The sequence below is a fragment of the Vigna unguiculata genome, chromosome 2, assembly GCF_037176805.1.
Source record: "Vigna unguiculata cultivar grain cowpea cultivar isolate G323 ecotype 2 chromosome 2, ASM3717680v1, whole genome shotgun sequence".
Classification (NCBI taxonomy): Eukaryota; Viridiplantae; Streptophyta; class Magnoliopsida; order Fabales; family Fabaceae; genus Vigna; species Vigna unguiculata.
Window position 1 is genome coordinate 11,334,638 of NC_140793.1, and position 72,089 is coordinate 11,406,726.

At 39.2% G+C, this 72,089-nt stretch overlaps 4 protein-coding genes across 4 annotated transcripts; 3 read left to right on the top strand and 1 right to left on the bottom strand.

The window, feature by feature from the left end:
• The first annotated feature begins 1,821 nt into the window (after positions 1-1,821).
• LOC146888330 (uncharacterized) lies at positions 1,822-4,380 on the top strand. The gene has a single exon (XM_085670054.1). The coding sequence runs from the start codon at positions 1,822-1,824 to the stop codon at positions 4,378-4,380; it is 2,559 nt and encodes an 852-aa protein (XP_085526180.1).
• A 730-nt stretch (positions 4,381-5,110) lies between these two features.
• LOC146888331 (uncharacterized) lies at positions 5,111-7,965 on the top strand. Its single transcript, XM_085669383.1, has 10 exons — positions 5,111-5,392; positions 5,477-5,683; positions 5,763-6,011; positions 6,087-6,719; positions 6,815-7,050; positions 7,125-7,286; positions 7,361-7,465; positions 7,535-7,610; positions 7,692-7,787; positions 7,870-7,965. Exons 1-10 carry the CDS (start codon positions 5,111-5,113, stop codon positions 7,963-7,965), a joined length of 2,142 nt encoding a protein of 713 aa, XP_085525509.1.
• Positions 7,966-24,520: 16,555 nt separating this feature from the next.
• On the bottom strand, positions 24,521-29,144 carry LOC146888332 (uncharacterized). The gene is made up of 3 exons (XM_085670055.1): positions 25,802-29,144; positions 25,540-25,705; positions 24,521-24,642 (listed from the first exon to the last, which is right to left on the bottom strand). Exons 1-3 carry the CDS (start codon positions 28,484-28,486, stop codon positions 24,521-24,523), a joined length of 2,973 nt encoding a protein of 990 aa, XP_085526181.1. The 5' UTR covers positions 28,487-29,144.
• Positions 29,145-63,054: 33,910 nt separating this feature from the next.
• On the top strand, positions 63,055-65,991 carry LOC114171275 (uncharacterized). Its single transcript, XM_028056410.2, has one exon. It carries the CDS (start codon positions 63,055-63,057, stop codon positions 65,989-65,991), a length of 2,937 nt encoding a protein of 978 aa, XP_027912211.1.
• The last annotated feature ends 6,098 nt before the right edge of the window (positions 65,992-72,089 follow it).

Consider the following 72,089-nt stretch of genomic DNA (forward strand, 5'->3'; position numbering starts at 1 on the left):
TAAATTGAACTTTTATGCCTCGGTTGTCATAATAACCGAGGCATATAGAGCTAAAAAAAATTTGACTCAGCGCGTTGACCACTAATTTAATTTATTTATTTTTTTCACTGATGCAATATGCCTCGGTTCTCTCTTAACCGAGGCAGTAGAGACACTTAATTATTTTGACCACTACGTTGACCCCTAATTTGAATTTTTTATTTTTTTTACTGAAGGAATATGCCTCGGTTCTGTAATAACCGAGGCAGTAAGTGTAATATATGCCTCGGTTCAGCGCCTACCCGAGGCAGTAAGTGTAGAATATGCCTCGGTTTCGAATAACCGAGGCAGTATCCCTTCGTAGGGTTAAAAAACCCCAATTCCTTCGTTGTTCTGCGATTTCATCTTCTCCGTTGTTCTGCGAGTTCGTCTTCTCCGGCCAACCTTCAGTTCTCCGACGACCAGCACCACCGTCACGCACAGGTCCCATCGTCCGGCGCACCTCCGGCGCACCTCCGACGCTCCAGCGCAGCTCTGTGCCACCGTCCCGACGCTCCAGCGCCGCGGCTTCTTCTTCTTCGACCAACCACCACCGCACTGCTCCGCCCTTCTCCGACGACCAGCGCAGCTCTGCGCCACCGTCCCGCACACCTCCGACGTAGAGCTCCCACCATCCCGCACACCTCCAACGTTCTAGGGCATCGTTTCGTCGCAGCACCGCACCACCGCGGCTTCTTCTTCTTCTTCGACCAATCACCACCGTCGTTGCACCTTTGAGGAGTCGTGCACTGCCACTGGAGCCGCAACGTGTTTGTTCTTCGAGAAACCATCAGCAACAGCTACTGCAATTCTGTTCAGTCTGCCTCCACAGCCACTGCACGCAGCTCGAGGAGGTTCTTCCGGTGCCGTTGCCATTGCCTCCATTCAATCCACCGCTCCTTGGTATGTTTATTTTTACGATTTGGATTATTTTTGGATCCGCTGGATTTAATTTTTTTGGATTGCTTGTATGTTTTTATATTTTCAATCTTGAATTTGAGATTATTAAAAATATGGAAGAAATTTTGGATTGTTTGTACTAGAAGATAATTTGGATCCTAGGAGTTAGTATGTATCAATTTCATGAGAATTTATTTTAAACTTTTGACAGTGTTGACGTAGTATCCCTGTTGTCCGACTGTGGGTACAATTGATTCTCCTCCGTTGCTACTCACGTCTCACACTCTAGGTTCTTAATTTTATTATGAGCTTATAATTGTTTAGTATATTGTTTATTTAGTATGTTTTTTATTTATATTTTAAAGTAAATCAATTTATTTTGTTTGATCTCAAATTGTCGTTGCATGGAGTTAGCCATAGTTTCCCGTTTGAGATTGAATACGAAAATTATTTACTTGTCTCCAAGTATTTTTTTTAAAGAATGTGTATTTTTTTTTAAAAGGAGACAATACTAATAATTTAAATGTATTCAATCTTGAATTGTCCGGTTGGACAGTTTAAGAAGATTAATCACTTCTTAATAGTTTATTAGTGCATGTCTATTTTAATATACATATCTCAATATTCATGAATATTTGTCAATTGTGTTTTGTATTGATCTTTGGGTGCATATTTGACTGTGGTTAATAATCACTTTCATTTCGTGTAACCTGAAGACCAATGCGAAATGCTGGCGAAATTTCGTGAAATTTAAGATATGTGTTTTAAAATTAATATGTACCAATAAACTAGAAGAAGTGAATCTTCTTGAATGGGATAGGGTCACACCTTAAATACAAAAGCGAGGTGATCATTCATTTAAAGATGACTGAAATTGTTCACACAATTTCAGTATATAAACGTATGGATCGAGACTGGATTTACTTGCCACGCATCAGTGTTGAGTATGAGAAAGGAGTAGAAGAATTTATACAATTTGCGCAACGTTATGAAGGTAGAAGTGATGATGAAGTGAAGTTTAGATGTCCTTGTGTGAATTGTTTGAATGCGAGAAAGTTGAATGCAACTGCAATTAGGGAACATCTTATTTGCGATGGTTTCCTTCCAAGTTATACAATATGGACATGGCATGGCGAATTAATAGACTTTCCAACTGTCTCCCGAACTGAAAATTTTGTGGATTCCATCGTGGAAGATCAACATGAAGAAGACAAATTAGAGGACATGATTCGTGATGTTGGCGCTGAAGCTTTTGCCCAAGCGCACGTGTATGAGACAATCTCTACTGATTCAGAGACTCCGTTGTATGTTGGTTCAACTAAGTTTACAAGGTTGTCAGCGGTGTTAAGATTGATGAATTTGAAGGCGACTAATGGGTGGACCGATAAGAGTTTCACAGAATTATTAGTGTTGTTGAATGAAATGCTTCCAGATGGAAATACACTACCCACTCGCAACTATGATGCCAAAAAAATTCTTTGTCCGATGGGTATGGAGTATAAACGGATACATGCATGTCCTAATGATTGCATACTCTATAGGAAAGAATTTGAAGGATTGAAAAAGTGTCCGAAGTGTGGCTTATCACGGTACAAGGAGAAAATCAACAATGAAGATAAAGGTGAGTTAGAAAAGGATGGACCCGCTTTGAAAGTAGTCTGGTACCTTCCAATCGTACCTAGACTTAAGCGTTTGTTTGCGAATCCAAAAGACGCTAAAAACCTTCGATGGCATGCAGATGAGAGAAGATGTGACGGCCTGCTTCGTCATCCAGCTGATTCAATGCAATGGAAAAATATTGATCACGAGTTCCCCCAATTCGGTGAAGAATGTAGAAATATTCGCTTTGGTTTAGCTACTGATGGAATGAATCCATTTGGTAATTTAAGTACCAACCACAGCTGCTGGCCCGTTATATTATTTATTTACAACTTGTCTCCTGGACTTTGCATGAAGAGAAAGTACATGATGTTGTCTATGATGATATCCGGTCCAAGACAGCCTGGAAATGACATAGATGTTTATCTCAGTCCACTAGTTGAAGACTTGAAGATGTTGTGGGAGGATGGGGTTGAAACATTTGATGCTTTTACTTCTAAGACTTTCATGATGCGTGCAATGTTATTTTGCACAATTAATGATTTTCCAGCTTACGGTAATTTGTCAGGATATAGTGTCAAGGGTCATAAAGCATGTCCTATATGTGAAGAAAATATTGCAGCTCATCAATTGAAATACGGAAGGAAAACAGTATATATGCGCCATCGAAGATTTTTGCAATCGAATCATCCTTATCGAAGGTTAAAAAAATCATTTAATGGACATCAAGAGAATGATGATGCACCAATTCCATTGAATGGATTTCAAATTCATGAAAAAGTTAATAAAATACATCATGTATTTGGGAAAACCTCTAAGAAATCATCTACAACGAGCCCTTGGAAGAAAAAATCAATATTTTTTGATCTTCCATATTGGTCGAAGTTAAAGGTTAGACACTGCATAGATGTAATGCATGTGGAGAAGAATGTGTGTGATAGCTTGATTGGTACACTACTTAACATTCAAGGAAAGACAAAAGATGGAGTAAATGCTCGGTTGGATATGCTTGAAATGAATATTCGCAAAGACTTGGCACCAAGGGAGGCTGGTAAGCGTACTTATTTGCCTCCCGCATGTTACACCATGTCTAGACAAGAAAAGATAAGTTTTTGCCTTTGTCTTAAAAGTGTCAAGGTACCACAAGGATACTCTTCAAATATTAAGAGTTTAGTGTCAATGCAGGATTTGAAGCTTGTTGGCCTGAAGTCTCATGATTGTCACGTCTTAATGCAACAATTGTTACCGGTGGCTATTCGTGGAATTTTGCCAAAAAATGTTCGACAAGCTATAACTCGTTTGTGTTCATTTTTCTCTTCAATTTGTAGTAAAGTCATCGATCCTTTAAAGTTAGATGACCTTCAAAGTGAGATTGTTATCATCTTGTGTCAGTTGGAGATGTTTTTCCCTCCATCCTTTTTTGATGTTATGGTACATTTGCTTGTTCATTTGGTAAGAGAAATCAAGTTCTGTGGGCCAGTATACTTAAGATGGATGTATCCTATTGAACACTATATGAAGATTTTGAAAGGGTACGTGAAAAATCAATATCGTCTAGAAGCTTCAATGATTGAAAGGTATATAACAGAAGAAAGTATTGAGTTTTGTTCAGATTACATGACAAAAGCAAATCCGATAGGAGTTCCTCCTAGATCATGGTTGAACAGGTGTTCTATAAGTAACAACATCCGGGGTGTGAATGTGGTAACCAAATCTCGCGCAGAACCATTGCAAGCACATCTATACATATTGAACAACACTGATGAGGTGATCCCTTACTTATCTGCACACAAAGCCATTGTAAAGAAACAACATCCAAGACAATCAGAGAAATGGCAGTTGATGGAGCATAACAAAACGTAACAAAACGTTCATGCCTTGGTTTAAATATGAGGTTTTGAAAGATTCACAATCTTCTGAGACTTTGATGTGGCTAGCAAATGGATTGAAATTTGATGTCGTAACTTCTACAGGTTATGAAATTAATAATTGCACATTCTACACAAAGTCTTTGGATGATAAAAGCACAGTACAAAATAGTGGAGTGAGTCTTGAAGCTGAGTCGCTGCAATTTTCCACATCCAAAGATCAAAATCCGGTAATTGGGTCAATGACGTACTATGGTGTAATAGAAGAGATATGGGAGGTTGACTATACTATGTTCACTATTCCACTCTTCAAATGTAAGTGGATTGATAATAAGAGTGGTGTCAAAATTGATGAATCGGGTATGACTCTAGTTGATTTTCGAAAGGTGGGTTATCGAGACGAGCCTTTTATGTAAAAGATCCTGCAACTGAACATTGGTTTGTTGCTCTTCATAGCAAGAAACAAATTGATGTTAATGAAGAGAATTTGAGTAACCTTCATATTGCTGACACTCATCCATTTAAAACAGCGATAAATTTTGATGAGGCCCCAGTACTTGACGATGTACAAGCAATTCGGGAAGATCACGATGAGGGAATATACATATGACCAATCCATAACTTTATGTATGAATCTGAATTGTTTATATAAATTTACGTCTTTTGTGAAATAATATGTTATTTGTTATTAATCTTTTGTATTTTTTTGTTTTAACAACAAATATATGGCTGACCATCAGACTTCATCATCATCATCGGAGGATGAATTGCCTAAAAAGAGAACCACCAGAGGAGCCACTAGATTGAGGAAGCTCATGTTGAGAAAAGCTAAAGGTAAGAAGACTCATGTCATTATTGACGTCATCACTGGTCAAGCTTCAGGTCGTAATGGAGACCTCTTTAGAAGCTATTTAGGAGTACTGGCACGTGAAAGAATATCCATCCTTACTCCTAGTTTCGATCATGTATCTGAAGTTCAACGGAACATGATATGGCAGGATCTAACGGTAAATTATGTCACGTAATTTTTTTAATTTATATTTTTATTATATTGGTAAAACACTTATTGATGTTCATTTTCTTTATTGCAGACGACATTTGATATTCCAAATGTGTTGACACTTAAACATAGATGTCTGGCAGCAGTCGCCGAAGATTTTCGTGGTTTTAAGACAAAACTAACGTCTAGGTATGTCTATGGATCTAAAAAGAATGAAGATCCACGTGAGCTATACACTTCAATTGATGAAGACACTTGGCGTCAGTTTGTTGAGTCTCGTACATCTGAGCGATGGAAGGTTAGTTTACTTGAATTCAAAAATTTGTTGAAATTGTCTACAAGTTGAACTAATTCATAAAATCAATTATATGTTATAGGAAATAAGTACAAAAGCCCAAGCAATAAGTAAAAAAAATAAAAACCCACACATATTGTCTCGTGGTGGGTATAGAAAGCTTGAAGAAAAGATATTGAAGGAAAAAGAAAAATCTAGGCCCCCACCTTCTGAAGATGATTGTCTTGCGCCTCCTTCACCACCATCTCGTCATCAAAAGTGGAAGTTAGCCCGCCTACGATCATCGGGCACCTACACTTCCGAAACTGCACAAGAAATCTCTGAAAAAATTGTAAGAGTTAATATCACTAAAATATTAATATCATTTTATACCGAGTTTCTTTTAATTTTCTTGTGTTATTTGTAGGACTCCTTGGTTGAGCAGAGCTCCCAAGGTACTTTCATTCCAGAAGGTCGTCATGATATTCTTGCTACTGCAATTGGACAACCTGAGCACCCCGGACGTGTGCGTGCTGCTGGATCAGGAGTCGGCATTCGTCAATTTTTTGGTGGCTCCTCTAGTCAATCTTCATGGACACATAGTGCTGAGTATGAAGAAAAACTAACTCAACGGTTGACAGAACAAATCACTGAAAGGGTTATGCGTCAATTCGAGCAACATTTTGGTGGTCATGGCAACCCTCCGCAACTAATTCCCCAAGCAGAACCTTTTGTGCCCCCAACAGGTAGAAGCAAAAAGGGGAGTTGCTCGGGTCCAACTGTACCAGGGGATGATGCAGACAACACTCATCGATGTGAACTATATGTTCTGCATGGTACAGGGAAGACACTAGTTGCTCGTGGAACAAAATTTGAGGCAGCCACTATTCTTCATGGTATGGAGCTGGCGGATGATGAGGTTAAGGTCACTGTAGAGGAAGTTATTATACCAGATGCTTTAGTTCCTGTGCCAACAGATGAGGTATATACTGTGGCACAGGCATTTCAGTCTTTCCTCGCCTGGCCTAAAGATTTAGTTGGTTCTATTTCTGACCCTTCGGTATGGATCCCCAAACTCACCTTATAGTACTTTGCATTTTAAGTTTACATGTTATTTATGTTCACAATCAAATTATTTTTTCCATGTACTAATAGTCGCATGAAGTGGAAAGTCCTGAACCTATGAAAATTCCAATATCTTTGGACGATCCTCTTGGTGCATTACAACAGCTTGCTGACATCATTAGTGATAAGCCGATGGTAGTTCCATGGGATTCTGATGTATTTGGGAGAGATAGTGACATCCCAATGTACTTGCATAAGCAAGATGTCTTAGAGCTTGCGTCGGGTACAGAAGAACTGAATATTACCCTTATTCAGTTATGGATGATGTAAGCATCTAAACTATTCATTATGTTTAATTAATTTATATAGTAACTTATATTAAATAAATGTTTTTGTCCAGGTATATTTTTAGTGTCAGTAACAATATGGGATTGAGTGATGTATATGGGTTCATAGACCCCCAACTCACTCATGTAGGCAATAAATTTAATGACATTCAAGCATACGTCACTGAATGCTTTGGACAAGGGAAGATAATATATTTTGTCCCTTATATTTCTGGGTAAGTGTAGTTTGTTGACTTCTAATTATAATATATTATTTTAAGGTACAACAACGAATTTTTTTTTATTGCAGGCGTCATTGGCAACTAGTTGTAATTTCCATGAAGGACAACATTGCTGTGTGGCTTTGTTCCTTGCACAGGCCTCCTCCTAACCATCTGAGACAAGTTATAGATTGGTAAGAACCTTAATTTTATGAACTTTCTTTCTTATATAATTGTATCTTAACACATTACCTTTTTCATAGTTCAATCGCTGGACATAGCATGTTGTTAGGGAAATCAACTGCTATGACAAAAAGGCTAGCATGGTTGAGCCTCAAGGTTTGCTATTTTGGTCTATAGTATTATAATTATTCAATTTCTTTTCTTCATCAATTACTTATATATGTGCATTCATTGTAGTGTAATTTACAAACCGGCTCATATGAGTGCGGTTACTATGTAATGCAATGGATATCAACCATTGTACGTGCTCGTATCACAAGTGGTTGGGAAACGGTAATTGTTTCACTATATAAAATACTTATATGCAATTTTGGCTTAGTTTATATACTAATTTAAATTATTCTCTTGTGTGCAGAGATTTGGTACCAGTACATCAATCCCCGTCAAGTCCATCAAATATTTAAGGATAGCTTTGGCAAAGTATATTATTCAAATGTACAATAGTACTTAGTATATTTGTTTATGGAAGCACATGATATTGTAATGAGTGCTACAATATGAATAGTATTTAAGTATTGTAATGAGTCCATCAATTATAATATGATATTGTTTCTGGCTGGGTTTGTATTTCTGGTTCAAAATTTGCAGGTTAAATGTGCTAGATTTGAATGAAATAGGACTAGAATTTAAAAAAAAAAATAGCTTTATGCCTCGGTTGTAACCAAAACCGAGGCAGAAGATCATCGAATTTTTAATTTTTTTTTTAAATGGCCATATGCCTCGGTTAGACCAGAACCGAGGCAGTAAAGTGCACTTTCTCTCGCGGTCAAAACAGACCCGAGGCAGAAAGTATATTAAATTTTTTTTATTTTTTGAATTTCTGGTACGCATTAGGCCTCGGTTGGGCGGAAACCGAGGCAGTAAATATTTTATATGCCTCGGGTTGTAACCGAGGCATAAACTACTGGCTTTTTACCTCGGTCGTATATGCAGCGGTTGCGGACCCGAAGCCAAAAGCTGAAAATAACCGCTGTCATTTCCCTTCCCTGCACTAGTGAGAAGCCATCATGTGGTATCATGAGCCTTGGTTTTAGTGAGTTAAGTGCTTCTTCTCCATTTTTTTTTCAATTCCGTGTTGTTCATCACTTCTCCTACTTGTCTTGCTGTTTTTGTTCATTTTATTTTGAGTATTAATGTCTTTTTACTTTGGTTCATCTTCATTTGCTTCATCTTGAACCATCCTTGTGTGCTTTAGGTGTTCTATTTGGTTTCTACCATTTACTTTTCATTTTAATTGAGTATTTGTTTTTTTTTGTTCAGTTCATTCTCTTGATTCTTGAGTTTATTTTGATTTTAAGATCCATATGTTTTGTCTAGAGTCATGTTTAGTCCATATATGTCATTAATTCCTTGTTTAGCTTTTAATTTTCTTTGAATTTGTTGGTGATGTGTTGCTGAATTTTTTTTCAGATTTGAGTGCAGTTTTTAATCCTTAAAAATTAACACTCTCTTCTCTCTTTGAGCCTTGGAAATGAACCTTCACATCTAGATAACCTTAGTTATCTTAATGTCCAGTGGGAATTTTCCTTGTGCTTGCTTAAAATCACCATAAACCACACTAAATTTCCTTTCAATTAATTGTGCTTTGGTGCTTTTTCATTTCTGTTTTTGAGTTCAGATTGCTATTTAGATCTTAGCAATGTCTTAGAGTCAATTTCCATTGTGTTTCATTGTGTTTCATGATCTTCTTTTGATTCCTTTAAGTTTCCTTCTCCTTTGTGCTTTTTGTTTCCATTAAAATGCAAATGATCAAGCATAGTGTGGTGGTGATTCTGTTTTGAGGTGGAAACTAGCTGCTGTAAGAGCTATAAAAAGAAAGAAAAAGAGCACAAAAAGAATACAAGCAAGTGCCAAAAAGAATCAAAAGAAAGTGGCAAAAGAAGTACACTAGAATCACTACCATCACTTGAGTTTGAGAGCATTATTTTGTTGCATTTTAGTGCTGTTCCAGTTTCTGTCTGACTGCACACTGTTTGTATTTGATTTATCATAAAAAATTGGCCGGTGCAAATCCAAATCTAATTTTTGCCTCTTTTAGCTAAGACATAGACGAAAAAGTGAAAAAAATAATCATTGAAAAATGTTGAGAAATGAAAAAATGAAAAATATCTGAAGCAGAGGCCTGAATTCACGTTTTTGGACTGGCAGTGAGTGAAAAATCAAATTCAGTGCAGTTTTCTAGCTTATTTTGGTTGTTTTTCATCCATTCTAGTGTCATTCATTAGGTAATTCATTTGAGTGCTTATCTTGTTTCTTTACCTTATTTCTAGTTTGTCATTTCTTTGGTAATCCTTTGAGTTTGTCATGGCATTATTCACTTTTGGTTTAGCAATTATAATTTTGTGCTTTTCTTGCTTTATTTCTTGACCTCTTTTGGTTTGATTTCTATATTTGGTGCATACTTCTTTTTGGAGGTGATCTAATTTTCCTAAGGTAGCATCCTAGGAGGTGGAGTACCTAGTCCCGAAAGAGAATCCTCTTTGGTGAGATCAAGAGGAAGTGCAAGAGTGAAACACTTGTGAGGACCAAGCCAAGAAGACAAAGCCAAGAAGACCTTTTACATTTTGTGCACTTTGATTGTATTCAAATTGAGTTGTAAAATTGTAATGCTTTCCTTCTTGTGTTCATGGCCTAGTTAGGTGTCTTGGGGGAGTCTTAGGTACTCAATCCCATCTCCTAACTAGAACCTCTTCTATACATTAGTGAAGCGCTTTTAGTGGTGAAGTTTGAAGGTTCCAAGTGCCTTCTACTTCTACCAAAACTTAGGCCGCATATAGCTTATAATCTTTCTTGTTTTTAATTTTCTTGTTTGATAGTTTAGTGTGTGTCAACTTAGTCTTTGAATTAATTTCATTTAAGAAGTTTTGTACAAAAGTTTCAAGTTCCCTTGGCTAGGAAAGACTTGGTATGTAAGCAATCCAAGTGATTCACCTCTCTTTCCTGAGGAGAACTAAAAGCTTTTGCTATCTACTTCTTCTTTGAAATTTTCTTTTAAAGACCAAAATCTTAAAAAAAAAAATGTCTCAACCTCCTTCTCAATGTATGAGTGCTTCAAATGAAGAAGAAATAAGTTTGAAACAAATTGCCTTTGATTTGAGAGCACTACTACGTTGGAAGGAAGATGAAATAATTGCAAGGGAAAGGGAAAAACAAGAAAGAGATAGGTTTCATCAACTTTTAGATGAAGAGAGGAGGGGAACAAGAAATATGGAAAGGTTGCATGAGAGGATGAGTAATAGGAGTCAACATTTGTACTCCCACACTCCAACACTAGTCACACACTATAAAGAAGATAGTAGACTAGTTGACAACTTCTATCAACCTCCTCCTCCTCTAAGAAGAGAAAGAAGAGAGCCTAGGGAACCAAGAGCCATTAGAATAGACCTCCCTCACTTTTATGGGAAAGATGATGTTGAAGCTTATCTTGATTGGGAAATGAAGGTTGAGCAACTCTTTGCTTGCCATCAAATAAGTGAGGAGAGGAAAGTACCCTTAGCTACCCTTAGCTTCCAGGGCAATGCTATGTATTGGTGGACTGCCCTCGAAAGAGATAGGAGAATCAATCAAAGTCCCGAGGTCAAATATTGGAATGACCTCAAAGGAGCCCTTAGGAGAAGACATATTCCCTCCTATTATCATAGAGAGCTAATGGATAAGCTCCAAAGACTCCATTAAAATAAAATGAAAGTGGAAGAATATAGACAAAAGATGGAGTTATATATGATGAGGGCTGGGATTTGGGAGTCCGAGGATACCACCATTGCAAGGTTTCTTAGTGGTTTAAGTCTTGAGATAAGAGATAGAGTAGAATTGTTGCGCTACCAAGACTTAAATGACTTGGTTCAACTTTGCATAAAGGTAGAGCAAAAAATTCTAAGGAAAAATTTTTGAAATGACTACTCTAACTCTTATACCAAGAAAGAATTCAATAGGGAGGGTAAGCAAGTCAAAGAGGAACCCTCTAAAAGTTTCAAGGAAAAGGAGAAACCAAGGGAAGGCACATCTTCACACACTCGCACTAGTGAAATCAAATGTTTCAAGTGTCTTGGTAGAGGTCATGTTGCATCTCAATGCCCCACCAAAAAGACCATAATCTTAAGGGGTGTTGACCACTATAGTAGCCAAGATGAGCAAGAAAGTGAGAATGGGACTTCTAGTGAGGAGTCTAATGATGAGGCTAAGGAAATTGCCTATCCTTGTGAAGGAGACCTTCTAATGATTAGAAGACTTCTTAGCAACCAACCCATTCCAAAAGAGCCAACACAAAGAGAGAACATCTTTCATACAAGATGTAAAATTTTAGAAAACACTTGTTCTCTCATTGTTGATAGTGGTTCATGTTGCAATTGTTGTAGTACAAGGTTGGTTGATAAGTTGGCTTTGACTATCATTCCCCATCCAAAACCTTACAAATTGCATTGGCTTAATGAAAGTGGGGATTTGACAGTCCAACATCAAGTGAAGGTCAAGTTATCCATAGGGAAATATAAAGATAGTGTGCTATGTGATGTAGTACCTATGGAAGCTTGCCATGTTTTATTGGGAAGACCTTGGCAATTTGACAAGAAAACCATGCATAATGGTCTTACCAATGAAATCACCTTCACTTACAAGGATAGAAAATTTGTCTTGCATCCTTTATCACCATCCCAAGTGGTAGAGGATCAAATCCAAATGAGAAAGAAGTTGGAAAAGGAGAGAAAAGAGGATAAAAAAAAAGTCCTCCCGCTCTCCCAAAAAAAGTAACTAAAGATGAATCTGAGGTGGGAGAGATTGGTGTTCCTTCTCCCAAGGTCATTCAACATGAGAACATTTTGACTATAAAATCTTTGAACCAAGTTCTCAATGATGAACAACCTTCATGCCTCTTGTTGTGTAAAGGAACACTCACATGTACTGCCACAACTCTTGAACGTAAGAATCTACCTCCTAAAATTGAAAATCTTTTGAAAGAGTTTGAGGATATATTCCCTAAGGAAGGGCCTATTGGGCTTCCTCCCTGATGAGTTCAAATTTTTGCCCTCATTTAATATTTAAATTTGGGGATTTAATTGAATTTTCTGTGCTTAAAGATTGAATTAATTAGGATTTGTGATTATTGGATTTATTGAGTAAGTTTGGTAAAAGTGGCGTAAAAATTGATTTTAGTTGCATAAAATATTATTGGATATTCTAACGTTTGTTAATGCAGCTGGAATTTATTTTTAGTCAATTAATAATGTGATTTTGAAATATTCAAAGCTACAAAATAAGTCCAAAATCAAGAAATTCTGAAAAAGAATAAATCAGGAGCTAAATGCACCCCTAGATTTTATTTGCACACTCCTCCCTCAAATGGACCACAAAAACCTGTTCTGCACCCCCAGTTTTCACTAAGTTGCACCCCTCCTACCACTTAAACTCCACTCAACCAGATTATGCCATGTGGCAATCTCCACCTCTTTTAAGATTAGCCAACCATAAGCCGCCACGTGTCATAATCCCCACCTCACCAAATTAACCAATCAGATTCTGCCACGTCATCATCTTCATCTCCCAAAACCCTAACCCTAATTTTCTCCTCTCCTTCCACCCTCCACGGCAGCCGCCAACCTCGCCGGCTACCACCATCTTCTTCTCGTGTCCAACAGCAGCCTTCACGCACCATCTTCTCCTTGGCAGCAGCGAACGCGAGCATCCACCACGCCACCACCATCTCCATCGAGCTTCGCACGCCACCACTAGCAGCGAGGAACAGATCGGAACAGCACCACCGCAACAGCATCGCGACGCCATTTCCTTCTTCCCGCGAGCGTTCAGCCACGACCACCACGAGTTTAGCAAACCCAGCGGAAACGTCCACACAGCCGCCGCCGCATCACCGTTTCCAGCAGCGCAACTTCTCGCCCCTGCACCTGTTCGCAACGCCATCTCCGTCCACACGCAGCAGCATCGCTTCGCAAATGCGAGCAAGATTCGCACCAGATCTGTAACTCCATCACAGCAGCCTCAAGCCATTGAATCACGACCGCAAAAAAACACCATCACCGGAGACGAACCTTGCACTTCTCTGCAGCCAAAGGAGCAAGCGAAAACCCTAATTTGGGAGAGAGAAGGAGCTGCCACGTGTCATCCTCTCAATGGACACTGAATGGTCAACTCTGGTCAAATTGGTCAAACTCTGGTCAAATTCTGGTCAATTTTGCAAATATGGTTAAATGAGAGGGCAGAATTGGAAATTGGACAGGAATTAAGTTGCTAATTAATTAAATAAAAATAAAAGATTTTAGCAACTGACAGATAAAGCCCAAAGTCCAGTGGAAGCCTATATAAAGAGACTTAAGGGAGTAGAAGCGGGACGACTGACAATTTACAGCTGACAGCTTAGACACTTAGAACTCTCTGGTTTTGGCAGATACCGTCTCCACCACATCTCTCATTCTTTCTTTTATTTTCTTTTCATCATATTATCATGTATTCCATCAAAGCCATGGAGGGCTAAGCTTTAAGGGTTGATTCCACTGTAATTTCTTAAATGGATTCTGAGGTTAGATGAATTTATATGTTTTGTTATTTTGATTATTGTTGTGGTTTTTGTTTATCTATGTCCTTTGCTTCTTAATCGAATAGAAAATAATGATTTTAAATCTACATGCATGCTAATCATATGAGTTAAAAGGTTTTTAAATAAAATTGAGACTTTACTTTGATTTTGTTTAGAAACTTTCATTTGATTAAATAAGTTTTTGCCAATAATTGAGACTTTAATTTGATTAGAGGTAATTACTTTAACTAAAATTAGTCAAGACTTTACTTTGATTAATTAAGTTTTCTATTTGGTAAAGAAACAAAGGAATAGACATGATTAGGCATAGTAAAATTAATTGAGACTGTACTTTGATTAAATTTACTATGGACAATCTAAACAATTCTCACTTTTAATTGAGACTATACTTTGATTAAAAGTGAGGATGCCAACAAATGAATTGAGTCTTTACATTGATTTATTTGTAAATCAACAATAATAATTAATTTAACAATAATCTCTAGATAACCAATGAAGAATCTTATTTAGAAAAAGCAGTGGAATTGACCTATTTACTATTACTGTGTTTACAATCTTCCGTGTCATTTTCTTTGCATATCAAAACCTCCCTATTTTTATAGTTGCTAGTTTTAAATTGCATTTTTGAGAATCAAATATTTGAGATCAATTCCGTATTCGTTGTGAGACGACTCAGGGTTATCTTAACCCTAACTATTTTGTTCACTACTAACTGGCAATACTGAAGTTGCTAAAGTAGTGATAATTTGATCGCCTAACGACAGCGATATCAAATTTGGCGCCGTTGCCGGGGAGTACGGTTAGTGTTTCTTTTATTTTGATTCTGTTTTTATTTATTTTATTTTATTTTATTTTATTTTTTATTTTTATTTTTTTATTTATTTTACGCATATACGTTTAATATAGTTTGTTATTTTGTAGTCTCTAGTTTTCTTTCAATATATTCCAAGTAAAGTTCTATTTTTGTTTTGATTAAGAATTTCTTTTAAGAAATTTTTGAGACTAGTTTGGAAAACTCTGTCTAGGAAAGACTTGGTATTTAAGTTGTCCACTGTGACGCACCTCTCTTTCCTGGGAGTAGACCCAACGACATCTTAATTCATTTCTTTCTTGAAATCTTTCTCCAAAACAAGAATAGGAAAAAAACACACAGGGAAACACTTTCAGGTGGACTGCATAGTGCATGACTCGGGCCAATCCGGGTCAATTTTATCAACTTGATTCAGAACTTGAAAGGAACTTGCGTAAATCACGTAGGAGACTTGATCTCAGGTGTTCTACTGAAGGAGCACCATCATCATCTGAACCTACCACTGAAAGTGTACCACTAGAATCACCTCCGGTGATTAACATATCTTCTGATCCATCACCTGAACCAGAATTTCAAGAAGATAAAATGGAAGAAAGAACAATAAGAGAGTTGGCTTCACCGGATGCAGCAATTACACAAAACATGTGCATCCAATATCCATATGGAGAATGTGAGCTTAAGTCTGGGTTAATCCATCTTTTACCCAAATTCCATGGATTAGCAGGAGAAGACCCGTACCATCATTTGAAGGAATTTCATGTTGTTTGTTCATCCATGAGACCTACAACAGTGACAGAGGAACATATCAAGCTTAAGGCATTTCCATTCTCATTGCAAGATGCCGCTAAGAATTGGTTATACTACCTTCCGCCAGGATCCATCAATACCTGGGAGACTCTGAAAAGATTATTTCTGGAAAAGTTTTTTCCAGCATCTAGAGTTGCTGCTATTCGCAAAGATATTTATGGGATAAGGCAACAAGAAAGAGAAAGTCTTCACGAGTATTGGGAAAGATTCAAAAAGTTGTGTGCTTCCTGTCCTCATCACCAAATAAAGGAGCATCTCCTCATTCAGTACTTTTATGAGGGATTGAGTATCATGGATAGACAAATGATAGATGCTGCAAGTGGAGGGTCATTGGTGGACAAAACGCCAACAAATGCAAGACAATTGATTGAAACTATGGCGTCGAACCATCAACAATTTTCCACAAGGAGTAATTCTATAACTCTATTGAAGGGAACCCATGGAGTAGAAGCTTCATATCTTGCAGATCACAAGAAATTAGAAGGGAAGTTGGATGACTTAGCAGCCATGGTAAGGACCTTGACAGACTTACAGAAAAAGCCTATCCCTTCTACTTTATGTGGAATTTGTGCTTCTACTAATCATCCTACAGAGGCTTGTTCTATGTTAAAAGAGACAGGGACGTTAGATAATGAACAACCTCAGGCATATGCTGCAAACATCTATGGCAATAATAGACCACCTTGGCAGCAATACAACCATGATTTGTCCTCCAACAAGTACAACCCAGATTGGAAGGAATATCCCAGCCAGAAATGGGGAAATCAACAGCCTCAACACCAACAAGTCTATGTTCCACCTCAACAGAGGCAACAACCACAACCAGCGGCAACCTCTGGTGATTCAAACATGGAGGCAATGATGAAAATGATGGCTGACATGATGAAGGGACAAATCAATGAGTTGAAACAGACGATGGAAGCAACCAATCAAAACTTGCAGAACCAGATTGGACAAATGGCAAATGAGTTAAATCAGATGAAGTCTCAGCAAGGCTCAAGCAATTTGCCTGCACAAATTGTAATCAACCCGAGAAATGTAAGTGCTATTACTTTAAGATCGGGTAAGCATATACAAGGCCTTGGGGATGCCCAAGAAGATGAAGATAAGGACAATGAAGTTGTACCTAATGATGAAAGAGGAAGATCAGATGAAGCAACATAAGCAACATCTGAAATACCTGCACCTAGTGATAACTCCAGGTTGGTATCCCCTAATACTTCCTCTGAAAATCCTTCTCCTTATTCTCCTCCTCCTCCCTATCCAAACCGTTTGAAACCAAAAACTAAAAAGATGGAGGAGTTAGACAAAGAAATCCTGAATACTTTCAAGAAAGTGGAGATAAACATTCCTTTGTTGGATGCTGTGAGACAAATTCCTAAATACGCCAAGTTTCTCAAAGAATTATGTACACATAAAAGGCGTATTATGGACAAAGAGGTAGTGAACATGGGAAGAAACGTCTCTAGCTTAATTAAGAAGCCTGCAGTCAGAATGCCGCAAAAGTGTAAGGATCCAGGTATGTTTTCTGTTCCCTGCATTATAGGTAGTACTAAGTTTGACAATGCTATGTTAGATTTAGGAGCTTCTATTAATGTAATGCCTTTATCTGTTTTTACTTCACTTCATCTTGGACCTCTTAAGTCTACTGGTGTGGTCATTCAGTTGGCCAACCGTAGCACAGTTAACCCTGCAGGTGTGCTAGAAGATGTGCTTGTCCGTGTGGACAAGTTAATTTTTCCTGCAGATTTCTATATCTTAGACATGAAGGATGATGAAGGAATGAGTTCGACCACAATCATCTTGGGAAGACCATTCATGATGACAGCACGTACCAAGATAGACGTGCATGCAGGATCCTTGACTATGGAGATAGGAGATGAGAAGGTGCAGTTCAACGTGCTAGAAGCCATGAAGCACCCAATTGAAGACCATTCCTTGTTTTGTATTGATTTACTGAGTAATGTAAAGAATAATTATGCTTTTGGACTTTTGGACGTTTTATCTGGTTTTTCTTCTTCTTTGGATTTTTCTTTTTCGAATATTTCGGGCTCAATTTTAGACGAAAGAGAAAATTGCATAACAGGTGATGTTGAGGACGCGGTGTCACTATTTGATACCTCTGTGGCGTCCAAGTGTGATGCTGAGGTGGCTGAAATTACCTTAGGCAGTAAAATGTTGCCATCTGTGGAACAGCCACCCACTTAGGAGTTGAAACCTTTACCATCTCATTTGAAATATGTTTATCTTGAGAGGGATGGGAAACTCCCAGTTATTATATCTGCCTTGCTTACTGACGAGCAGGAACAAAAGCTATTGCAGGTTATCAAAGATCACAAGCGAGCAATAGGCTGGACTTTGGCAGATATTCCTGGTATTAGTCCTTCTTTCTGCATGCACAGAATACTCTTAGAGGAGGATGCTAAGCCAGTGAGGCAACCTCAGAGGAGACTGAATCCTCAGCTGATGGAGGTTGTGAAGAAAGAAGTCACCAAGTTGCTACAAGCAGGTATTATATATCCTATTTCTGACATCACTTGGGTGAGTCCTGTACATGTGGTCCCCAAGAAATTTGGGATCACCATGGTCAAGAATGAGAAGAACGAGTTGATTCCTACTTGTATTCAGAATAGTTGGAGGGTCTGTATTGATTATAGAAGACTAAACCAGGCCACCAGGAAGGACCACTTTCCTTTACCATTCATGGACCAGATGTTAGATCGATTGGCAGGTAAGTCTCATTACTGTTTACTTGATGGATTCTCTGGGTATTTTCAGATTTGTATTGCCCCAGAGGATCAACATAAAACTACCTTTACTTGTCCATTCGGTACATATGCTTATAGGAAAATGCCATTTGGCCTTTGCAATGCTCCTGGAACATTTCAGCGATGTATGATGAGTATTTTTACAGATTTGTTGGAGCATTGTATTGAGGTTTTTATGGATGATTTTAGTGTATATGGTTCATCTTTTGATCATTGCTTGTCTAATCTTGCTAGAGTCTTGGAGAGATGTGAAGAAACTAACCTTGTTCTAAATTTTGAAAAATGTCATTTTATGGTGGAACAAGGTATAGTTTTAGGTCACGTTGTTTCCAAGAATGGTATATCTGTAGATCCTGCTAAAATAGATATTATTTCACAATTGCCTTACCCCTCTTCTGTGAAAGAGGTTCGATCTTTTCTTGGACATGCAGGATTTTACCGGAGGTTTATCAAGGACTTCAGCAAGATAGCCAACCCTCTCTCCAACTTGTTGCAAAAGGATGTAGTATTTGACTTTGGAGAGAGGTGCAAAGATGCGTTTGATACATTGAAAAAGGCGTTTACCACCACTCCTATCATCCAGCCACCTAACTGGACATTACCATTTGAGTTGATGTGTGATGCATCAAACTTTGCAGTAGGAGCGGTGCTTGCACAAAAAGATGGGAAGCTATCACATGTGATATATTATGCTTCCAGAACATTGGATACAGCGCAGGCCAACTACATCACGACTGAGAAGGAATTATTGGCTGTTGTGTTTGCCTTGGACAAATTCAGACCGTATATACTTGGTTCCAAGGTAATTGTTTATACTGATCATGCAGCATTAAAATTCCTTCTGAAGAAAGCAGATTCGAAACCAAGGTTGATCAGATGGATGCTACTGCTCCAAGAGTTTGACATTGAGATTCTAGACAGAAGTGGAGCACATAACTTGGTAGCCGATCATCTTAGCAGGATTGAAAATTGAGAAGATAACATTCCTATTAAGGATGACTTTCCTGATGAAGTCCTCCTAGCATTGACTGCTGTGAAAGGTATGTTTCCTGAACCTTGGTTTGCTAACATTGTTAATTATTTGGTTGTTTCTGCTATTCCTCCTTCCTTCTCCAAATATGAAAGAATCAAGCTAAAAAGTGAGACAAAGTACTATTTATGGGAAGACCCAATCTTATGGCGCATTGGTAGTGACCAAGTCATAAGGAGGTGTGTTCCAGATATCGAGATACCTCATGTGCTTGAGTTCTGTCATTCGTCTCCTTTTGGTGGACATTATGGCACACAACGAACAGGTAGGAAGGTGTTGGATTGTGGATTATATTGGCCTACCATTTTTAAAGATGCACAAAGGATATATGAAAATTGTGAGCAGTGCCAAAGGGCAGCCAGATCCATTACAAGAAGGGATGAAATGCCTCAACAACCCATGCTATATTGTGAGGTATTTGATATTTGGGGTATTGATTTTATGGATCCTTTTCCTCCTTCTTTTGGGTTTTCTTATATTTTGCTTGCTGTAGACTATGTCTCCAAATAGGTGGAAGCCATAGCTACAAGGACTAATGATTCTCGAGTTGTTATGAGTTTTGTCAGGTCTAGCATTTTCTGCAGATTTGGGATACCACGAGCCATCATCAATGACCAGGGGACTCATTTCTGTAATAGGCTACTTGAGAACATGTTGAAGAAGTATGGGGTGACACATCGCATTGCTACACCATATCACCCCCAAACCAATGGACAAGCAGAGATCTCTAACAGAGAGATTAAAAAGATACTAGAGAAAGTAGTGGTAATTTGATCGCCTAACAACAGCGATATCACTCCCTTTAGAGGAATTGAACATCAAATAGATTTAGTGCCTGGGGCTAGTCTACCAAATAGACCAGCCTATAGGACAAATCCTCAAGAAACAAAGGAGATAGAGTCTCAAGTCCAAGAGTTGTTGGAGAAGGGTTGGGTTCAAAAGAGCCTTAGCCCTTGTGTTGTGCCTGTTTTGTTAGTACCTAAAAAGGATGGAAAATGGAGAATGTGCTGTGATTGTAGAGCCATAAATAACATCACCATTAAATATAGGCATCCAATCCCTAGGCTTGATGACATGCTTGATGAGTTGCATGGGTCCCTCATGTTTTCTAAAATTGATCTAAAGAGTGGTTATCACCAAATAAGAATCAAAGAAGGTGATGAGTGGAAAACCGATTTTAAGACCAAATTTGGACTATATGAGTGGTTGGTGATGCCGTTTGGGCTTACTAATTCAGCTAGCACATTCATGAGGCTAATGAACCATGTCCTTAGAGAGTGCATAGGAAAGTTTGTGGTTGTCTATTTTGATGATATCTTGATTTATAGCAAGAGCTTGCATGAGCACATAGACCATCTGAGGTCTGTCCTTACCATCCTTAGGGTAAATAGTTTGTTTGCTAATAAAGAGAAATGTACTTTCTGTGTAGATAGTGTAGTTTTCTTAGGTTTTGTTGTGAACAAAAATGGGGTCCATGTTGACCCTACAAAAATAAAGGCCATCCAAGAATGGCCTACTCCTAAAAATGTTGGAGAGGTTAGGAGCTTCCATGGTTTGGCAAGCTTTTATAGGAGGTTTGTTCCTAACTTCTCTACTTTGGCTTCACCCCTCAATGAACTTGTCAAGAAAGATGTATCTTTTAATTGGGGTGAAAAACAAGAGTCTGCTTTTCAACAACTCAAGGAAAATCTCACCAATGCACCCATTCTAGCTTTACCAAACTTTTCAAAAACCTTTGAGCTAGAGTGTGATGCATCCGGTGTAGGAATAGGTGTTGTGTTGTTGCAAGGAGGGCACCCAATTGCTTATTTCAGTGAAAAACTTCATGGTGCCTCCCTCAACTATCCCACCTATGATAAGGAATTGTATGCCTTAGTTAGGGCCCTTCAAACTTGGGAACACTACCTTGTGTCCAAAGAGTTTGTCATTCATAGTGACCATGAGTCGCTAAAATATTTGAAGGGCCAACATAAGCTGAATAAAAGACATGCTAAGTGGATGGAATTCTTGGAACAATTTCCTTGTGTGATAAAGTACAAGAAGGGCAAAAGTAATGTGGTGGCTGATGCCTTGTCTAGAAGGCACACCTTGTTTTTAAAATTGGGAGCCCAAATTCTTGGATTTGATCACATTCCAGAAATGTATAATCAAGATTCTGAGTTTTCCTCTACTTATGCTGAATGTATGGAAAGACCTCAAGGAGGTTTTTATGTGAATGAGGGGTATTTGTTTAAAGAAGGAAAAATTTGTATTCCCCAATGTTCACAAAGAAAACTCCTTGTTCAAGAAACACATGAAGGGGGATTAATGGGTCATTTTGGGGTAGAAAAAACCCTAGGTCTTTTAAAAGAGAAATTCTTTTGGCCCCATATGAGGAAGGATGTCCAAAGGCATTGTAATAGATGTATTTCATGCTTACAATCTAAGTCTAAAATAATGCCTCATGGATTATACACCCCCTTGCCTGTTGCTTCAGCCCCTTGGGAAGATATAAGTATGGATTTTGTCTTAGGACTCCCAAGAACACAAAGGGGTTTTGATTCCATTTTTGTGGTGGTAGATCGTTTTAGCAAAATGACACACTTTATACCCTGCCACAAAGTGGATGATGCTAGCAACATTGCTAGGCTTTTCTTTAGAGATGTGGTTAAGCTTCATGGTATACCCCGCACCATAGTTTCTGATAGAGACACCAAGTTCCTTAGCCACTTTTGGAAAACACTTTGGTCAAGGTTAGGAACTAAGCTTAATTTCTCTACTTCATGTCACCCACAAACTGATGGGCAAACTGAAGTTGTTAATAGGTCTCTGTCTACTATGTTAAGGGCAATTTTGAAAGGGAACCACAAATCTTGGGATGAATGCCTTCCCCATATTGAGTTTGCCTACAATAGAGTAGTTCATAGGACTACTAAAATCTCTCCATTTGAAGCTGTTTATGGCTTTAATCCTCTCACTCCCATGGACTTGCTACCACTTCCTACATCTTTTGATTTTATTCATAAAGAAGGGGTGGCAAAATCTGATTTTGTTAAAAAAATGCATGAAAAGATTAAAAGCCAAATCCAACAACAAACAGAGAGGTATGCTAAGTACAACAATAAAGGGAAGAGGGAAATGATTTTTGAAGAAGGGGATTGGGTGTGGCTACACCTTAGAAAAGATAGATTTCCTAAGCAAAGGAAGTCTAAACTTAGTCATCGAGGTGATGGTCCCTTTAAAGTGCTGAAAAGAGTAAATGATAATGCATATAGGCTAGAGTTGCCTGAAGGCTATGATGTGCATGCCACCTTTAATGTTGCTGACTTAATACCTTTTGTAGGTGGTACAGATGATGAGGCAGAGACTACAGATTTGAGGACAAATCCTTCTCAAGAGGGAGGGGATGATGAGAAACCTCGAGCCAAGGGACCTACAACAAGAGCCATGGCTAGGAGAATACAAGAGGAATGGGCCTTAAATGCGCATGCAAGGCCCAAGATGAACTTCACATGGGCCAAGGAAGATGTGAAGACCTAGCCTAGGACATTTTTCTTGTAAATACTAGATTAGGATTTTATTTTTGGGCTTTGTATTTTGGGCCCAGTAGAATAGGATTTTCTTTGGGCCATGTATTGGGCCTTAGAGGAAATTGGGCTTTAGAAGTAATTTTGGACCAAAAAGGGGAATTGGGCCAAATGGGCCAAGAGTAGTGTGTCTACTCTAGAAAACCCTAGAAGCTTCTCAAACTTGCTCTCCAAGGATGAGAGTTAGCTTCCCATGGCAAGACAAGTGTGACTTGCTTAGGTGGCAAGTCACACCTCCCACATGCTCCTTTTTGGCTCCAAAATTCAACTTTCTAGACTCCTTTTTCCCTGCACTTTTTGGAGACCCCTTGGTCTCATTTTAGCCTATAAATAGAAGGCTTAGGAGATGTATTTTTCAGCTTGAAATTGAGTAATGAATTGCTGCCCAAATTTGTGCACAAATCTCTTTTGAGCTCACCTTAGAGTAAACTCTTCTCTAGTTTACTCTAGTCTTCTTCCTTAGGAGTTGGCTTCACCTCTCTTAAGAATCCTTTCACCTACACCAAACCAAACACCTTAAGCTTCTTTCCTTCATGCTTCCGCATCCAACACCATCCATGGAGCCTCCATTCTTCATGCAAGCTTCAATGGAGACAAGAAGAAGCCATCACATTCCCAAAACAATTCCAAAGCTCCAAAATTTCCTAAGGTAGGAATAATCATGGTTTTTCAGGCTAAGGGCTTGTAATGAGCTGTAGAACAATGAAAGGGTATGCAGGCTCAAAAAGGGGTATCAACAGAAATAGTTCAAGGTAGGCTCATCTGGCTATAGGCTCACAAAAAAAATTGCCTAAATCATGTCCAAACATGCATGTGTATCAGGAAAGTATCAGAAAGAGTCAAGCCAAGACCACTGTGCAAGCATTCAAGAGGCGGTATCATACAACAAAGAACAGAGAGTGGCTCAAATTCTCACACAGGATAAAACAATTCCAAAAGCAACTTGACATGCAAAGACAAAGTAAGGATATCAGTTCACAGAATAACCAACAACTCATCCTCCAAAAGTGAAGTGAGTGTTCCAAACAGAAAGCAAAAACATAACACTAACTAACACAAATTAACAAAAAGGAATCAAACAAACGGAAACAACAACAGACAGACAAACCTGGACAAGTGCAATAAAAGTAAAGAAGAAGGGGAAAGAAAACTCCCTGAATCATGGTGAAACAGTAGTGGGGTCAAGTAGGGAAGTTTCCTCCACAACAGTATCCACCAAGGCAGGATTGCTGAGGAATGGCTTAAGACGATGCCCATTCACTTTGAAGCTCTTATCTGTGGACTGGCTTTTGATTTCAACTGCACCGTAAGGATAAACATTAGTGACAACAAAAGGACCAATCCACTTTGATCTCAACTTACCCCCCATGAGTCCAAGTCTGGAGTTATACAGTAAAACTTGCTGACCAACAACAAACTCCTTTCTAGCAATGGAGCTATCATGGAATCTCTTGGTCTTCTCCTTGTAGAACATAGAGTTCTAATATGCCTCCAAACGGATCTCATCCAACTCGTTCAACTGCAGCTTCCTTTCCTCCCCAGCTTGATCAAGAGAGAAATTGCATGACTTGACAGCCCAGTAGGCTCGATGCTCTATCTCCACTGGAAGGTGGCATGGCTTACCAAAGACAACCCGATAAGGAGACATCCCTATAGGTGCCTTGTAAGCAGTCCTGTGAGCCCATAGAGCGTCCTCAAGTCTATTGCTCCAATCCTTCCTGTTGGGCTGCACAATCTTCTCCAAGATCCTCTTGATTTCTCTGTTTGAGATCTCAGCTTGCCCATTAGTTTGGGGGTGATATGGTGTAGAAAGTTTGTGCACAACCCCATACTTTTGAAGCAAAACCCCCAAGGATCTGTTGCAAAAATGGGTGCCTTGGTCACTAACAATAGCTCGAGGAACTCCAAACCTACAAAATATGTGAGACCTAACAAAATCCACAACAACTCGAGCATCATTAGTTCTAGTGGCTTTGGCTTCCACCCATTTTGAAACATAATCAACAGCAAGCAAGATGTAAGTGAAACCAAAAGAGACAGGGAAAGGGCCCATGAAATCTATACCCCAGACGTCAAACACCTCACAAAATAGCATGGGTTGTTGAAGCATCTGTTGTCTCCAAGAAATGGCTCCTCCTGCTCGTTGGCATTCCTCACATGTGCTACAAATCCTCCACGCATCTTTAAAGATGGTGGGCCAATAAAATCCGCAATCTAGCACCTTACGAGCTGTCCTTTGTGTGCCAAGGTGACCACCAGGTGCAGATGAATGACAAAATTTGTGGACCGAGTCAATCTCATGGTCCAGAATGCATCTCCTGGTAACCTGATCATTGCACATTTTCCACAGATAGAGGTCATCCCAAATGTAATACCTAGCATCGCTCTTGAGTTTATCACATTGAGCTCTCGATGCTAGGGGAGGAAAAACAGAAGCAGCAAGATAATTAACAATGTTAACAAACCAAGGTGAGGAAGAAGTAGAGAGTGTCAACAAACTTTCATCGGGAAAGTCATCCCGGATCGGTGTAGCATCATCAGTAGACCTCTCAATCTTGCTTAGGTGGTCTGCAACCAGGTTTTGTGCTCCGCTCCTATCACGGATCTCCAAATCAAATTCTTGGAGCCAGAGCATCCATCTTATCAGTCGAGGTTTTGATTCTGCCTTCTTCAACAGGTACTTAAGAGCTGCATGGTCAGTAAACACAACAACAGGAGAACCAAGCAGATAAGATCGAAACTTTTCAAGTGCGAAAACTACCGCAAGGAGCTCTTTTTCTGTTATGGTGTAATTTGATTGGGCAACATCTAATGTCCTGGAGGCGTAGTAGATTACCCTCGGCTGCTTATCAATCCTTTGAGCTAGAACAGCCCCTAATGCATAGTTGGATGCATCACACATAAGCTCAAATGGGGCTGTCAAGTCGGGCGCCTGAATGATTGGAGTTGTGGTCAGGGCCTTCTTGAGGCAATCAAAAGCCTCTTTGCATCCTTCATCAAAGATGAAGTCAACATCCTTTTGCAATAGGTTGGATAGTGGTAGGGCCTTCTTAATGAAGTCTTGAATGAAGCGCCTGTAAAACCCTGCATGGCCAAGAAAAGAACGAACCTCTCGCACAGAAGAGGGGTAAGGCAATTGTGAAATAATTGAGATCTTGGCAGGGTCAACTTCAATGCCCTTTTTTGAAATTATGTGCCCCAATACTATGCCTTGTTCTACCATGAAATGACATTTCTCAAAATTGAGAACAAGGTTAGATTGGATGCACCTGTTTAAAACTCTGTCCAAACTATCCAAACATGCATCAAATGAGGACCCATATACAGTAAAGTCGTCCATAAACACCTCTATGCATTTTTCAAGAAAATCACTAAAAATGCTTAGCATGCACCGCTGCAATGTGCCAGGGGCATTGCATAGGCCAAACGGCATCCTCCTATAGGCAAAAGTGCCAAAGGGGCAGGTGAATGTGGTTTTTTCTTGGTCCTCAGGTGCAATGTGAATTTGAAAATAACCAGAAAACCCATCAAGAAAGCAATAGTGGGACTTACCTGCCAAGTGCTTAAGCATCTGATCAATAAAAGGCAGGGGGAAGTGGTCTTTTCTGGTTTCTTGATTTAGCCTTCTGTAGTCAATGCAAACCCTCCAACTGTTTTGCACTCTTGTTGGAATCAACTCCTCTTTTTCATTCTTGACTACAGTGAGGCCAGTCTTCTTTGGAACAACATGGATGGGGCTAACCCACTGACTGTCAGAAATGGGGTAGATGATCCCAGCTTGTAGAAGCTTGGTCACCTCCTTCTTTACAACATCCGAGATGACAGGGTTGAGTCGCCTCTGTGGCTGTCTCACTGGCTTTGCTCCATCTTCCAACAATATCCTGTGCATGCATGTTGATGGGCTAATACCAGGGATGTCAGCCAATGTCCATCCAATTGCCTTCTTATGCTTCTTAAGAACTTGCAACAACCTCTGCTCTTGTTCAGCAGTGAGGGAGATGGAAATGATGACAGGCAGTTTGTCCTCCTCCTCTAAGTAGACATACTTGAGGTTGTCTGGCAGTGGTTTCAACTCTAGAGTATTGGATGCTGGCTGAATATCAGGAACCAGAGGGGAGGGAGAAATGGGTTCCACAGCCTGTACCTGAGCATAACAATCAGATGCATATGTACTTCCTGCAACATGGTTAGTGCAACCTGATTGTATAACATCAAAGTGAATAGGTACAACATCCAGAGAGTCGAACTCTGTACATTCAACATTATCCACATCATATTCAGCATCATCAGAATCAAAATAAGAATCAAGAACATCAATGCATGCAAATTCAGATAACTCAGACACGGATGAATGTTTTAATGTATGCAAAGAGTGGAAATCAGAAATCAATCCATCAACAGCATCATCAATAATATCCACGTGAAAAATAGAATGATCCTCAGAAGGATGTTTCATGGCATCCAGAATGTTGAATCGCACAACAATATCATCAAACTCCATGGACAAAGTACCTGCATGGACATCAATTTTGGTTCGTGCAGTTTTCAAAAATGGTCTGCCTAAAATGATTGGTGCAGAACCATGTGAAAATCCCTCTTCCATGTCAAGAATGTAAAAATCAGATGGGAAAATCAATTCATCGACACGAACCAAAACATCATCAACCAAACCTGCGGGGTGGGCAACACTTCTATTTGCCAACTGAATCACCACACCCGTAGGTTGCAGGGGTCCAAGAGAAAGAGATTTAAAAATAGACAGAGGCATTACATTTATTGAAGCACCAAGATCAAGCATTGCATTTTCAAATTTATTGTTACCTATGATGCAAGGTACACAAAATGTACCTGGGTCCTTGCACTTCTCAGGAATCTGAGGAACAGATTTACCTATCAATGCTGACACGTTTCTGCCCATGCTGATCTTTTCGTTTCCCTTTAGCCTCCTCTTGTGCGTGCATAGCTCCTTCAAGAACTTTGCATATCTGGGAATCTGTTTAATGGCATCCAACAGAGGTATGTTCACCTCCACCTTCCTAAAAGTTTCCAAGATCTCCCTGTCAACCTCTTCCATCTTTTTGCTTGGAATGGCTCTTGGAGGGAAAGGAAGAGGTATGGAAGGTGCAGCAGTAGAGGTGGAAGGTGTAGAAGTCGCACCAGATGTGGAAGGACCAGCTGCATGAGCATCACGCTTTCTCTGAAGTGTGGCAGGGTCGGCTTCCTTTGGAGGTGTAGGCTCGGAAGTAGGAACTTCAATGTTCTTCCCAGATCTCAAAGTAATGGCACTCACATTCCTAGGATTTTCCACCGTCTGTGATGGAAGCTTGTCAAAATTCTGAGCCTGTGCCTGGTTTAGCTGAGTGGCCATCTGCCCCATTTGATTTGTCAAACTTTGGATTGAGGCCCTAGTCTCTTGCTGGAATTGCATATTTTGAAGGGTCATCATCCTGACTAACTCCTCCAATGAAGTAGAAGAAGAAGGTGCAGGTGTTGCAGCAGGAGCTGGTGTGGGTACAGGTGGAACAGGAGCAGCTTGTGGTGCAGGTGCAACTCTTTGTTGCGGAGGTGGTTGCACATTTTGAAATTGTTGGGGCTGCTGGTTACCCTGGTTGCCCCATCTCAAATTAGGGTGATTCCTCCATCCTGGATTATATCTGTTGGTTGACAAATCATGGTGGTTTTGTTGTTGTTGTTGGGGCCTATTGTTGTTGAAAATATTTGCTGCATAGGCCTGAGGTGTGTCGACTGGTGTAGAAGAAGAAGGAGAAGCAGCCTGTTGTTGCAACGCTGGGCAAGAGTCTATAAAGTGATCAACAGATGTACAAAGGCCACAAACTCTTGCAGCTGGAGCTCTCTAATTAGAAGCAAGTTGATTGACCAGTGTGGTAAGAGCATCAATCTTACTTTCCAACTTCTTTGTGTACTCGGCTGCTCCTACATCATGAACACCTCTAACAACTATGGCATCACTCCTTGTGCCAAATTGTTGAGAATTTGAAGCCATGTTTTCTATCAGTTGTCTGGCTGCAGCTGGGGTTATGTTACCAAGGGCACCACCACTTGCGGCATCAATCATATTTCGATCCATGTGGTGCAAGCCTTCATAAAAATACTACAGGAGGAGATGTTCAGAAATCTGATGGTGTGGACAGCTTGAACAGAGATTCTTGAACCTCTCCCAGTACTCATAAAGGGTCTGCCCAGATTGCTGCTTGATGCCAGAAATATCCTTCTGTATGGCTATTGTCCTTGAAGCAGGAAAGAACTTGGCAAGGAACAATCTCTTCAGGTCATCGCAGCTTGTCTTTCGCATTACCCTCCAAAGAATGAGGGAAAGCCTTCAAGTATACATGGTCCTCTTGTACATCTGCAGGCTTCATGGTGGAACAGACGACATGAAACTGCTTCAAGTGTTTGCACGGGTCCTCACCTGCAAGACCATGAAACTTTGGCAACAAGTGTATCAAACCAGTTTTCAGCACATATGGAACCTCCTCCTTAGGGTATTGTATGCATAAACTATCATAAGTGAACTCTAGTGCAGTGAGCTCACTCATGGTTCTCTCATGAGGTGGAGGAGGTTGAGCCATGTTATCAGTATGAAAATGCTCAGAATATACAGTATGCTCAGAATGCAAAGAATGAGGAGTGTCAGGAATGTGATGAGAATCAGAAGAATCAGGAAATGTCAATGAATATTCAGCATGCAAAGATGGATTCCTAGGATGCCGACTTCCTCTATGGAATGTCCTATCAATCTCAGGGTCAAATGGTTGTAATTCAATTGGGTTTCCCCTAGTCATGCACCAAAAAGCATTAATTGTGGTGATATTGGCATAACAAAGGGTATAACTACAAGTATACTCAAACGACCTCCAAATGACTTGAAAATTGGTAGGATATTCCTTTGAGTGGTCAAACAGAAGCACAAAAAAAATCAGATCAAAACTCAAAGCACAAGTATTTTTAACAATTTTTCAAAAGTAGAAAAAATGAAGAAAAATTACAAAAAACATTGCTGAAATGTAGAAAATGGCATTTTCTGGAGAATCTGAGTTTGCAAACCAGCGAAACGGGCTACGATAAGGTAGGAAATCAATAGTGATTCTGATAACCAGAGCAAAAGTTATGGTCCTCTGAAGTTTCACTAAAAATCTGTCCAAAATTTTTTTGAATCTCTTAACTCAGACCATACCAACTGCTCTAGCTATTTTTTCTATCAAGTTCAACGTCTTAGAAGTGGGGGAAAAAAATTTCAAGTCAAAACAAGCTCCGTAGCTACCAAAACAAAAATCCAGAAGTTAAATGCCAGATTCGGACACTATTCAAACACTATTCACTACTACAAATGACACTATTCATGCGCGCCGCGACACTATTCACTACACTACACAGAAACACACAGGAATGGAAACAGGCATTGAACTTAACACAACATTAACATCACAATGAACATATACCAACTCAACCACACTTGAACTACACACACACCAAAACACAAAACACAAACACATTGGAAATTTTACTTTGAACGAAACGATTGGTCCCCGGCAACGGCGCCAAATTTGACTAATTTATGTTTCCATTTTCTCATTTTAACTAATTTCTCAAATTTCTTGCTTGTTAGCATTCCAACAATGATAGATCAGTCAAACGAATCGAACTCTGTGGATTCACATCATTTGGTATTCAAAGCCTGGCTATCTAGATTTGGAATTGGAAAGGAAGTTTATTATACAAAGTGTTTAACCGAAGGCCATCCATGTTAGTTGCATTCGATTACTGATAGAGGTCGTACCCCACCAAATTAAAACATATTAAATGCAGTACATGAAAGTGAACCAAGTCGTCTCCCAACGACCAATATTTTCATTCAAAGCGAATTTTCCAGATGAACACAACAATAAAACACAGGGGGGGTTGGCAGACAGATTCGGAATGTTAATCAATAGATTAATTTAAATGCTACAGTGACTAAAACCGTATTGACATCCCTGATTCAAACGCAATTTCACTTATCATAGGCCACCGAATTAACACCAACCCTTCCTTGTCTCAATCCACTAGATAATAGTTCAGTAAGCGAAAATTACAATCTAGCTTCATTATGCAATTAAGCAATGCACACATCCTTAAATTCGTGACAGCCAAGCTACATACATTAAGCATGAGCATACTTAAACAAAACACATGCAATTACTTTGTAAATTAAGCATTGACAGATTCACCACATGCATTCCACGAATTCAGAACAAAAACATCGCAGATTTCACAAAACAAGCTCAACCTCAAAGCTTCATTGCATTTTTTCATCAAGGAGTCAATACATGAATTTAGCTAGACATGGAAATGAGTAATTAAACACTTCAAAACTGAAATCACAAAAATCAGAACCAAGAACCCTAACTTATCAAATCTGAAAACGCAATTTAAGAGCAAAAATAGAGATTTCAAAGCTTAAATGGAATGTAAAACGGTGTTATCATATATAAATGCGAAAACCCCATGAATGGGTATTGTTCCAAGTCAATAAAACCCACAAAACGAACTGCCCAAGCAAGAAAACGAATTCCAAACGTAAAACCCTCAATGGGTGCTGTCAAATATGCATAAAAACGGTAAAAATGAGCGAAAAACGTGAAAAACCGCAAGGGGGACGTCCATGGAAGCTTGGAGAACGAAAATGGAGGTTTTGAAGGGAGGTTGAAGATGATGGGCGGCTGGCCCCCCCTCATGCAGACCTAATTCGTGGTCATATCAGCCTTGCCACTCATAATTACAAAACTGCCACTCTGCCACTCAGATTTACAAAAATGCCACTCTGGGCCTCAAATGTTGACCCATTGACTTTGCTGACGTGAAAATGACATGGAAATGATGTGGCAATGATGTGGAAATTCTCTTCAACTAAATATTAACGTCTAAGCTCCAAAATTTGCTTCACCCAAATACCTAAAAATAATTAAAAACAAAAATTAGGCCAAATAATGTGAAATTAGTCCAAATTCGGAACAGTGGCCCAATAAAGCCTAACAGATGAAAAACACTCTAATGATGAAATTTTAAGCACTAATCAATTGTCTAATGGGTGCACAAAGGCTAGTGGAATAGAAGAAAATAATGACTCATCAATTACGGAAGCGAAAACAATGTTGTGAGCCAAATATTTGTGGAGAAACTCCAGTTACCAACAACCTTTCATCTGGATCAAGCATGGATGAAATTCAGTACATTGCAATGTGTGAAAGAAGTATTATGTGATATTGCTCCCATGGACTCTTGTCATCTTCTTTTGGGATGGGCATGGCTTCGTTTTAACACACTCCATCTTGATGAATGTTCCCTTTATATGAGGCATGAAGGACATCAAAAGAAGTAGAAATTTATGACACCAAGACAAGTCAGTAAGGATCAACGTAGGCTGAAGGAGAAAAGAAAAGAAAAAATAGAAAAAGAAGTAATATAACTTCAGAAGGAAAGGAAAATAAAGAAAAAGAAATGGAACTAGAGAAAGTTTATTCGTCAATGTTTTTTCTTCTACAGTTTGTGATGTCATTTTGCGGGAACAAAAGGATCAGCATGTGAATGAAACACATCAACTTCCATGTTTAAAAAGAAAGCTTGTTCATAGTGCTTTATTATGCGTTTGGTCCGTCGATAAGAAGCAAATACGTCAAACATAATGCATGGAATTATTTAATGTTACATATCAAGGTGGGGTACTGTTGCCAAGAAATGTTATCGACGGATTGCAACAATTGGAAAGTAACAAATATCAAGTTGAATTTGATCCTAGAAGAAGAGAATTAGTTTCAACTTGTGAAAAAATAAAAGTCCTTCACAAGATCATAATAAACTTACGTTAAAACTAGTGTCTTAAGATTCGGGACAAATCTTCTCAAAGTAGGAGGATGTGATGTGAATTGAATATGAGTCAAATGGAGGATGACTAATGCGCCGTGTTGATGCAGTTTCTTTTATTTAAATAAGGGCCCAATGCTTTGTAAAATTGGTTGACCAAATTGTGTTTGTGCTTACCCAATTAACGGGCTTTAGTTTTGCTTTATCTTCAAGTTGAAATAGGGGTCCATATGCCCACTTAAGAACCAACCTTTGGAAGATCAAGCGGACTTTTGCTCAAAGTTTGTGGATGACTTTTGGTAGCCTTAAATTCAGTTACAATCAACCACTAAGTAGCAGATCGTCATTAGCTTGAGTGGATCATTAATTAATAGCTTTAAGCGGGATGATATTCAAATTTATATGTCTTTTGTAATTTTGATGGTTAAAGCCCCTATACAAGTTGAACCATTTTCATCAATGAAGGCAAGCTGAGTTTTATTCAGAAAATAAACTAGTTTTATCTCTTCTATCTTAGTGAGAGTGATTCTCCTAAGTTCTTAAGTGATTCAAGAATCCTTGAGTTTAATCAAAGGTCCTTTATCCCTTTGTGTGTTTCAACTCTTAGGCTTATCTTCCATTCTTGGAAGTGTGATGTCTATCAATTTCCGTTCCATCTTCTTTTATGTTTCCATTTTCTCGTTTTAAATAACTTCTCAATTTTTGCTTGGTAGCATTCCAAAAATGGTAGATCAGTCAAACGAATTGAACCCTGTGGATTCACATCATTTGGTATTCAGAGCCTGGCTATCTAGATTTGAAATAGGAAAGTGAGTTTATTATACAAAGTGTTTAACCAAAGGCCATCCATGTTTAGTTGCATTCGATTACAGAAGCGAATACAATGTTGTGAGCCAAAGATTGGTGGAGAAACTCCAGTTACCAGCAACCTTTCATCTGAATCAAGCATGGATGAAATTCAGTACATGGCAATGTGTGAAAGAAGTATTATGTGATATTGCTCCCATGGACTCTTGTCATCTTCTTTTGGAATAGGCATGGCTTCGTTTTAACACACTCCATCTTGATGAATGTTCCCTTTATTTGAGGCATGAAGGACATCAAAAGAAGTAGAAATTTATGACACCAAGACAAGTCAGTAAGGATCAACGTAGGCTGAAGGAGAAAAGAAAAGAAAAAATAGAAAAAGAAGTAACATAACTTAAGAAGGAAGGGAAAATAAAGAAAAAGAAATGGAACTAGAGAAAGTTTATTCGTCAATGATTTTTCTTCTACAGTTTGTGATGTCATTTTACAGGAACAAAAGGATAAGCATGTGAATGAAACACACCAACTTCCATGTTTAAACAGGAAGCTTGTTCATAGTGCTTTATTATGCATTTGGTCAATCGATAAGAAGCAAGTTCGTCAAACACAATGCATGGAATGATTTATTGTTACATATCAAGGTGGGGAACTGTTGCCAAGAAATGTTATCGACGGATTACAACCATTGGAAAGTAACAAATATCAAGTTGAATTTGATCCTGAAAGAAGAGAATTAGTTTCAACTTGTGAAAAAATAAAAGTCCTTCACAAGATCATAATAAACTTACGTTAAAACTAGTGTCTTATGATTCGGGACAAATCTTCTCGAAGAAGGAGGGAATGATGTGAATTGCATATGGGTCAAATGGAGGATGACTAATGCGCCGTGTTGATGCAGTTTCTTTTATTTAAATAAGGGCCCAATGCTTTGTAAAATTGGCTGACCAAATTGTGTTTGTCCTTAACCAATTAACGGGCTTTAGTTTTGCTTTATCTTCAAGTTGAAATAGGGGTCCATATGCCCACTTAAGAACCAACCTTTGGAAGATCAAGCGGACCTTTGCTCAAAGTTTGTGGATGACTTTTGGTAGCCTTAAATTCAGTTACAATCAACCATTACGTAGCGGATCGTCATTAGCTTGAGTGGATCATTAATTAATAGGTTTAAGCGGGATGATATTGAAATTTATGTGTCTTTTGTAATTTTGATGGTCAAAGCTCCTATACATGTTGAACCATTTTCATCAATGAAGGCAAGCTGAGTTTTATTCAAAAAATAAACGAGTTTTATCTCATTTATCTTAGTGAGAGTGATTCTCCTAAGTTCTTGAGTGATTCAAGAATCCTTGAGTTTGATCAAAGGTCCTTTAGCACTTTGAGTGTTTCAACTCTTAGGCTTATCTTCCATTCTTGGAAGTGTGATGTCTATCAATTTCTGTTCCATCTTCTTTTATGTTTCCATTTTCTCGTTTTAACTAATTTCTCAAATTTCTTGCTTGTTAGCATTCCGACAATGATAGATCAGTCAAACGAATCGAACCTTGTGGATTCACATCATTTGTTATTCAGAGCCTGGCTATCGAGATTTGGAATAGGAAAGGAAGTTTATTGTACAAAGTGTTTAACCGAAGGCCATCCATGTTTAGTTGCATTCGATTACAGAAGCGAAAACAATGTTGTGAGCCAAATATTGGTGGAGAAACTCCAGTTATCAGCAACCTTTCATCTGGATCAAGCATGGATCAAATTCAGTACATGGCAATGTGTGAAAGTAGTATTATGTGATATTGCTCCCATGGACTCTTGTCATTTTTATTTTGGGATGGGCATGGCTTCGTTTTAAAACACTCCATCTTGATGAACTTTCCCTTTATTTGAGGCAAGAGGGACATCAAAAGAAGTAGAAATTTGTGACACCAAGACAAGTTAGTAAGGATCAACGTAGGCTGAAGGAGAAAAAGAAAATAAAGAATAGAAAAAGAAGTAATATAAACTACAGAAGGAAGGGAAAATAAAGAAAAAGAGATGGAACTAGAGAAAGTTTATTCGTCAATGTTATTTCTTCTACAGTTTGTGAAGTCATTATGCAGGAACAAAAGGATCAACATGTGAATGAAACACACCAACTTCCATGTTTAAAAAGGAAGCTGGTTCATAGTGCTTTATTATGCGTTTGGTCCATCGATAAGAAGCAAATTCGTCAAACACAATGCATGCAATTATTTATTGTATCATATCAAGGTGGGGTACTGTTGCCAAGAAATGTTATCGACGGATTGCAACCATTGGAAAGTAACAAATATCAAATTGAATTTGATCTTGGAAGAAGACAATTAGTTTCAACTTGTGAAAAAATAAAAGTCCTTCACAAGATCATAATAAACTTACGTTAAAACTAGTGTCTTAGGATTGGGGACAAATCTTCTCGAAGCAGGAGGGTATGATGTGAATTGCATATGGGTCAAATGGAGGATGACTAACGTGTCGTGTTGATGCAGTTACTGTTATTTAAATAAGGGCCCAATGCTTTGTAAAATTCGTTGACGAAATTGTGTTTGTGCTTAACCAATTAACAGGCTTTAGTTTTGCTTTATCTTCAAGTTGAAATAGGGGTCCATATGCCCACTAAAGAACCAACCTTTGGAAGATCAAGCGGACCTTTGCTCAAAGTTTGTGGAGGACTTTTGGTAGCCTTAATCAACCATTAAGTAGCAGATCGTCATTAGCTTGAGTGGATCATTAATTAATAGCTTTAAGCGGGATGATATTGAAATTTATGTGTCTTTTGTAATTCTGATGGTTAAAGCTCCTATACAAGTTGAACCATTTTCATCAATGAGAGCAAGCTGAGTTTTATTCAGAAAATAAACGAGTTTTATCTCATTTATCTTAGTGAGAATGATTCTCCTAAGTTCTTGAGTGATTCAAGAATCCTTGAGTTTGACCAAAGGTCCTTTATCCCTATGTGTGTTTCAACTCTTAGGCTTATCTTCCATTCTTGGAAGTGTGATGTCTATCAATTTCCGTTCCATCTTCTTTTATGTTTCCATTTTCTCGTTTTAAATAATTGCTCAAAATTCTTGCTTGTTAGAATTCCAAAAATGGCAGATCAGTCAAACTAATCGAACCATGTGGATTCACATCATTTGGTATTCAGAGCCAGGCTATCTAGATTTGGAATAAGAAAGTAAGTTTATTATACAAAGTGTTTAACCGAAGGCCATCCATGTTTAGTTGCATTCGATTACGGAAGCGAAAACAATGTTGTGAGCCAAAGATTGGTGGAGAAACTCCAGTTACCAACAACCTTTCATCTGGATCAAGCATGGATTAAATTCAGTACATGGCAATGTGTGAAAGAAGTATTATGTGACATTGCTCCCATGGACATTTGTCATCTTCTTTTGGGATGGGCATGGCTTCATTTTAAAACACTCCATCTTGATGAACGTTCCCTTTATTTGAGGCATGAGGGACATCAAATGAAGTATAAATTTATGGCACAAAGACAAGTCAGTAGGGATCAACGTAGGTTGAAGGAGAAAACAGAAAAAGGAAGAATAGAACAAGAAGTAATATAAACTGCAGAAGGAAGGGAAAATAAAGAAAAAGAAATGGAACTAGAGAAAGTTTATTCGTCAATGTTTTTTCTTCTACAGTTTGTGATGTCATTTTACAGGAACAAAAGGATAAGCATGTGAATGAAACACACCAACTTCCATGTTTAAAAAGGAAGCTTGTTAATAGTGCTTTATTATGCATTTGGTCTGTCGATAAGAGGCAAGTTCGTCAAACACAATGCATGGAATTATTTATTGTTAGATATCAAGGTGGGGTAATGTTGCCAAGAAATTTTATCGACAGATTACAACCATTGGAAAGTAACAAATATCAAGTTGAATTTGATCCTGGAAGAAGAGAATTCGTTTCAACTTGTGAAAAAAATAAAAGTCCTTCACAAGATCATAATAAACTTAGATTAAAACTAGTGTCTTAAGATTCGGGACAAATCTTCTTGAAGAAGGAGGGTATGATGTGAATTGCATATGGGTCAAATGGAGGATGACGAATGCGCCGTGTTGATGCAGTTTCTTTTATTTAAATATGGGCCCAATGCTTTGTAAAATGGGCTGACCAAATTTTGTTTGTGCTTAACAAATTAACGGGCTTTAGTTATGCTTTATCTTCAAGTTAAAATAGGGGTCCATATGCCCACTTAAGAACCAACCTTTGGAAGATCAAGCGGACCTTTGCTCAAAGTTTGTGGATGACTTTTGGTAGCCTTAAATTCAGTTACAATCAACCATTATGTAGCGGATCATCATTAGCTTGAGTGGATCATTAATTAATAGCTTTAAGCGGGATGATAGTGAAATTTATGTGTCTTTTGTAGTTCTGATGGTTAAAGCTCCTATACAAGTTGAACCATTTTCATCAATGAAGGCAAGCTGAGTTTTATTCAAAAAATAAACGAGTTTTATGTCATCTATCTTAGTGAGAGTGATTCTACTAAGTTCTTGAGTGATTCAAGAATCCTTGAGTTTAATCAAAGGTCCTTTATCCCTCTGTGTGTTTCAACTCTTAGGCTTATCTTCCATTCTTGGAAGTGTGATGTCTATCAATTTTCTTTCTATCTTCTTTTATGTTTCCCTTTTCTCGTTTTAAATAATTTCTCAAATTTCTTGCTTGTTAGCATTCCAACAATGATAGATCAGTCAAACGAATCGAACCCTGTGGATTCACATCATTTCGTATTCAGAGCTTGGCTATCTAGATTTGGAATAGGAAAGGAAGTTTATTATACAAAGTGTTTAACCGAAGGCCATCCATGTTTAGTTGCATTCGATTACGGAAGCGAAAACAATGTTCTGAGCCAAATGTTTGTGGAGAAACTCCAGTTACCAGCAACCTTTCTTCTGGATCAGGCATGGATCAAATTGAGTACATGGCAATGTGTGAAAGAAGTATTATGTGATATTGCTCCCATGGACTTTTGTCATTTTCTTTTGGGATGGGCTTGGCTTCATTTTAAAACACTCCATCTTGATGAACGTTCCCTTTATTTGAGGCATGAGGGACATCAAAAGAAGTACAAATTTATGACACCAAGACAAGTTAGTAAGGATGAACGTAGGCTGAAGGAGAAAAAAGAAAAAGAAAGAATAGAAAAAGAAGTAATATAAACTGCAGAAGGAAGGGAAAATAAAGAAAAAGAAATGGAACTAGAGAAAGTTTATTCGTCAATGTGTTTTCTTCTACAGTTTGTGATGTCATTTGGCAAGAATAAAAGGATCAGGATGTCAATGAAACACACCAACTTCCATGTTTAAAAATGAAGCTTGTTCATAGTCCTTTATTATGCGTTTGGTCCGTCGATAAGAAGCAAATTTGTCAAACACAATGCATGGGATGATTTATTGTTACATATCAAGTTGGGGTACTGTTGCCAAGAAATGTTATCGACGGATTACAACCATTGGAAAGTAACAAATATCAAGTTGAATTTGATCCTGGAAGAAGAGAATTAGTTTCAACTTGTGAAAAAATAAAAGTCCTTCACAAGATCATAATAAACTTACGTTAAAACTAGTGTCTTAAGATTCGGGACAAATCTTCTCGAAGAAGGAGGGTGTGATGTGAATTGCATATGGGTCAAATGGAGGATGACTAATACGCCGTGTTGATGCAGTTTCTTTTGTTTAAATAAGGGCCCAATGCTTTGTAAAATATGCTGACCAAATTGTGTTTGTGCTTAACCATTTAACGGGCTTTAGTTTTGCTTTATCTTCAAGCTGAAATAAGGGTCCATATGCCCACTTAAGAACCAACCTTTGGAAGATCAACCGGACCTTTGCTCAAAGTTTGTGGATGACTTTTGGTAGCCTTAAATTCAGTTACAATCAACCATTATGTAGCGGATCATCATTAGCTTGAGTGGATCATTAATTAATAGCTTTAAGCTGGATGATATTGAAATTTATGTGTCTTTTGTAATTCTGATGGTTAAAGCTCCTATACAAGTTGAACCATTTTCATCAATGAAGGCAAGCTGAGTTTTATTCAGAAAATAAACGAGTTTTATCTCATCTATCTTAGTGAGAGTGATTCTCCTAAGTTCTTCAGTGATTCAAGAATCCTTGAGTTTAGTAAAAGGTCCTTTATCCCTTTGTGTGTTTCAACTCTTAGGCTTATCTTCCATTCTTGGAAGTGTGATGTCTATCAATTTCCGTTCCATCTTCTTTTATGTTTCCATTTTCTCGTTTTAAATAATTTCTCAAAATTCTTGCTTGTTAGCATTCCAAAAATGGTAGATCAGTCAAACGAATCGAACCCTGTGGATTCACATCATTTGGTATTCAGAGCCTGGCTATCTAGATTTGGAATAGGAAAGGAAGTTTATTATACAAAGTGTTTAACCAAAGGCCATCCATGTTTAGTTGCATTCGATTACGGAAGCGAAAACAGTGTTGTGAGCCAAAGATTACTGGAGAAACTCCAGTTACCAGCAACCTTTCATCTGGATCAAGCATGGATCAAATTCAGTACATAGCAATGTGTGAAAGAAGTATTATGTGATATTTTTGCCCTCATTTAATATTTAAATTTGGGGATTTAATTGACTTTTCTGTGCTTAAAGATTGATTTAATTAGGATTTGTGATTATTGTATTTATTGAGTAAGTTTGGTAAAAGTGGCGTAAAAATTGATTTTAGTTGCATAAAATATTATTGGATATTCTAACGTTTGTTAATGCAGCTGGAATTTATTTTTGGTGAATTAATAATGTGATTTTGAAATATTCAAAGTTACAAAATAAGTCCAAAATCAAGAAATTCTGAAAAAGAATAAATCAGGAGCTAAATGCACCCCCAGATTTTATTTGCACACTCCTTCCTCAAGTGGACCACAAAAAACCTGTTCTGCACCCCCAGTTTTCACTAAGTTGCACCCCTCCTACCCCTTAAACTCCATTCAACCAGATCATGCCATGTGGCAATCCCCACCTCTTAAAATTAGCCAACCAAAGCAAGCCACGTGGCAACAATCCTTGCACTAACAAGCTGTCCAATGGAAGGCTGCCACGTCATCATCTTCATCTCCCAAAACCCTAACCCTAATTTTCTCCTCTCCTTCCACCACCATGCCTCTCCATCTTCTCCGCAGCGCCACCATCATCGCGATCACCGTTCGCGCATCTGCAGCCACAACAACGCACACGAACCACCACCGCGCCTCCGTCTTCTCGCCTCCGCACCTGCAGCGACGCGCAACCTTCGTCAATCACAGCACCTCCATTTTCTCTCCATCATCTTCTTCGTTCACGCCGGAAACAGCCTCTGCAACGCGCGAGCAACCAGCGCATCTCCATCGAGCTTCGCACGCCACAGTTGCAGCAACCATTATCTTCTCTTCATGGACCATGGCGCACCTGCAACCACCACGCCGGAAAACGGCAGCAGCCACCGTCAGCCGCGCAGCCAAGGAAGAAACATGGGGCAGAAACCCTAATTCTGGAGAGTGAGTACTCTGCGCCACGTGTCAGCATCTGATAGGACAGTCAAACTGGTCAACTGGTCAACTGGTCAAAGTCAGCAGTCAACTCTGGTCAAAACTGCAAATATGGTTAAATGAGAGGGGCAGAATTGGAAATTGGACAAGAATTAAGTTGCTAATTAATTAAATAAAAATAAAAGATTTTAGCAACTGACAGATAAAGCCCAAAGTCCAGTGGAAGCCTATATAAAGAGACTTAAGGGAGCAGAAACGGGGGAACTGACAATTTACAACTCACAGCTTAGACACTTAGAACTCTCTGGTTTTGGCAGATACCGTCTCCACCACATCTCTCATTCTTTCTTTTATTTTCTTTCTTTCATATCATCATGTATTCCATCAAAGCCATGGAGGGCTAAGCTTTTAAGGGTTGATTCCACTGTAATTTCTTAAATGGATTCTGAGGTTAGATGAATTTATATGTTTTGTTATTTTGATTATTGTTGTGGTTTTTGTTTATCTATGTCCTTTGCTTCTAAATTGAATAGAAAATAATGATTTTAAATCTACATGCATGCTAATCATATGAGTTAAGAGGTTTTTAAATAAAATTGAGACTTTACTTTGATTTTGTTTAGAAACTTTCATTTGATTAAATAAGTTTTTGCCAATAATTGAGACTTTAATTTGATTAGAGGTAATTACTTTAACTAAAATTAGTCAAGACTTTACTTTGATTAATTAAGTTTTCTATTTGGTAAAGAAACAAAGGAATAGACATGATTAGGCATAGTAAAATTAATTGAGACTGTACTTTGATTAAATTTACTATGGACAATCTAACAATTCTCACTTTTAATTGAGACTGTACTTTGATTAAAAGTGAGGATGCCAACAAATGAATTGAGTCTTTACATTGATTTATTTGTAAATCAACAACAATAATTGATTTAACAATAATCTCTAGATAACCAATGAAGAATCTTATTTAGAAAAAGCAGTGGAATTGACCTATTTACTATTACTGTGTTTACAATCTTCCGTGTCATTTTCTTTGCATATCAAAACCCCCCTATTTTATAGTTGCTAGTTTTAATTGCATTTTTGAGAATCAAATATTTGAGATCAATTCCGTATTCGTTGTGAGACGACTCAGGGTTATCTTAACCCTAACTATTTTCTTCACTACAAACTGGCAATACTGAAGTTGCTAAAGTAGTGATAATTTGATCGCCTAACGACAGCGATATCAAATTTGGCGCCGTTGCCGGGGAGTACGGTTAGTATTTCTTTTATTTTGATTCTGTTTTTATTTATTTATTTTATTTTATTTTATTTTATTTTATTTTATTTTTTATTTTTATTTTTTATTTATTTTACGCATATACGTTTGATATAGTTTGTTATTTTGTAGTATCTAGTTTTCTGTTAATATATTCCAAGCAAATTTCTATTTTTGTTTTGATTAAGAATTTCTTTTAAGAAATTTTTTGAGACTAGTTTGGAAAACTCTGTCTAGGAAAGACTTGGTATTTAAGTTGTCCATTGTGACGCACCTCTCTTTCCTGGGAGTAGACCCAACGACATCTTAACTCATTTCTTTCTTGAAATCTTTCTCCAAAACAAGAATAGGAAGAAAAAAAAAACACACAGGGAAACACTTTCAGGTGGACTTGCATAGTGCATGACTCAGGCCAATCCGGGTCAATTTTATCAACTTGAAAGGAACTTGAAAGGAACTTGCGTAAATCACGTAGGAGACTTGATCTCAGGTGTTCTACTGAAGGAGCACCATCATGATCTGAACCTACCACTGAAAGTGTACCACTAGAATCACCTCCGGTGATTAACATATCTTTTGATCCATCACCTGAACCAGAATTTCAAGAAGATAGAATGGAAGAAAGAACAATAAGAGAGTTGGCTTCACCGGATGCAGCAATTACACAAAACATGTGCATCCAATATCCAGATGGAGAATGTGAGCTTAAGTCTGGGTTAATCCATCTTTTACCCAAATTCCATGGATTAGCAGGAGAAGACCCATACCATCACTTGAAGGAATTTCATGTTGTTTGTTCATCCATGAGACCTACAACAGTGACAGAGGAACATATCAAGCTTAAGGCTTTTCCATTCTCATTGCAAGATGCCGCTAAGAATTGGTTATACTGCCTTCCGCCAGGATCCATCAATACTTGGGAGACTCTGAAAAGATTATTTCTGGAAAAGTTTTTTCCAGCATCTAGAGTTGCTGCTATTCGCAAAGATATTTATGGGATAAGGCAACAAGAAAGAGAAAGTCTTCACGAGTATTGGGAAAGATTCAAAAATTTATGTGCTTCATGTCCTCATCACCAAATAAACGAGCATCTCCTCATTCAATACTTTTATGAGGGATTGAGTATCATGGATAGACAAATGATAGATGCTGCAAGTGGAGGGTCATTGGTGGACAAAACGCCAACAAATGCAAGACAATTGATTGAAACTATGGCGTCGAACCATCAACAATTTTCCACAAGGAGTAATTCTATAACTCTATTGAATGGAACCCATGGAGTAGAAGCTTCATATGTTGTAGATCACAAGAAATTAGAAGGGAAGTTGGATGACTTAGCAGCCATCGTAAGGACCTTGATAGACTTACAGAAAAAGCCTATCCCTTCTACTTTATGTGGAATTTGTGCTTCTACTAATCATCCTACAGAGGCTTGTTCTATGTTAAAAGAGACAAGGACGTTAGACAATGAACAACCTCAGGCATATGCTGCAAACATCTATGGCAATAATAGACCACCTCGGCAGCAATACAACCATGATTTGTCCTCCAACAAGTACAACCCAGATTGGAAGGAATATCCCAGCCAGAAATGGGGAAATCAACAGCCTCAACACCAACAAGTCTATGTTCCACCTCAACAGAGGCAACAACCACAACCAGCGGCAACCTCTGGTGATTCAAACATGGAAGCAATGATGAAAATGATGGTTGACATGATGAAGGGACAAATCAATGAGTTGAAACAGACGATGGAAGCAACTAATCAAAACTTGCAGAACCAGATTGGACAAATGGCAAATGAGTTAAATCAGATGAAGTCTCAGCAAGGCTCAAGCAATTTGCCTGCACAAACTGTAATCAACCCGAGAAATGTAAGTGCTATTACTTTAAGATCGGGTAAGCAAATAAAAGGCCTTGGGGATGCCCAAGAAGATGAAGATAAGGACAATGAAGTTGTACCTAATGATGAAAGAGGAAGATCAGATGAAGCAACACAAGCAACATCTGAAATGCCTGCACCCAGTGATAACTCCAGGTTGGTATCCCCTAATACTTCCTCTGAAAATCCTTCTCCTTATTCTCCTCCTCCTCCCTATCCAAACCGTTTGAAACCAAAAACTAAAAAGATGGAGGAGTTAGACAAAGAAATCCTGAATACTTTCAAGAAAGTGGAGATAAACATTCCTTTGTTGGATGCTGTGAGACAAATTCCTAAATACGCCAAGTTTCTCAAAGAATTATGTACACATAAAAGGTGTATTATGGACAAAGAGGTAGTGAACATGGGAAGAAATGTCTCTAGCTTAATTAAGAAGCCTGCAATCAGAATGCCGCAAAAGTGTAAGGATCCAGGTATGTTTTTTGTTCCCTGCATTATAGGTAGTACTAAGTTTGACAATGCTATGTTAGATTTAGGAGCTTCTATTAATGTAATGCCTTTATCCGTTTTTACTTCACTTCATCTTGGACCTCTTAAGTCTACTGGTGTGGTCATTCAATTGGCCAACCGTAGCACAGTTAACCCTGCAGGTGTGCTAGAAGATGTGCTTGTCCGTGTGGACAAGTTAATTTTTCCTGCAGATTTCTACATCTTGGATATGAAGGATGATGAAGGAATGAGTTCAACCACAATCATCTTGGGAAGACCATTCATGATGACAGCACGTACCAAGATAGACGTGCATGCAGGATCCTTGACTATGGAGATAGGAGATGAGAAGGTGCAGTTCAACGTGCTAGAAGCCATGGAGCACCCAATTGAAGACCATTCTTTGTTTTGTATTGATTTATTAAGTAATGTAGTGAACAATTATGCTTTTGGACTTTTGGACGTTTTATCTGGTTTTTCATCTTCTTTGTTTTCGCTTCCGTAATCGAATGCAACTAAACATGGATGGCCTTCGGTTAAACACTTTGTACAATAAACATCCTTTCCTATTCCAAATCTAGATAGCTAGGCTCTGAATAACAAATGATGTGAATCCACAAGGTTCGATATGTTTGACTGATCTATCATTGTTGAAATGCTAAGAAGCAAGAAATTTAAGAAATTATTTAAAATGAGAAAACGGAAACATAAAAGAAGATGGAACGGAAATTGATAGACATCACACTTCCAAGACTTGAAGATAAGCCTAAGAGTTGAAACACACAAAGGGATAAAGGACCTTTGATTAAACTCATGGATTCTTGAATCACTCAAGAACTTAGGAGAATCACTCTCACTAAGATAGATGAGATAAAACTCGTTTATTTTCTGAATAAAACTCAGCTTGCCTTCATTGGTGAAAATGGTTCAACTTGTATAGGAGCTTTAACCATCAGAATTACAAAAGACACATAAATTTCAATATCATCCCGCTTAAAGCTATTAATTAATGATCCACTCAAGCTAATGACGATCCACTACTTAATGGTTGATTACTGAATTTAAGGCTACCAAAAGTCATCCACAAACTTTGATCAAAGGTTCGCTTGATCTTCCAAAGGTTGGTTCTTAAGTGGGCATATGGACCCCTATTTCAACTTGAAGTTAAAGCAAAACTAAAGCCCGTTAATTGGTTAAGCACAAACACAATTTGGTCAGCCAATTTTACAAAGCATTGCGCCCTTATTTAAATAAAAGAAACTGCATCAACACGGCGTATTAGTCATCCTCCATTTGACCCATATGCAATTCACATCATACCCCCCTTCTTCGAGAAGATTTGTCCCGAATCTTAAGACACTAGTTTTAATGTAAGTTTATTATGATCTTGTGAAGGACTTTTATTTTTCACAAGTTGAAACTAATTCTCGTCTTCCACGATCAAATCCAACTTGATATTTGTTACTTTACAATGGTTGCAATCCGTCGATAACATTTCTTGGCAACAGTACCCCACCTTGACATGTAACAATAAATAATTCCAGGCATTGTCTTTGACGAATTTGCTTCTTACGAACGGACCAAAGGCATAATAAAGCACTATGAACAAGCTTCCTTTTTAAACATGGAAGTTGGTGTGTTTCATTCACATGCTTATCCTTTTGTTCCTGTAAAATGACATCACAAACTATAGAAGAAAAAACATTGACGAATAAACTTTCTCTCGTTCCATTTCTTTTTCTTTATTTTGCCTTACTTCTGCAGTTTATATTTCTTCTTTTTCTATTCTTTTTTTTCTGTTTTCTCCTTCAGCCTATGTTGATCCTTACTGACTTGTCTTGGTGTCATAAATTTCTACTTCTTTTGATGACCCTCATGCCTCAAATAAAGGGGACGCTCATCAAAATGGAGTGTTTTAAAACAAAGCCATGCCCATCCCAAAAGAACATGACAAGACTCCATGGGAGCAATATCACATAATAATTCTTTCACACATTGCCATGTACTAAATTTGATCCATGCTTGATCCAGATGAAAGGTTGCTAGTAACTGTAGTGATATCGCTGTCGTTAGGCGATCAAATTACCACTACTTTAACAACTTCAGTATTGCCAGTTTGTAGTGAACAAAATAGTTAGGGTTAAGACAACCCTGAGTTGTCTCACAACGAATACGGAATTGATCTCAAATATTTGATTCTTAAAAATGCAATTAAAACTAGCAACTATAAAAATAGGGGGTTTCGATATGCAAAGAAAATGACACAGAAGATTGTAAACACAGTAATAGTAAATAGGTCAATTCCACTGCTTTTTCTAAATAAGATTCTTCATTGGTTATCTAGAGATTATTGTTAAATTAATTATTGTTGTTGATTTACAAATAAATCAATGTAAAGACTCAATTCATTTGTTGGCATCCTCACTTTTAATCAAAGTACAGTCTCAATTAAAAGTGAGAATTGTTAGATTGTCCATAGTAAATTTAATCAAAGTACAGTCTCAATTAATTTTACTATGCCTAATCATGTCTATTCCTTTGCTTCTTCACCAAATAGAAAACTTAATTAATCAAAGTAAAGTCTTGACTAATTATAGTTAAAGTAATTACCTCTAATCAAATTAAAGTCTCAATTATTGGCAAAAACTTATTTAATCAAATGAAAGTTTCTAAACAAAATCAAAGTAAAGTCTCAATTTAATTTAAAAACCTTTTAACTCATATGATTAGCATGCATGTAGATTTAAAATCATTATTTTCTATTCAATTAATAAGCAAAGGACATAGATAAACAAAAACCACAACAATAATCAAAATAACAAAACATATAAATTCATCTAACCTCAGAATCCATTTAAGAAATTACAGTGGAATCAACCCTTAAAGCTTAGCCCTCCATGGCTTTGATGGAATACATGATGATATGAAGGAAAGAAAATAAAAGAAAGAATGAGAGATGTGGTGGAGACGGTATCTGCCAAAACCAGAGAGTTCTAAGTGTCTAAGCTGTAAGCTGTCAGTCGTCAGTTTTGCTTCTGCTCCCTTAAGTCTCTTTATATAGGCTTCAACTGGACTTTGGGCTTTATCTGTCAGTTGCTAAAATCTTTTATTTTTATTTAATTAATTAGCAACTTAATTTCTGTCCAATTTCCAATTCTGCCCCTTTTATTTAAGCATTTTTACAAAATTGACCAGAAATTGACCAGAGTTTGACCAGAGTTTGACCAGTTGACTGCCTATCAGATGTTGACACGTGGCAGTGCAGATTCTCTCTCCAGAAATTAGGGTTTGCTGCTCCTTCCTCCCTTGGCTGCGCAGGTGCAACGACGGCGGCTGCTCCGACGTGGCGGTTGCTCCGGCGAGCTCTTCTCCTCCGATCTGGCTGCGTTTTCCGACGAGTTGTTTTGCGTTTTCCAGCGTTTTCCAGCAAGTGCACGAGGATGATGGTTCGCGTTCATGAACTGTTGCTGCGTGTGGACGGAGATGGCGTTGCGAACAGGTGCAGCGGTGACGGAACAAGCTTCGCGGAGGTCGTGCAGGAGATGGTGGTGTTCTGGTTCGCTCTCGGTGGCTGCCATGGCTGACGCGCTGTGGAGAAGCTTTGCGGAGGTGCAGGTTCATGGTGGTGTGCTCGCTGCAGGTTGTTGTGCTGTTGATGGTGGCAGAAAACGACAGCGCGAATGGAAGAATGTGGTGGCCGCGCCGCTTCTGATAGAGATGGAACGGTGCGCGGAACAGGCTTCGCGGAGGCGTGGTGCAGATTCCGGCGAGGACAGGAGGTCGCTGCCATGACTGCTGGTGCGAAAATGGTGGCTGCCGACGTGGTGTAGTGGTGTCCGGTGGCCGGCAAGATTGGCGGCGGCGGCTGTGTGGAGGGTGGTAGGGAAACTAGGGTTAGGGTTTCATGTGTGAGATGGAGGAGATGATGACGTGGCAAGATCTGAGTGGTCAATTGGGTGAGTGGAGGATTATGACACGTGGCGGCTTATGGTTGGCTAATTTTAAAAGGTGAGGATTGCCACATGGCATGATCTGGTTGAGTGGAGTTTAAGTGGTAGGAGGGGTGCAACTTAGTGAAAACTGGGGGTGCAGAGCAGGTTTTTGTGGTCCACTTGAGGAAGGAGTGTGCAAATAAAAACTGGGGGTGCATTTAGCTCCTGATTTATTCTTTTTCCAGAATTTCTTGATTTTGGACTTATTTTGTAACTTTGAATATTTCAAAATCACACTATTAATTGACCAAAAATAAATTCCAGCTGCATTAACAAACGATAGAATATCCAATAATATTTTATGCAACTAAAATCAATTTTTACGCCACTTTTACCAAACTTACTCAATAAATCCAATAATCACAAATCCTAATTAAATCAATCTTTAAGCACAGAAAATTCAATTAAATCCCCAAATTTAAATATTAAATGAGGGCAAAAATTTGAACTCATCATGGAGTTTGTCCACCAATCTTTGGCTCACAACATTGTTTTCGCTTCCGTAATCGAATGCATATAAACATGGATGGCCTTCGGTTAAAAACTTTGTATAAGAAACTTCCTTTCTTATTCCAAATCTAGATAGCCAGGCTCTTAATAGCTTATGATATGAATCCACAGGGTTCGATTCATTTGACTAATCTATCATTGTTGGAATACTAACAAGCAAGAAATTTGAGAACTTATTTAAAACGAGAAAATGGAAACATAAAAGAAGATGGAACGGAAATTGATAGACATCACACTTCCAAGAATGAAAGATAAGACTAAGAGTTGAAACACACAAAGGGATAAAAGACCTTTGATGAAACTCATGGATTCTTGAATCACTCAAGAACTTAGGAGAATCACTCTCACTAAGATAGATGAGATAAAACTCGTTTATTTTCTGACTAAAACTTAGCTTGCCTTCATTGTTGAAAATGGTTTAACTTATATAGGAGCTTTGACCATCAGATTTACAAAAGACACATAAATTTCAATATCATCCCGCTTCAAGCTATTAATTAATGATCCACTCAAGCTAATAACGATCTGCTACTTAATGGTTGATTGTAACTGAATTTAAGGCTACCAAAAGTCATCCACAAACTTTGAGCAAAGGGTCCTCTTGATCTTCCATAGGTTGGTTCTTAAGTTGGCATATGGACCCTTATTTCAACTTGAAGATAAAGCAAAACTAAAGCCCATTAATTGGTTAAGCACAAACACAATTTGGTCACCCAATTTTACAAAGCATTGGGCCCTTATTTAAATAAAAGAAATTGCAACAACACGGCGTATCAGTCATCCTCTATTTGACCCAAAAGCAATTCACATCATACCCTCGTTCTTCGAGAAGATTTTTCCCGAATCTTAAGACACTAGTTTTAATGTAAGTTTATTATGATCTTGTGAAGGACTTTTATTTTTTCACAAGTTGAAACTAACTCTCTTCTTCCAGGATAAAATTCAACTTGATATTTGTTACTTTCCAATGGTTGCAATCCGTCGATTACGTTTATTGGCAACAGTACCCCACCTTGATATGTAACAATAAATAATTCCATGCATTGTTTTTGACGAATTTGCTTCTTATCTACGGACCAAATACATATAATAAAGCACTATGAACAAGCTTGCTTTTTAAACATGGAAGTTGGTGTGTTTCATTCACATGCTTATCCTTTTGTTCCTGTAAAATGACATCACAAACTTTAGAAGAAAAAGCATTGACGAATAAACTTTCTCTAGTTCCATTTCTTTTTCTTTATTTTCCATTCCTTTTGTAGTTTATATTACTTCTTTTTCTGTTTTCTCCTTCAGCCTACGCTGATCCTTATTGACTTGTCTTGGTGTCATAAATTTCTACTTCTTTTGATGTCCCTCATGCCTCAAATAAAGGGAACGTTCATCCAGATGGAGTGTTTTAAAACAAAGTCATGCCCATCTCAAAAGAAGATGACAACAGTCCATGGGAGCAATATCACATAATACTTCTTTCACACATTGCCCAGTACTGAATTTGATCCATGCTTGATCCAGATGAAAGGTTGTTGGTAACTGGAGTTTCTCCACAAATATTTGGCTCACAACATTGTTTTCGATTCCGTAATCGAATGCAACTAAACATGGATGGCCTTCGGTTAAACACTTTGTATAATAAACTTCCTTTCCTATTCAAAATCTAGATAGCCAGGCTCTGAATAGCAAATGATGTGAATCCACAGGGTTTGATTCGTTTGACTGATCTATCATTGTTGGAATGCTAACAAGCAAGAAATTTAAGAAATTATTTAGAATGAGAAAATGGAAACATAAAAGAAGTTGGAACAGAAATTGATAGACATCACACTTCCAAGAATGGAAGATAAGCCTAAGAGTTGATACACACAAAGGGATAAAGGACCTTTGATTAAACTCATGGATTCTTGAATCACTCAAGAACTTAGGAGAATCCCTCTCACTAAGATAGATGAGATAAAACTCGTTTGTTTGATGAATAAAACTCAGCTTAACTTCATTGATGAAAATGCTTCAACTTATATACGAGGTTTAACCATGCGAATTACAAAAAACACATAAATTTGAATATCATCCCGCTTAAAGCTATTAATTAATGATCCACTGAAGCTAATAATGATCCACTACTTAATGGTTGATTATAACTGAATTTAAGGCTACCAAAAGTCATCCAAAAACTTTGAGCAAAGGTCCTCTTGAACTTCCAAAGGTTGGTCCTTAAGTTGGCATATGGACCCTTATTTCAACTTGATGATAAAGCAAAACTAAAGCCCATTAATTGGTTAAGCACAAACACAATTTCGTCAACCAATTTTACAAATCATTGGGCCCTTATTTAAATAAAAGAAATTGCATCAACAAGGCGCATTAGTCATCCTCCATTTGACCCATATGCAATTCACATCATACCCTCATTCTTCGAGAAGATTTGTACCGAATCTTAAGACACTAGTTTTAATGTAAGTTTATTATGATCTTGTGAAGGACTTTTATATTTTCACAAGTTGAAACTAATTCTCTTCTCCCAGGATCAAATTCAACTTGATATTTATTACTTTCCAATTGTTGCAATTTGTCGATAACATTTCTTGGCAACAGTACACCACCTTGATATGTAACAATAAATAATTCCATGCATTGTGTTTGACGAATTTGCTTCTTATCGACGGACTGAATCCATAATAAAGCAATATGAACAAGCTGCCTTTTTAAACATGGAAGTTGGTGTGTTTTATTCACATGCTTATCCTTTTGTTCCTGTAAAATGACATCATAAACTGTAGAAGAAAAAACATTGACGAATAAACTTTCTCTAGTTCCATTTCTTTTTCTTTATTTTTCCTTCCTTCTGCAGTTTATATTACTTCTTTTTCTGTTTTCTCCTTCAGCCTACGCTGATCCTTATTGACTTGTCTTGGTGTCATAAATTTCTACTTCTTTTGATGTCCCTCATGCCTCAAATAAAGGGAACGTTCATCCAGATGGAGTGTTTTAAAACGAAGTCATGCCCATCTCAAAAGAAGATGACAACAGTCCATGGGAGCAATATCACATAATACTTCTTTCACACATTGCCCAGTACTGAATTTGATCCATGCTTGATCCAGATGAAAGGTTGCTGGTAACTGGAGTTTCTCCACAAATATTTGGCTCACAACATTGTTTTCGATTCCGTAATCGAATGCAACTAAACATGGATGGCCTTCGGTTAAACACTTTGTATAATAAACTTCCTTTCCTATTCGAAATCTAGATAGCCAGGCTCTGAATAGCAAATGATGTGAATCCACAGGGTTTGATTCGTTTGACTGATCTATCATTGTTGGAATGCTAACAAGCAAGAAATTTAAGAAATTATTTAGAATGAGAAAATGGAAACATAAAAGAAGTTGGAACAGAAATTGATAGACATCACACTTCCAAGAATGGAAGATAAGCCTAAGAGTTGATACACACAAAGGGATAAAGGACCTTTGATTAAACTCAAGGATTCTTGAATCACTCAAGAACTTAGGAGAATCACTCTCACTAAGATAGATGAGATAAAACTCGTTAATTTTCTGAATAAAACTCAGCTTGCCTTCATTGATGAAAATGGTTCAACTTGTATAGGAGCTTTAACCATCAGAATTACAAAAGACACATAAATTTCAATATCATCCCGCTTAAAGCTATTAATTAATGATCCACTCAAGCTAATAATCATCCACTACTTAATGGTTGATGGTAACTGAATTTAAGGGTACCAAAAGTCATCCAAAAACTTTGAGCAAAGGTTCTCTTGATCTTCCAAAGGTTGGTTCTTAAGTAGGGATATGGACCCTTATTTCAACTTGAAGATAAAGCAAAACTAAAGCCCATTAATTAGTTAAGCACAAACACAATTTGGTCAGCCAATTTTACAAAGCATTGGGCCCTTATTTAAATAAAAGAAACTGCATCAGCACGGCGCATTAGTCATCCTCCATTTGACCCATATGCAATTGACATCATACCCTCCTTCTTCGAGAAGATTTGTACAGAATCTTAAGACACTAGTTTTAATGTAAGTTTATTATGATCTTGTGAAGGACTTTTATTTTTTCACAAGTTGAAACTAATTCTCTTCTACCAGGATCAAATTCAACTTGATATTTATTACTTTCCAATGGTTGCAATCCGTCGATAATATTTCTTGGCAACAGTACCTGATGAATGTGTATTTTTGCCCTCATTTAATGTTTAATTTTGGGTATTTAATTGAATTTGTGTGCTTAAAGAGTGATTTAATTGATAAATCTGATAATTAGGTTGTTTGAGCTTGTGTGATAAAAATGTCTTAAAAAGTGATTTTTAGCGGCATAAATTATTTTTGGATATTTTAACGTTTGTTGATACAGCTGAAGTTAAGTTTTAAGCTCATTTAGAGGTGTGGAAATAAATTGATTAAAGCTTCATGACACCTTAAAGATAAATCAAAGAATAAGAAATTATCAAAAGTACAAAAATTCAGGCCAACATTGCATGAAGACGACAAGAAAACCTTGGAAAAGTGAAGAAGTTTGGCTAAACTAAGAAGAGAGGAACACAAAAATTGGACCTTGCGGTTTTCTTTATCTTTATGATAGAAGATAATTTGGGAAAATATATCTTAGATATTTTTGATATTTTTAAATAATTATCTTATTTAATTATATCATAAAATATTAAAAGATAATAACTACCAAATCTGTTTAAATATGACAAGATCTTCTTGAATCTTTTTAGTTACACAACAAACAAATATATCTTGAAGATATTGGATTATTTAGAAGATAATTTAAGGAGATTGCAAAGGGTTGATTTGGAAAATTAATACAAATAGTAATTGGTGATAATTTATCATATATCTTTAATTAATTAATTAATTTAATTATATTAGATATTGATATTATCAACCAATTATATTTGTCAAACAGTCTATATCTCTCCAAATATTTTTAAATATTTATCTTTACCTTTATTTTAAAAGATATTTGAGAGATTTTAGCAACAGAAAAGCGCAGTCCAATTCCTATATAAAGAGACCAAGGGAGAAGCAGAAAAAGAGACAAGCTCGGGACTTCGGAGTTTAGGAACCCTCAGGGGGGCCTAATTTCGTTTCCTTTCTCTCTCTATTCTTCTTTTATTTCTATTTTGTATTTCATGGAGTGCTAAACTTCTTGGGTTGATTCCATTGTAATTTCATTATGGATTCTGAGGTTAGAATGAATTAATTTCTTTGTTCTTTTTATTATTGTTGAGGTTTTAATTCATCTATGTCTTTTATCTTTGAATCACGTAAAAAGTAATGATTTTAAATCTATATGCATGTTGATCATATGAGTTCAAGGGTTTTTAAATTTAATTGAGACTTTACTTTGATTTTATTTAGAAACTTTCATATGATTAGATGAGTTTTTACCAATAATTGAGACTTTACTTTGGTTAAAGGTATTTACTCTAACTACAATTAATTGAGACTTTACTTTGATTAGTTAAGCTTTTTATTTGGTGAGAAGATAAAAGAATAGACATGATTAGGCATAGTAAAATTTGATTGAGACTGTACTTTGGTTGAATTTACTGTGGATAATCTAAAAGTTCTCACTTTTGATTGAGACTGTACTTTGGTTAAAAGTGAGAACGCCAACAAATTAATTGAGACTTTACATTGATTAATTTGTAAATCTATAACAATAATTAATTGAGCAATAATCTTTAGATAACCGATGATGAATTTATTTTGAAAAAGCAATGGAATCAATCTATTTTCTTTACTATTGTTTTTATTTCTTTTTATCTTTTAAATTTTATTTCTATCTGTGTTTATCTTAATCCCCATATTTTTATTATTTTATTTGACTAACTCTTTTGTATAGAATTTATAAGAACTAATTTGTTAAAAATCAATTCCGTGTTCGTTGGGAGACGACTTTGGGTTACTTTACCCTTTCTATTTTGTTGACTACTTTCTTAATAATACTGAAGTTGTTATAGATAAGTAGTATTAATTTGATCGCGTCAACGACAGCGTTATCAAATTTGGCGCCGTTGCCGGGGAACATGGTTAGAATTTTTATCATTTTAGTTCTTATTTATATTCTTTTGATTTTGATTTTTGATTTTGACTTTGATTTTTTTTTATCACTAGCATTTTTTTTTCTCTCAATTTTTGTACTAACATTTTTTTTTCTTTAGTTATTTTATTTTATTTTATTTAGTTATTTTTTTAAGCATAGTTTTTGTTTGAGGAATTTTGTTGGGAAATTTGTGAAACTAGTTGGGAAAAACTTTGGCTAAGGAAAGACAAGGTACTTAAGTTGTCCATTGAGACGCACCTCTCTTTCCTGGAAGTCTACTCAACAAGCTTTCAACTTATTTCTTTCCAGAAAACCACTTTCAAAAATGCAAAATAGTTTTTCATATGAAAATAATCAACAGTGTGATTTTCAAGTGAATTATGATTACTATCCACAGCAACCACGTGATTCATATGATTATCAGCAACAAATTGTCACACCTACTTCTGCACCTGATATAAGTGGGTTAACTTTACGACAATTTAATGATCTATATCCTAGATCATCTTTTTTGGGATATGAGCAACAACCATATTCTGAGTGTCCAACTCAGCAACCATATGTTCCAAATAGTTTTCAGCAACAATATGTACCACCACAACAAGTTCAAGCAACCAATGGACCATCTTACAGGGAAGTTATGATATTAATGGGTGAAGTTATAGAGAAATTAGAGTCCATGGATGAAAGGTTGCGAGTTGATCAAAGATGTAAAAATATTGAGCAAGAGTGGTATGAAAATAAGCAAATATTGTCTGATATGTTGAGGGATGCAAGTAAGAACAACTTCATAGAATTACTTGTAACTGTTAATACCACCCCTCAACCCCATCAGAGATTTCCTGAAAATCCAGATTTTAACGAACTTCGTCATAAAATCAAAAATGTGCTTCTGAAGTTGGCGATCAGAGCTGAACAAATGTCTGAAGATTTGAGTCAGCTAATGAATGATGCAGTGAGAAAGGTCACTTTGGAAGATATGATGAAAATGATGACTGAAATGATGAAGATGGATCAGACAGATCAGAAAGAGATGATGAATGCCGCGACACAAAGCTTACAGAATCAATCTGAAAAACCAATAGCGGAATCACATCACATTGATATATCTACTGATGGATATAATCATTTTCATAGTAATATGTCTACTGATGGACATATCAATTTTGCTAAAGATGTTGCTGATGAAGTAATTGAAGATTCTCACACAAACATATCTACTGATGGATATGTTGATGATGCTCAATGTGAATATAAAGTTGTACCCATTGATGAGGATATGAGTACAAATGATCATTTTCAAGAGCAAAGTTGTGAGAACAATACAATGGAGGAACCAAGTGTAGTTGAAGAGCCTACACTATTCGAAGATGCAGCTGAAGCATCTACTATTGCAACTGACTTGGTTAATGATGAAGCAGCAGAGTCAACAACACCAGGTGAAAATTTTTGCTCAGAAGATGAGATTATGAGGATTACTGATGATCCGCTTAACCATCTGAATTCACCTGATGATGCTCAAGTTGAGTTGAAGCCACACACTCCACACATCAAGTTTGTTGATGTGAATGATGCAAATAAGTTTTCAGTGGTTATCTTTGTTGACATGGCTGCAGAAAAAGAAGAAAGGTTGCTACAACAGGTAAAAAGCTTAGACTCAAATTCTTTTGAAATCATTGTTGATAGAAAAGTTAATTTGCGTGCATGTTTGTTTTTTGTTTTTGTTTTTAATTTTAAAAATATTAAGAAAATTTCAAAAATATGTGTTTTTGTTTTCTTTAATAAAATTGTACAAGCTGACTTGTACTTTATAAAATTAAAGAAAATAAATTTTGACATATGGCCAGATTGAGCCAATAGTCACAAATTTTTTCGTTTCCTCCCCAAAATAAGTCTATCAAGGACCATTTTTTTTTTAAATAAGTGAGGGGGAGACAAACTGTAGGTAGGATTTTTTTTATTTTTTGTGTTTTTCAATTTTTGTTTTTGTTTTCATAAAAAATTGTGATTTCTTTTTGAGAAAATTATGAAAGTATTAAATTTTTACTAAGTGGAACTTTTAAACAATATCTCTCATAAGAAATCCACAAAAATATTTACCCGCTTTCAATAAAACATATTGGATTTTTAGGATTTGATTCAGTAATTGGGATGATCATAATTCTAGAAAAATAAAAGTCATGTTGATATGAGTGGATTGTTTCTATGATTTGTTAATTGAGTTCATTCGAGAATTTCTTGATTAAATCTTTTGTGAAAGAGTTTGACCTTGTGAGTCTTGAACCTTAATGTAAAGGATGGTTTACCATGTGCCATTCCTATTTTTTCTTGAGTGACTTGCTCATGTTTGTTTATACTCAAATGTTTAGCTTGACTCTTTTGTTTTGCATCTTAGGTGAATATGCATGATTTGATATGACGGAGGCATTTCTTGTTTTAAGCTACTTGGCCAAATAAGCCCACCTTGATATTAATCCATTGGTAGCCCCTTTGAGCTTTAAACCTCTTTTTCTTGTTTTAAGCCTATTGCATAACCTTGAAAAGAAAAAGACCATATTCTACCTTAGGAAGAAAGAATGAGCTAATGGATTATGTTCAGGAATGGTTGAGGAATAAAGTGTGTGGGTGAGTACCTCACCCACAAATTAATAAAAATGGCAAAAGGAAAAATTGTTGATGAAAAAGTGTTGAAATAATTGCTTTCTAAAAAAAAGAGAGAGCAACAAAGCAATAAACGAAAAGGAGTTGCTTTTGAAATTATGCTCCATTATCTTTCTATATTTTAATTTCAAAATCCCAAAAATCTTAAATTTTTTCCTACCTTTGCCTTAGCCCCATTATAACCTGTGAAAAGTCCTCATGATCTTTGAATGCATATTTTCTGAAAGTTTGTGAATATTAGAGTCTTGTTAAGTATTATGATAGTTTACTTACATGAGTATTTTGAGTGAAAACACAAGCCAAAACACTTGAGAGAATTTTGGTGAGAAAATACCCATTTAACTTGAGTGCTTTCTTTCATAATTGATTGTCTTGTGAATTCAAAAGATTAACTCATGTGTGAAAAATAGAACCTTTCTGTTTGTATATACATGATAATTTGATCTCTAGAGTATTGAATTGTCTCCAGTGATGTTCATTCCTTTGATCCAGTGTTGATGTGAAATAAAATACCTCAGATTAAGTTTTGAAATTGATTGATTTTGCCTAGGAGTGCAAAAGGATAAGTGTGTGGGTATGATGAGTGCGTATTTTTGCCCTCATTTAATGTTTAATTTTGGGTATTTAATTGAATTTGTGTGCTTAAAGAGTGATTTAATTGATAAATCTGATAATTAGGTTGTTTGAGCTTGTGTGATAAAAATGTCTTAAAAAGTGATTTTTAGCGGCATAAATTATTTTTGGATATTTTAACGTTTGTTGATGCAGCTGAAGTTAAGTTTTAAGCTCATTTAGAGGTGTGGAAATAAATTGATTAAAGCTTCATGACACCTTAAAGATAAATCAAAGAATAAGAAATTATCAAAAGCACAAAAATTCAGGCCAAGCATTGCATGAAGACGACAAGAAAAACTTGGAAAAGTGAAGAAGTTTGGCTAAACTAACAAGAGAGGAACACAAAAATTGGACCTTGCGGTTTTCTTTATCTTTATGATAGAAGATAATTTGGGAAAATATATCTTAGATATTTTTGATATTTTTAAATAATTATCTTATATAATTATATCATAAAATATTAAAAGATAATAACTACCAAATCTGTTTAAATATGACAAGATCTTCTTGAATCTTTTTAGTTACACAACAAACAAATATATCTTGAAGATATTGGATTATTTAGAAGATAATTTAAGGAGATTGCAAAGGGTTGATTTGGAAAATTAATACAAATACTAATTGGTGATAATTTATCATATATCTTTAATTAATTAATTAATTTAATTATATTAGATATTGATATTATCAACCAATTATATTTGTCAAACAGTCTATATCTCTCCAAATATTTTTAAATATTTATCTTTACCTTTATTTTAAAAGATATTTGAGAGATTTTAGCAACAGAAAAGCCCAGTCCAATTCCTATATAAAGAGACCAAGGGAGAAGCAGAAAAAGAGACAAGCTCGGGACTTCGGAGTTTAGGAACCCTCAGGGGGGCCTAATTTCGTTTCCTTTCTCTCTCTATTCTTCTTTTATTTCTATTTTGTATTTCATGGAGTGCTAAACTTCTTGGGTTGATTCCATTGTAATTTCATTATGGATTCTGAGGTTAGAATGAATTAATTTCTTTGTTCTTTTTATTATTGTTGAGGTTTTAATTCATCTATGTCTTTTATCTTTGAATCACGTAAAAAGTAATGATTTTAAATCTATATGCATGTTGATCATATGAGTTCAAGGGTTTTTAAATTTAATTGAGACTTTACTTTGATTTTATTTAGAAACTTTCATATGATTAAATGAGTTTTTACCAATAATTGAGACTTTACTTTGGTTAAAGGTATTTACTCTAACTACAATTAATTGAGACTTTACTTTGATTAGTTAAGCTTTTTATTTGGTGAGAAGATAAAAGAATAGACATGATTAGGCATAGTAAAATTTGATTGAGACTGTACTTTGGTTGAATTTACTGTGGATAATCTAAAAGTTCTCACTTTTGATTGAGACTGTACTTTGGTTAAAAGTGAGAACGCCAACAAATTAATTGAGACTTTACATTGATTAATTTGTAAATCTATAACAATAATTAATTGAGCAATAATCTTTAGATAACCGATGATGAATTTATTTTGAAAAAGCAATGGAATCAATCTATTTTCTTTACTATTGTTTTTATTTCTTTTTATCTTTTAAATTTTATTTCTATCTGTGTTTATCTTAATCCCCATATTTTTATTATTTTATTTGACTAACTCTTTTGTATAGAATTTATAAGAACTAATTTGTTAAAAATCAATTCCGTGTTCATTGGAAGACGACTTTGGGTTACTTTACCCTTTCTATTTTGTTGACTACTTTCTTAATAATACTGAAGTTGTTATAGATAAGTAGTATTAATTTGATCGCGTCAACGACAGCGTTATCAGTACCCCACCTTGATATGTAACAATAAATAATTTTGTCCCAACCATACCCAAGTAGACGGCCATCAGAGAGCACAATGGCCGCCTATCACACAGAGACGCCTTCGCACAGAACCAGGCGGCCATCAGAGAGCGCAATGGCCGCCTACCACGCAAAGATGCCTTCGCATAGAACCAGGCGGCCATCAGAGAGCGCAATGGCCGCCTACCACGCAGAGACGCCTTCGCACAGAACCAGGCGGCCATCAGAGAGCGCAATGGCCGCCTACCACGCAGAGACGCCTTCGCACAGAACCAGGCGGCCATCAGAGAGCGCAATGGCCGCCTACCACGCAGAGATGCCTTCGCACAGAACCAGGTGGCCATCAGAGAGCACAATGGCCGCCTACCACGCAGAGACGCCTACCACGCAAGAACCCCTCCGTATGGACAACACAGCGTCCACCTAACTCCACACCCCCCTGTTAAACCACGCGGCCAGCAAACCAAAACCCAATAGCCGATTACCACGCGAAAGGCACCTTCCCAAAAGAAAGCCACCCTCGACGCATCTCATGGTCGAGTACCGGAGACCGCCAACACCTGAAGGACCCCTTGGTAACTTCTCCCCTTTTTACACTGGATCCAAGAATGGCTAGAAAAGGAATATTGGGCCAGAAAGCCCATCCCAGGTAGGACCCACAGGTAAAAAGGTATAAATAGCACACTATTCCATGCATTCATGACGCATTAATTATTCTCTGAAACCCTGATCTCACCAGTGCTGACTTAGGCATCGGAGTGTCTTTTGCAGGTCTCCTGCGCCGCCCTCAAGCCCCTTTTTGACAAGAGAAGACCAACCCCGAGAAGACGTACAAGACCCTTGGTTGATTTGTGGACTACAGACCTCGGTCCCTTAAGAACAATTGGCACCCACCGTGGGACCCGAAGAGTATTTCACAGATCCAAGGTAAACCCCAGGAGCAGGATGGTGTCCACGCGAAGCAGAACAGCAGATGTCCCCCCCTTGGTGCCGACTGTGGAGGTTGGCGACCCCGGCCCCGCCTCGGAGGTGTCACGCATCCTGGAAGCTCAAGCCAGGATGCAGCAAGAGTTCGCGGAGTACAAGAAGAGAAATGCGGAAGAGATGGAAGCACTAAGGGAAGAAAACTCCCGCCTTAGGCGGAGAATTGAGACAGACAAAGTGGCTGGGGAGCCAAACCTCCCCCATTCGAGGATGGAGGCCCCTCCTCAGTCGAGAAATGACCCCCCTCCCTATTCAAAACTCGACGTCCATCCTACTGAGGACGAGAGCGAATACAGGCCCACCGCTCCAACCTTGGGCGGCAACTATAGCTCCTTCGCCTCCAGAAGAAATCGCCGCCATCCCTTCATGTACGGGATAACGGAGACACCTTTACCCCATAAATGGAAGGCACCAACAGTTACCTACGACGGAACCACGGACCCAGAAGAATTTGTGTCCATTTATACCAACCAAGTAAGCTTGTACTCCACTGATGACGCAGTGCTATGCAAATCATTCTCAGTAGCCTTTAGGGGGTCGGCTCTAGAGTGGTTCATGAGCCTCCCCCCCTACATTATCGACTCCTTCACCACACTCACCTCTACCTTCACCACCCAATTTGACACAAGCAGACGGCACGATCTAACCACAATCGCCCTCCTCAACCTTAGGCAAGAAGAAGGAGAACCCCTACGAGTTTTCATTGATAGGTTCGGGGCCATCGCCATGAAGATCAAGGACCTCACCCCTAACCTCATCTTGATGTACATGATGACCTCTCTCAGGCCGGGACCTTTCGCCGACGAGCTGGCAATGCGCCCCCCCTGAGTATGCAGGAACTTCGCAAGAGAGCGGCCATGTTTATAAGGGTTGAAGACATGAGACGTTACCAGAACAACGCCCAACCCGCCCCAGCGCGGACAGAGACCAAAAGGACCAACAAAGAGCCCATTCCACGGGACCATAACCGTTCCTCAGAACGCAGACCAGCAAAATTCTCGAACTATGCCCCCCTCAACGCACCCCGGTCCCGCATACTCGATGAAGTCCTGCAAGCGGAGCTCCTCCCCCCACCCAGGAAGTATCAAAACCCGCCCAACGCAGATTTGAGCAAGTATTGTCACTACCACCGCAACAATGGCCACACCACCGACGAATGCGACACTCTACGAGACAAAATAGAAGAACTCATCCGAGCCGGACATCTAAGGCACTATATAAGAGAAGTTGGGGCAAGTCCATCCAGACCCCGCTACGACAGGAACGATAACAGGCGGACCGAGCGATGCAATGACCAAAGAGTCGAACGCAGAGAGCCCAGGAGAGAGCCAGCCAGAGCATAGAACGCGGAACAAAGGGAACCACCGCAGCCGCAACCGCGACGAGCAGATGACAGACCCCCCCTACGAGGAACGATCAATACAATATCAGGGGGATTCGCAGGAGGAGGGAGGTCCTCCTTATCGAGGAAGAGGCACCTGAGAGCCGTCCAGCAAATACACGTAGTATCTAGCCGAACGCAAAGAAGAATGCCGCCCATCACTTTCTCAGACTCTGACTTTCAGGGTACCGACCCCAACCAAGACGACCCCATGGTCATAACTGTAGAAGTCGAGAACTTCGCGGTAAAGAAGGTTCTCATTGATCAAGGGAGCTCCGTGGACATCTTGTATTGGAAAACATTCAACAAGATGCAAATACCCCTCGCTGACCTAACCCCTCACAATGAGCCCATATACGGATTCTCAGGTGAGAGAGTCCCCACCAAAGGGTACATCGACCTTCACACAACGTTCGGAGAGGGAAGGCAAACCAAAACCATTCCCATTCGCTACTTGGTCGTCGACGCCCACACGTCCTACAACATCCTCCTTGGCCGTCCATCCATCAACGCGCTGGGTGCCATAGTATCCACCCCGCACCTTGCAATGAAGTTTCCATCCCCGGAAGGCGACATCATCACAGTACATGGCGACCAACGCGCAGCCAGAGAATGCTACATGGCAAGCCTGAAACTCCCACTCCCACCCCTGACAACCCACAACATTGAACAATCCCAAGCCCACCCCACTCTGTACGGCGATGACTTGGACCCCAGAATAAACTCCGAAACACGCCTCGAACCCGTGGGCGAAACAAGGCAGCTCCCACTCGAACAACAAGGCCACTTCCTCCAGGTTGGAACTTCCCTTCCTGAAGGAGAGGTAGACCACATAGAGCAAGTGCTCAGGCAGAACGCTGACCTCTTCACCTGGTCGGCGGCCGATCTCCCCGGCGTTCACCCTAGGATAGCCGCCCACCGGCTATCTGTTTTCCCTAACGCAAAACCCATCTCCCAGAAAAAAAGGAAGCTTGGAGAAAGTAGAAGACAAGCAGCTATAGCAGAGGTCGAAAAACTAAAACAGGCCGGTTTTGTCGGTGAAGCCCAATACACAACCTGGCTCGCCAACGTGGTGCTAGTTAAGAAACCCAATGGGAAGTGGCGCATGTGTGTAGATTACACAGACCTGAACAAGGCCTGCCCTCGGGACGCTTACCCATTACCTAGCATAGACAGACTCGTTGATGGGGCCGCAGGACACGCCCTACTGAGCTTCTTAGACGCTTACTCCGGCTATAACCAGATACCCATGGCTGACGAAGACAAAATCAAAACCGCGTTCATAACCGAGGAAGCCAACCTTTACTACAGAGTCATGCCCTTTGGTCTCAAAAACGCCAGCGCTACATACCAACGCTTGATGGATAGAGTCTTCCAGCCACTCTTGGGCAAGACGGTAGAGGTATATGTCGACGACATCATCGTCAAGTCCCCCAACGCCCAACAACACTCCTCGGACCTAGCGCAGGTCTTCAAAGCCCTGCGCACGTACAACATCAGGCTCAACCCTGAAAAATGCACATTCGGAGTAGACGGCGGGAAATTCCTGGGCTTCATGCTCACGCAACGAGGAATCGAGGCCAACCCCGAAAAATGTCAAACCATCATCGACATGAGAAGCCCCGCGAATGTCAAAGAGGTGCAGCGACTAGTGGGCAGACTAACCGCCATCTCGCGCTTCCTCCCGAAGCTGGCAGACAAAACCAAACCAATGATCCAACTCCTGAAGAAGTCGATAAAGTTTACCTGGGATGACACCTGCGAACAAAATTTCAACACTCTGAAGCAATTCCTCACCACCCCCCCGGTCCTGACCAAACCCGATCTTTCCCTCCCCCTTGTTATGTACATAGTTGCGTCAACAAACGCCATCAGCTCTGCACTCGTCCAAGAAAGGGACAACACCCAACATCCAATATACTTTACAAGCCGCATCCTCCAAGACCCAGAAACGCGATATCAAATGGTAGAGAAAGTAGCCCTTGCAATCATAACAGCAGCACGTCGCCTACGACCATACTTCCAATCACACACAATCATCATCAGAACGGACCATCCCATACAAAAAATCCTGCAAAAACTTGATTTAGCTGGTCGGCTATCCTCCTGGGCCATCGAACTGTCAGAATTTACTATCCACTACGAATCGCATGGACCCATCCGAGTACAATGCCTAGCAGACTTCGCCAATGACCTTCAAGAGCAAGCCCCTTGTGACACCTGGTGGACCATGCACGTAGATGGCTCCTTAAACCCGCTAGGAGCCGGGGCCGGAATAGTACTGGAAGGACCCGGCAACGTCCTCATAGAACAATCTCTACGTTTCACCTTCAAAACATCCAACAATCAAGCTGAGTACGAGGCCATCATCGCCGGCCTCAATTTAGCACAAGACGTCGGCGCACGTAAACTCCTATGCAAGACAGACTCAAAGCTCACCGTAGGACACCTCAACGGTGAGTACCAAATCAAAGATCCCACCCTCGCACAATACTACCACATGGTAGTATCCCTGATCGAGCACTTCGACACTTTCCAGATTCAACACGTCCCACGAAGCGACAATACCCGGGTAGACATTCTCTCAAAGCTCGCCAGTACCAAAAAGAAAGGTCGTTACAAGTCACTCCTCCAACACACCCTAACCACACCCTCCATTGAGCAACAAAACCAATGCTTAAGCATTACTACCACCAACACTTGGACGGAGCCTTTCATCAGATACTTAGAAACAGGAGTCATCCCGCCAAACGAGGAAAAAGGATGGATGCGGAAAGCGGCGCGATACACCCTAATTGGGGGCGAACTATTCAGAAGAGGCTTCAGCAAGCCCCTGCTCAAGTGCATAACTAAGGAAAAAGCCGACTATGTCATACAAGAAATACACCAAGGCATCTGCGGCTACCACTCAGGACCCAAAACCATGGCCGCCAGGATATTACGCGCCGGATATTACTGGCCCACAATGGAAGAAGACTACACCACGTACGTCCAAAAATGCGTCCAATGCCAAAAGCACGGACCGATTACACACATGCACCAGGAAGAATTGCACCACGTCTCCTCACCATGGCCATTCTCATAATGGGGGATGGACATAATCGGCCCTTTTGCAGTAGGGAAAGGCCAAGTCAAGTTCCTTCTTGTCGCGGTTGACTACTTCTCCAAGTGGATCGAAGCAGAGCCATTTGCCACCATCACGGCCAACCAAGTCCAACGCTTCGTTTGGAAGAACATCATCTGCCGCTATGGAATCCCCCACACAATCATAACCGACAATGGTCGGCAGTTCATAGACAAGGGCCTCGCTGACTTCTACCGCAACCTGAACATTACCCACATAACGAGCTCCGTCGAACACCCTCAAACCAACGGCCAAGCTGAGGCCGCCAACAAGATCATCCTCGGGCAATTAAAGAAACGCTTAGATGGAGCCAAAGGCAAATGGCCAGAAGAATTACTCGAAGTATTGTGGGCATATAGGTGCACCCCCCAATCTTCGACCCACGAAGCACCATATACTCTAGTATACGGAACAGATGTCGTCATACCAGTGGAAATCGGGGAACCCCCAATCCGACAACAACACCACGACACACAGATAAACGCCGACTGCATGGCCACAAACCTCGATCTCCTTTACGAGACAAGGGAAAAGGCACGAATCCGGGACTTAGCGACCAGGTTGAGAGCAGTAAGAAGGTACAACTCCAAGCTGAAACCGCGTTCTTTTCACAAAGGAGACCTCGTGTGGAGGATGGCTAGCAAAGCCCGCAAGCACGAAGGCAAGTTCTCGCCCAACTGGGAAGGACCTTTCCGAGTACTTAAAGAGGTCGGCAAGGGAGCCTATCGCCTGGAAAAACTATCCGGAGAGCCGCTTCCCAACACTTGGAACATCTCCCACCTCAAATTCTATTTTAGCTGAACCACACTTGTAATCCAATGTACTCCTTCCTACCCCGACATTTTTTCCCTAAGGAGGGTTTTGGCTGGGAAGGTTTTAATGAGGCATCACCCATCAATGAAATACAAGTTTATGCATATCTTATTCACCATAACTCCCAGCCACTACTCTAAGTGCCGCTGGTCGAATAAATTAACTCCCAGCCACTACTCTAAGTGCCGTTGGTCGAATAAGTAAACTCCCAGCCACTACTCTAAGTGCCGCTGGTCGAACGAATTAACTCCCAGCCCCTACTCTAAGTGCCGCTGGTCGAATAAATTAACTCCCAACCACCACTCTAAGTGTCGCTGGTCGAATAAATTAACTCCCAGCCACTACTCTAAGTGCCGCTGGTCAAACGAATTAACTCCCAGCCCCTACTCTAAGTGTCGTTGGTCGAATAAATTAACTCCCAGCCACCACTCTAAGTGTCGCTGGTCGAATAAATTAACTCCCAGCCCCTACTCTAAGTGTCGCTGGTCGAATAAATTAACTCCCAGCCACTACTCTAAGTGCCGCTGGTCGAACGAATTAACTCCCAGCCCCTACTCTAAGTGCCGTTGGTCGAATAAATTAACTCCCAGCCACCACTCTAAGTGCCGCTGGTCGAATAAATTAACTCCCAGCCTCTACTCTAAGTGCCGCTGGTCGAATAAATTAACTCCCAGCCACTACTCTAAGTGTCGCTGGTCGAATAAGTAAACTCCTAGCCTCTACTCTAAGTACCGCTAGTCGAACTCAACAACCATGGCCTGTGCCGCTATGCGAAAAAAGGTAAACAATCCTACCCGCCAGACCAAAGTACCAATGGTCGATAATCGCAACCATGGCAGGTCGCTGACGCAAGCACCACAAGATTTAACAAACACGTCAATAGATCAAAAAAGCGCACATCACCACATTGAAATTAAAATTGCCGGATTCAAAAACAAAATATACGTTGATAACACCGCCATTTCCATAAATTTCCAAATATAATTACAATGATAATATTCTGGTCCCCAAAGTTCCATACCGGCACATTCGCCCTAAAAATAAACCGGTAACGCGCCGACAAAGCAAATTATAGTCCCCCCCATGAACATACAAAAAAGAACAAACAAAACAAGTTTCGGCGTCCTCGCCCCCAATATCTACACTAATGTTACTCTTCAACTTCATCCACCTCCTCACCCGCCGCGTCCTCTTCCACGCCATCGGCTTCCTCATCGGCAACCTCCACCTGCCCCACCACCCCATCAACCATGGTGGCTGCTGGAATCGTCACCACTGTATCTTCATTTGCAGTTGTGGCTGCCTCCTTCTCAGCCTTGAGCCGGCTAATCTCCGCAACATCCAGCATGCGATCATCGTACACATCCAAATTTACGTTAAAACGGTAGTCTGTCACAGACACCTCCCGGTACAAGAACTCGGCTTGCCTCAAAGCCTTCTGAAAATCGTTCACATGTTCATTATACACGGCCTGCTACAGACCAAAAACTTCGCTAGCGGCTTCCTCAGCAGCAGCTTCTTTGGCGGCGTTCACCCCATCCAACTCCATTTGCTTAGCCTTCAATTTTTTCTCCAAACCCACAACACTCCCCTTCAATTTCTTCACCTCAGCCTCCAACTTCATCTTCTCATCCGCCCAAGCCACTTATTCGCGATCCCTCTGGACCTGCAATGCAGCAACTTCCTCGACCAATTTTTTCTTATCACCCGCAGCCAGCTCCTCTTGCAGCAAAGTCGCCACCCGCCGACTCAACACCATACCGCGCGCCAAATACTCACTCATGGCCCGCATAGTCAGCCCCGGATCAGTAGCCTCCACGACGGCCACTTCCTCGTCACTCAACTTGAGCTCCACACCCTTCCTCATTTGAATCTTCACTTTCTCAAAGCTGCCAAGATCAGGGTTACTCGACCCACTTGACCCAACACCCCCGGTCTTCGCAAGAGCCCTTAGCCTCTTCCGATCCTTCCCAACCCCCTTCATCTTAGAAGGAGCCGGTCTCTTGGCAACACGAGGTCGATAAGTATCCACAACCGGGCCAATGAGGTTCGGAGCCTGCGACTGCCCCTCCCCCTCCGCGGCATTCGCCATCTGGTCTCTAATCTTGGCAAATAGGTTCACTTCTCCACCAACCTTTTTCGCATGGTGAGCCATCACACCTGCACAAAGCAAAATTTTTCAGATTAGTCCAACACAGAACCAACAACAATATCACCACATACCACATAAGTCGTGACCAGGATTATCCGTCAAATAACAGCAAACAACCCACTTCCCCGGCAACATCTCCAACACCTCCACCACCCTCCGGCTATCCGCATCCAAGGCCTCCTTTGCCAATGCATCCCTACGCGCCGGCGCACTCGTCCAATAGAAAGGAAATTTGGGCCGCCCCTCATCATCATAATATACCAGCCTCCCGGCAGGTAGCACCCGCACTCGAAAGAACCCATCCTTAAATTTCTTAAACGACTGCGTGAAGCCATCTAACAAACTAATCTTCGCCCTGCCAACCAAAGATACCCATGACAGCGGATCCCTTGGACGCGTGACGTAAAAGTACAGGAAACTCTCGGGGGTCGGCGTCAAATAAAGCGCCTTACAAATCAACCGAAAAGCTTGCAAACTCCTCCAACTGTTAGGATGCAATTGTGTCGGCGCAACATTTAACAGCCGCAGAACCCCCATCGTGAACATACATGCGTACATATAGAAAAAATCACCTTCCAACCCCTCGCGACCATGACACACGGCCTCCATAGCACTCACCCTCTCAATAGCCACCATACTAGGATTCGCCCCCCTTTCAAACAGATAGATACTATTCATCCAAGATCTAAGCAACCTAGACCAACGATACTTTGAAGAGCACGACCTCACCCCCTCAGCCACCCACTCGTACCCACCCCTTCTCGGCCAGAGCGACTCCGCATGCTCATTAGCCGGATCTTCATGCACCTCCCGCTCAACCTCGATATGCAACGTCTCTGACGAACTCAAGAACTTTAATCTTAACCCACCAAAGCTCGCACCCGAATCACCATAATTCGAACCACTAGAAGACGTAGTCGACATACCTCAAAAACTGGTCAAATAGAAGACGGCACACGAACACCAACAAGCGCCCAAGCAACAACACAACAAGCACAGCGAAACCAGAAGCTAAGAGCGACGAAAATGACAAATGAATCCACTCCTATTTAAAGAACTTAGCCAAAACCCTTCATCTCCCACCAAACCCCCTCAAAGCCCAAGGCCTAGCCACCAAAAATCGCCTCGAAAAGCCAACTCTGACACCAACCAAGCTAACCAACAGTCACGTCTTTTCACCTCACCTAACTCCTGACCAAATGTCAGATCAAACAGTACCACTCCCCTAACACCTCGTAAGAGATACCAGCCCAATTATCACAACAACGCAGCCATAGTCTACACGTCACTTCTTGCCTCTAGACTGGGAGGCTGGTATGCTCACATGGTACACGGCCAAGGACCACAAATGAAATTTGCAAAATAGTCTACACGTCACTTCTTGCCTCTAGACTGGGAGGCTGATGTCCCAACCATACCCAAGTAGACGGCCATCAGAGAGCACAATGGCCGCCTACCACATAGAGACGCCTTCGCACAGAACCAGGCGGCCATCAGAGAGCGCAATGGCCGCCTACCACGCAGAGACGCCTTCGCACAGAACTAGGCGGCCATCAGAGAGCGCAATGGCCGCCTACCACGCAGAGACGCCTTCGCACAGAACCAGGCGGCCATCAGAGAGCACAATGGCCGCCTACCACGCAGAGACGCCTTCGCACAGAACCAGGCGGCCATCAGAGAGCACAATGGCCGCCTACCACGCAGAGACGCCTACCATGCAAGAACCCCTCCGTATGGACAACACGGCCCCCACCTAACTCCATACCCCCCTATTAAACCATGCGGCCAGCAAACCAAAACCCGATGGCCGATTACCACGCGAAAGGCACCTTCCCAAAAGAAAGCCACCCTCGACGCATCTCATGGCCGAGTACCGAAGACCGCCAACACCTGAAGGACCCCTTGGTAACTTCTCCCCTTTTTACACTGGATCCAAGAATGGCTAGAAAAGGAATATTGGGCCAGAAAGCCCATCCCAGGTAGGACCCACAGGTAAAAAGGTATAAATAGCACACTATTCCATGCATTCATGACGCATTAATTATTCTCTGCAACCCTGACATCACTAGTGCTGACTTAGGCATCGGAGTGTCTTTTGCAGGTCTCCTGCGCTGCCCTCAAGCCCCTTTTTGACAAGACAAGACCAACCCCGAGAAGACGTACAAGACCCTTGGTTGATTTGTGGACTACAGACCTCGGTCCCTTAAGAAAAAATTCCATGCATTGTGGTTGACAAATTTGCTTCTTATCGACGGACCAAATGCATAATAAAGCACTATGAACAAGCTTCCTTTTTAAACATGGAAGTTAGTGTGTTTCATTCACATGCTTGTCCTTTTGTTCTTGTAAAATGACATCACAAATTGTAGAAGGAAAAACATTGACGAATAAACTTTCTCTAGTTCCATTTCTTTTTCTTTATTTTCCCTTCCTTCTGCAGTTTATATTACTTCTTTTCCTGTTTTCTCCTTCAGCCTACGTTGATCCTTATTGACTTGTCTTGGTGTCATAAATTTCTACTTCTTTTCATGTCCCTCATGCCTTAAATAAAGGGAACGTTCATCCAGATGGAGTGTTTTAAAACGAAGTCATGCCCATCCCAAAAGAAGATGACAAGAGTCCATGGGAGCAATATCACATAATACTTCTTTCACACATTGTCATGTACTGAATTTGGTCCATGCTTGATCTAGATGAAATGTTGCTGGTAACTGGAGTTTCTCCACCAATCTTTGGCTCACAACATTGTTTTTGCTTTCGTAATCGAATGCAACTAAACATGGATGGCCTTCGGTTAAACACTTTGTATAATAAACTTTCTTTCCTATTCCAAATCTAGATAGCCAGGCTCGGAATACCAAATGATGTGAATCCACAAGGTTCGATTCGTTTGACTGATCTATCATTGTTGCAATGCTAACAAGCAAGCAATTGGAGAAATTATTTAAAACGAGAAACTGGAAACATAAAAGAAGATGGAACGGAAATTTATAGACATCACACTTCCAAGAATGGAAGATAAGCCTAAGAGTTGAAACACACAAAGGGATAAAGCACCTTTGATTAAACTCATGGATTCTTGAATCCCTCAAGA

Excerpts from the sequence above, each read along its gene's own strand:
- LOC146888330 (XM_085670054.1), top strand. The coding sequence starts at position 1,822 with ATGGATCGAGACTGGATTTACTTGCCACGCATCAGTGTTGAGTATGAG.
- LOC146888331 (XM_085669383.1), top strand. The coding sequence starts at position 5,111 with ATGGCTGACCATCAGACTTCATCATCATCATCGGAGGATGAATTGCCT. Across the intron at positions 5,684-5,762 it reads GTACATCTGAGCGATGGAAG|GAAATAAGTACAAAAGCCCA; the intron begins GTTAGTTTACTT and ends TATATGTTATAG. Across the intron at positions 7,287-7,360 it reads TTTGTCCCTTATATTTCTGG|GCGTCATTGGCAACTAGTTG; the intron begins GTAAGTGTAGTT and ends TTTTTATTGCAG.
- LOC146888332 (XM_085670055.1), bottom strand. The coding sequence starts at position 28,486 with ATGATGACCCTTCAAAATATGCAATTCCAGCAAGAGACTAGGGCCTCA. Across the intron at positions 25,706-25,801 it reads CAGAAAAAGAGCTCCTTGCG|GCAGAATCAAAACCTCGACT; the intron begins GTAGTTTTCGCA and ends CTGTTGAAGAAG. Across the intron at positions 24,643-25,539 it reads GGATGACTTTCCCGATGAAA|TGGAGATAGAGCATCGAGCC; the intron begins GTTTGTTGACAC and ends GCCACCTTCCAG.
- LOC114171275 (XM_028056410.2), top strand. The coding sequence starts at position 63,055 with ATGCCGCCCATCACTTTCTCAGACTCTGACTTTCAGGGTACCGACCCC.